Below are 60,948 nucleotides of genomic sequence, written 5' to 3'. Positions count from 1 at the left end.
TGCAAACAGGATGCCAATCTATAAACGGGCAAATTGCAGGCTGCTCTGCCTGATTTTCCTAAGGAAGGTATTGGAGGGTGTTGTGAGGGAACAAATGATGAACCACCTGAAGGAATACAGAACTATGAGTACTTAATGGGAGAGAGATCATGCCTGATAAATCTCCTGGAGTTCTTTTGAGGAAATAACAAACCTTTTGGATAGTATTTCCAGCATTTTCTGTTTCTATTTCAGATTTCCAGTATCCGCAGTATTTTGCTTTTGTTTAACCTTTTGGATAGTTGGGCTTAAGCACCTGAGTTATGAAGATTTGTAGAAGCTGAGCATGGAGAAGGCTCAGGAGTGATATTATCATTGAAGTTCTCAAGATTCTAAAGGGTATATACAAGATAAATGTTAGTATGTTTAACATTCAGAGATTCTACAAAAGAGCACAACCTTAAACTTAGAAGACGGAGGGTGAAAAGACAGTTTAGATTTAACTAATTTAAACAGAATCTTCCTTTGTCTGTTTAAGCACTCTGGAATAAATAAGAACATAAGAAATAGGAGCAGGAGTAGGCCACCTGACCCCTCGAGCCTGCTCCACCATTCAACAAGATCATGGCTGATCTTCTACCTCAATGCCATTTACTGCACTATCCCCATATCCCTTGATGCCTTTAATATCTAGAAATCTATTGATCTCTGTTTTGAATGTACTGAGAGGGCTGAGCAGGCTCAGATATTGAGTTAGAGAATTCCAAAGATTCACTACCCTCTGAGTGAAGAAATTTCTCCTCATCTCAGTCCTAAATGGCCTACCCCTTATTCTGAGACTGTGACCCCTGGTTCTAAACTCCCCAGCCAGGGGAGACATCCTCCCTGCATCTACCCTGTCGAGCCCTGTAAGAATTTTGTATGTTTCAATGAGATGCCATCTATTTTCAATGAAATGCCAACTATCTCTGGGGATTTATTTGTTTTGAGCCTAATTAACTTGTCTAGGACGTCTATCTCATTTATAACGTCATTGATTTTACCTGGAATGTCCTTGTTTCGGGAGAACATGTTGCTTATCTCTTTCTTGCACCTTTTATGGTTTTCACCTCTTCTCTGACTGCCATGAAAGAATGTTTTTAACTATTATGCTTTGCCTCAATTGCTATGTATCATTGAGCAAGTCCTTTAAGGACTCTTTATGTTGTTAATCACAACTGGGTCTTGAACAATGTAGGGAGCACCACCATGAAGCCTACAGGCTGGCAAAACTACATGTACCATCTTTTGTGAATTATTGGTCCATCTTGTCAAAACCTATATTGCGTTACTTCTACTCCTGTACCATTGCATCATTATCAATAACGTAGGATAAGGATAGGTTCCATTCATTAAACAGGCTTTCACCTGTTAATCTTGCAAATCATGAGTGGACCTATGAACATTATGGAAATTTAGGAATTAGGTTGACCATCAAAAAGTGTGCTGAAAACCCAATTAAAACGTATTTTTTTTATATTAAAGGTTCAGATACATCAAAATGGGTTATTTTTTAAACCCAAATAAGTGCGACTTGATAGATCTACAATACTGCATCATGCATATGCTCGCCATCATCGCAGAACAAACGCTGTTGTATGCCTCTTTTAATAGAATGATAAGCAAATGCTGGGTTGCCCCAGTGTCATCGAACAAAAAATCTATCAAAAGTGCCCCCTTTTTAGAAGGGCGCAACTAATAAAACTCAAATCATACAAACCGAAGGAAACTTAACAAATTAAATAATATTATTGTCCATGTCCAGTACACACTCCAGTCCCTGCGGAGACCACCGGTCGCGGAAGACCTCAAGCGTAACGGCAGATGCCGCGTGTTCCTTCTCCAGGGCCATCCAGGTGTGGACAAAGCCGCGGAAGAGAGACAAGGTGCCAGAGCCGCCACCCCCGCGGGCCACGTCCAACCTGGACCTGTGGATGGCCACCTTGGCCAGGCCCAGGAGCAGACCCACGAAGAGGTCCTCCGACCTGCCTGCCCGCCCGCCCTAGGCGGCCAAAGATCAGAAGCGTGGGACTGAAGTGGAGCCAGAAGATGAGGAGCAACTCCCTCAAAATAATGGAACAGTGGCTGCAACCTCTAGCCCTGTAATATGACTCAACAGAAAGGTAGCGTTTTGCCCTTTCCGGGTAAGATGATTGACAGCTGAAGGCCGCCTCCCACAAGACCGTTTCGGGGACGCAGCCGCGTGAGCCCGGAGGGGGGCGGGGCGGTGACGTCATTGCCCCAAAGAAGGTTCTGGATTGGGCAGCCTCGCTGTGAGCCCCGAGTGACGCGTCGTTGTCGCGGAGCGGCTGTGAAGGGGGATTTTTTTTAATAATAATTCGGGAGCTTGAGGGAGAAGGGACCAGTGAGTGACAGGGGAGAGAGAGAGAGAGAAAAATAAAAATATAAGAGACAAAAAAAAATCATCCGGAAGTGTAAAATAGGGGTGAGGAAACTAAGCACACCTGTAAAAACCGAAGAGGGAGACTGATCAGCAATGGCTTCGGGAGGAGAGTGAGTATATCCGGGGGGCTGAATGAAATAAATGGGGAATTTTCTGGGATGCTAAGGACGTGTAAAGTAGACATTTGTTCCCTCCCGCCCGCTCGCCCCCTCCCTCTCTGAAGGCCGGTAGGCCTCAGGCTTTTCCTCGTACACTGCAGCAAGGAGCAGGGAGGGAGGGGGAAGGGAAGAGGTTGGGTTGTTCCTCGTCCAATTTCACTGTGTCATTCAGGCCTAGCTGGGAGAGGCTGGATCGGGTTGTCTTATTTAAAGATACTGAATTCTGCCCTTGAGTTATTCCCTCCACCCCCGGCTCGTGTGTCTGGATAACCCAGCGCCGAAAGGACAGTTAAATCGCTTCGCAAATTATTTGCGGCAATTTGTTTCTTCCGAGCGTCGAGGATGACTCGGGTGGTTTTTTTTTTAGGGCCTAGTTTGTGGGGCCTCGCAGCGTTTCCACAGTCGCTGCTGTTGCTGACATCTTGCAAAGATCGAGATGGAGGAGAATGGGATTTAATTATTTTTTCTTAATTTTTCAAGCCCCAAAATGTAACAACCCAACCCGACCCAAAGCACGACAGCCTGCAATTTTTTAGTGAATAAGTAACACCCGTCCACTTTATTTTTTAAGTGCGTACATTATATTTAATTTTTCCCCTTTCCGCTTTTATCTGCTGATGTTTGAAAAGGTGCCATTTGGAATGTGCAGCCTTAAACATTGGGATGATTGAGAAGAGATGGAAATAATTGAAACATTAATAAAATAATTGATACCTTGAGAGTGTTTCCGCTTTGAGTTGGAAATCTGCATTTACAATTACAAATTCACTATTGAATTAATTTGCTTTGATACCATGGTTAATTAGTAACCTTGAAGCTTTGACCCTAAAATAATTTTGTGTAGACTTCATATTTTACCTGTAAAAATTATACAGTGGAAGTGCAAATTGTATAAATGATATGTGAAATAAATTATATACCCAATTCCCATGAGATCGTAGATCCATTTTGGTCAGATCAATGAGTCATCGAAAAAGCTATAGATATTTCATGTTTGTGAACTAAACAGTAATGTGTTCTCTTGTGTATTATAATACATTTGTATGATTGTTTATCTATAAAGAAGCCAACAAACTAAGGACACATGAGATAAGTTATAACTGGCAGTAAAATTACATATGCAGCTAGGAAATCACGGAGGCCTGGAGGTTCACCTATTCACCCCAAGCCGCACAGTTGAGATCATCTTGGGGCTGCCTGCAGAGTGGACAGGTCCAAGCACCTAATTTTCTCCACAGTTAGTGGGTTCTACCAATGTCCCCATCCCTGATAATCTTAGTTCTTTAGCAAGGAGTAATCTCAGCCCTGTCAATGAGTAACTCTACCCAAATGTGCAGATCTTGTATAAAGCCCTCCATTTGTCTGGAAGTGCAATGTTGTCTATATGGTATCATGACCAGAGACAATATACATTTAAATTAAATTAATTACATAATCTGCTTGTGAAGCCTGCCCAGGTTGAATTACCCATTGAGTCTCATGCCTGGAGATGTGGTAAATATCACCTGTTCTTGTACTGTACTCTAAATATTTATCAGGGTAACTGGTTTGTTTCCTTTGAATGATAATGAAGGATGCTCTTAATATTACTTCATACCAAAAGTTGATTATTGTCCTGAAAGCTCCCCTAAGTAGGATTGAGTTCTATAGTTCCAAAATTGTCATTGAATTAGACAAACTTTCAAGCCATGACTTAATGCTGTTCTTTTTTTAAAAAATTGTCGGCTTGGCCGATGTCTTATGAGCTTTGTTGGCAGTACCATGAGTGGAAATGGTTTTCATATTCCTCCCTTGAGTTCTATTTTATGCCAGAAGTTTATTTTGAACAATTAGAATGGAGGTTTTGTAACGTAGTGTCTCTTTTAATACAGCCATTATTCTGTCTACTGTTCCAGTTCCACTGTCTCCAGAGGTGACTGCTTGAAACACCATCTTAGTCAGGTGTGGCTTATATATTTTTTTTAAAAAGCAAACACCAGTAACATTTTTATCTATTTGTCACAGAACTGGAATAAACTTTTCTACCCGAGAGAACGGGTTAGATTGCAGGATCTAGCACTGTAACTCAGCTGTGTCCCTTCAGGTCACTGAAGATTCTTATGTTCATTACGTAGTCTCTTAGTGAAATGTGAGATGCAGGTCGTGATTTTGTTTTTTTAAAAAAAAAATGTCTGGTCAGTCATGGAGTTAGAAATTGAGATTTTCACGTATCGAACAGTGGGGGAGAAGAGTAGTTGCTGGTCCTCAGGCTAATAGCAAACCAGTTTCTGTCCCTACAGGTGATGTACTCTGAGAAATATGAAAACTGCTTGCCTTTGTTGTTGCCCTAACTTTCTCGATATCCTGTCCTATGCTAATGTTTTTCTCTTTAACAAGTCAGGGTTGGGAAAAACTATAAAAGCTTATTACTAAATTAAATAAATGTAAGTGATTATGACCTTTTTTAAGTCTGTGAAAATTTGATATGGTTCTTGAAAATATTAAAATCTCGCCCTGTAATTTTATTATAATTAATCATCAAAATGTTTGTCCTTATTGAGACAGAAGATTTATGCTCATCACATGCCACAGCAAATATAGCGTGTCACAGTTTCGGAATTAATTGTTCAGGAAATAATCATGGCAAGTCCCCAGGACTGGCTGATAAAAGTCATATTAGGAGTTTATAATGTACTCTGTAAAATGTTATGTTTTGGTTTTGTTTTACTTATCATTCAGTAATATTTATTTGAAAGTATCTTGAATACATTTTTTCAACATTGTAACATGTGCAGTGAGGTAACTAACAGATTTCCCTTTTCCAAAGGTTTTGTTGGCAACTTTGTGGGAAAGCAATAATTGCAAAACCTTAAGCCTCCAAGGCCAAGGAAGCACATTCATGGAATTGGATTGGGAATCTTATTGTCCTAGAAAACAAGAGCCCACATGAACATGGGGAAATGGTGCATTAAAAGCTTCATGGTAACATAGCCTTCCTTAGTGGTTCGTTGATGAGAGTCACACAGATCAGCAACATGCGAGTTCAGTCCCTGTTCTGTGCTGAATTAGCTGAGCTGTAGGGGGTGGGGGAGAATAAGGGATGATTCTTGCACCCATATGTGTATGGATGTCAGATGAGGATAGGAATGGGCTCAGCTGTGATGTCTCCCTATTGTCAAATAATTGTTCACCATAATCTCCAGATTCATACATGAATAATGGACACTTGGGTGAGTTGTTGAAGGGCTGCTGATGCCTGTGGAACCATACCCTAATATGAATCACTGCCATCAGGAGAGGAAATGAGGAGGGAGAACGTCAAGGTTTTCTTGCGGTCCTGGGGGACATGTGCATTAAAAATAAATCTATGCAAGCTGTAAAAAAAAACTAAGTACAGGGTAGATATCCATATGCGTGTTTACAGGTTTCCATTTGAAAACCTGACCAGGGAGGGAACTCCTATGACTATATTCTAAAGCCAATTAACAAATACCACCATAGAATACAACCAATACAATACAACCAATAATAGAGGACACCATCCAACGTGTTGTGTGGCACTACCACCGTGCTAAATGGGATAGATTCAGAACAGATCTAGCAGCTCAAAACTGGGCATCCATGAGGCGCTGTGGGCCATCAGCAGCAGCAGAATTGTATTCCAGCACAATCTGTAACCTCATGGCCCGGCATATTCCTCACTCTACCATTACCAACAAGCCAGGGGATCAACCCTGGTTCAATGAGGAGTGTAGAAGAGCATGCCAGGAGCAGCACCAGGCGTACCTAAAAATGAGGTGCCAACCTGGTGAAGCTACAACTCAGGACTACATGCATGCTAAACAGCGGAAGCAACATGCTATAGACAGAGCTAAGCGATTCCACAACCAACGGATCAGATCAAAGCTCTGCAGTCCTGCCACATCCAGTCGTGAATGGTGGTGGACAATTAAACAACTAACGGGAGGAGGAGGCTCTGCAAACATCCCCATTCTCAATGATGGCGGAGTCCAGCACGTGAGTGCAAAAGACAAGGCTGAAGCGTTTGCAACCATCTTCAGCCAGAAGTGCCGAGTGGATAATCCATCTCAGCCTCCTCCCGATATCCCCACCATCACGGAAGCCAGTCTTCAGCCAATTCGATTCACTCCACGTGATATCAAGAAACGGCTGAGTGCACTGGATACAGCAAAGGCTATGGGCCCTGACAACATCCCAGCTGTAGTGCTGAAGACTTGTGCTCCAGAACTAGCTGCGCCTCTAGCCAAGCTGTTCCAGTACAGCTACAACACTGGCATCCACCCGACAATGTGGAAAATTGCCCAGGTATGTCCTGTCCACAAAAAGCAGGACAAATCCAATCCGGCCAATTACCACCCCATCAGTCTACTCTCAATCATCAGCAAAGTGATGGAAGGTGTCCTCACCAGTGCTATCAAGCAGCACTTACTCACCAATAACCAGCTCACTGATGCTCAGTTTGGGTTCTGCCAGGACCACTCGGCTCCAGACCTCTTTACAGCCTTGGTCCAAACATGGACAAAAGAGCTGAATTCCAGAGGTGAGGTGAGAGTGACTGCCCTTGACATCAAGGCAGCATTTGACCGAGTGTGGCACCAAGGAGCCCTAGTAAAATTGAAGTCAATGGGAATCAGGGGGAAAACTCTCCAGTGGCTGGAGTCATACATACCTAGCACAAAGGAAGATGGTAGTGGTTGTTGGAGGCCAATCATCTCAGCCCCAGGGCATTGCTGCAGGATTTCCTCAGGGCAGTGCCCTAGGCCCAACCATCTTCAGCTGCTTCATCAATGACCTTCCTTCCATCATAAGGTCAGAAATGGGGATGTTCGCTGATGACTGCACAGTGTTCAGTTCCATTCGCAACCCCTCAGATAATGAAGCAGTCCGAGCCTGCATGCAGCAAGACCTGGACAACATCCAGGCTTGGGCTGATAAGTGGCAAGTAACATTCGCGCCAGATAAGTGCCAGGCAATGACCATCTCCAAAAGAGAGAGTCTAACCACCTCCCCATGACATTCAATGGCATTACCATCGCCGAATCCCCCACCATCAACATCCTGGGGGTCACCATTGACCAGAAACTTAACTGGACCAGCCATATAAATACTGTGGCTACGAGAGCAGGTCAGAGGCTGGGTATTCTGCGGCGAGTGACTCACCTCCTGACTCCCCAAAGCCTTTCCACCATCAACAAGGCACAAGTCAGGAGTGTGATGGAATACTCTCCACTTGCCTGGATGAGTGCAGCTCCAACAACACTCAAGAAGCTCGACACCATCCAAGATAAAGCAGCCCGCTTGATTGGCACCCCATCCACCACCCTAAACGTTCACTCCCTTCACCACTGGCGCACTGTGGCTGCAGTGTGCACCATCCACAGGATGCACTGCAGCAACTCGCCAAGGCTTCTTCGACAGCACCTCCCAAACCCGCGACCTCTACCACCTAGAAGGACAAGGGCAGCAGGCACATGGGAACAACACCACCTGCACGTTCCCCTCCAAGTCACACACCATCCCGACTTGGAAATATATCGCCGTTCCTTCATTGTCGCTGGGTCAAAATCCTGGAACTCCCTTCCTAACAGCACTGTGGGAGAACCGTCACCACACGGACTGCAGCGGTTCAAGAAGGCGGCTCACCACCATCTTCTCGAGGGCAATTCGGGATGGGCAATAAATGCTGGCCTTGCCAGCGACGCCCACATCCCGTGAACGAATAAAAAAAAAGATACTATGGAAACAATTATACAATTGTAATTTAATCAAGAATACCCTGATTACTGGTTAGGTGAAGCATCACAGTTGAATTACAAGATTTAACTTCTTACTTAGTGTCTCTTGCTCCATAGAATACATTCGGGCAGGAGTGTTCAATGAATGGCCACGAGTGCAGGGAATCAGTCCTGTTTTTGCTGATCTCTCTCTGTGCTGGTTTGTCCTATTTGAATTTTACGGGCCTAGAGGTTTGCTGTTTTTAGCACTGTTGCCTCATTGGTGGATAATGAGAAACTTGAGATGTATGCAAATTAATGGAAACATGGATTTAAACTTTATGCACGAGGTGCCATAGTACAAGTCTATGGGGCCCGACAAGACAAAAGCTTGGACACGTCTGTGACTGGGAACACGATCCAAGAAGAGATGTGTTCACGAACCTCTGGAGCCATAATGATTACTGCCAAATTAAGTTGCACAGTTTTGATACAAACATACTTACTTTCCATTTAAATTCTAATTTTAATTTTTTTTAGTATTTTAAGGTGGAAATTGACAGTCTGGCATTCAGTGTTACAAAAACTCAAGCTTTTCAGACTTGGTTCAGTTAGTCTCTGGTTTATGAGGTCTTTTTCCAGTTTCAGGTGCAAATATTTTTTTCATGCTGTGCTTGAAAGGCGAGATGAAACACGACAAACTGAAACAGATGTTTTTTGATGTGAAACTGAAAGGTGCACAGAACTTAATGTCTTAGACTTGAAAAGTCAGGCTTCGAAAGAGAAAAGCACTAGAAAAAACCTAATAGCATATTTTAAATTTTGGTTAAAAAGATTAGTAAAAGATATAAAAGGAGAAGCTGACTGAGTGACTAAACACATTTGTTTTAAAATATAGCCAAGTGGAAATTTGCTGTGATTCAAGGAGGTGTAATTGCTGATAAGTTTAGATGCCAACTCAAAAATGTAAGTGAATTGGCAACCAGAATAGTTTAACTGAGACATAATGAATATAATATGCTACATGTCATTTGCTGCATTGTGTTAATATGTATGAGCAGATGTTGTTTCATGTTAAACTGGTGTGCTGCACCATAGAGTAGTACAATACAAGTTTCTCAATACTCCTCACACTGAAGTAACTGACACGTCATCTTGAAGAAGCATTGAGTACTGGGATGCTTCCTCCAGAAGATGAGGTTGATTTGCATCCTACATCTGATTTGGATGTCACCAAGTATTTGCTGCCTTGGCTAGAGAATGACCAGTGTCTTGGAAGGAAAAATTACACAGCATCCAAGGTTTTATATATTGAAATAGGAGTATGAGATTACAGAAAGCATCATGGAAAGTATGTAAAGTGTGTTAACTTCCCATTTTAGGAATCTTTTCAGTTAACTGAATAGCTATCTATTTGTGCAAATGTAGCTGTTGCCTTGATTGCCCTTGTTCAAAAGTCATTCTCTTTTTCTCCCCTCTCCCCATTTGGCTTCCCATGTTACATGCCATCCATGGCTGAATAAATGGGTTTTCATAGATTTTTATTAGCACTGCTCTGAAACTGGTGCAGAAATAAGTATTAGACAGTATTTGCCCTGAGACAAGATGTTGAAATTGTTTACCGTTTTATCTGGCCATTATGTAAAATGCCACCTGCCCCTTTGATGGTTAAAAATTCTCCATCTGTTCAAATATGGATCTCACCAATGAATCACAGAAATTGTGTGTGAAAAGATTCCTGAAATCTGAAGCTAACCTATTACTTATGTACTTTCCACGTAGTGTATTTTGCAGTCTTGAACGTTTCCTCTTCTATTTCAGAGCAAAACCTTGTGTACAATACATTTTCCTTCCTAAGTGATGTCATTCACCAGCTAAGAAAGCTGGCATAGTATACACTTTGTTTGCTATTAGCTGCTATTCACAGACAATGTGCTGTTACAGCTTTGTTTGGAGAATTGTAGTAAGAGCAGTACTGTGGACTTGCTGCATCTTGGCTTTACCTTTAGTTCGTAGCACCAAACTGCAAACTGGTAGTTCTGGAAGGCAAACACCACATGAAATTTGCTGTATCACTTTGACCCTGCTACTTCATACAATACACAACTGCCATACAAAGGACCAAAAATACATGAAGCCTCGTGGTATAAGTGGAAATGGTGACTAGGTTCATTTGTGAATAAGGATTTTATCTTTGCTAACCTGATCTCCTTTAATGCATTTGTTGGTTCAATTTTGTATTAGGGCTCATTATTCATTATATATGAATGTCAAATGTAACAAACAGCAATAGAATATCTACAATTTTATAATGGTGGAGAAGAAAATTAGTAATGCCTAGTTATAACTTGTGAAATGAGAGCTGTGAGGAGAATGGTGGTAAGAATTTACATCGATGTTACAGCGAAACTATAGCACAGAAACAGGCCATTTGGCCCAACTGGTCTATACCGGCGTTTATGCTCCACACGAGCCCCCTCCCTTCATACTTCATCTAACCCCATCAATATATCCTTCTATTCCTTTCTCCCTCATGTGCTTATTCTAGCTTCCCCTTAAATGTATCTATGCTATTTGCCTCAACTACACCTTGTGGTAGCGCGTTCCACATTCTTGCCACTCTTTGGGTAAAGAAGTTTCTCCTGAATTCCCTATTGGATTTATAATTGACTATTTTATATTTATGACCTCTAGTTTAGGACTCTCCCACAAGTGGAAACATTTTCTTTACGTCTACCCTGTCAAACCTCTTCATTATCTTGAAGACCTCTATCAGGTCACCCCTCAGTCTTCTCTTTTCTAGCCTGTTCAGCCTTTCCTGATAAGTATATCCTCTCAGTTCTAGTATCATCCTTGTGAATCTTTTTTGCACCCTCTCTAATACCTTTATATCCTTTTTATAATATGGAGACCAGAACTGTTCACAGTACTGTGTTCCAACCAAGGTTCTATACAAATTGAACATAACTCCTTTGCTTTTCAATTCTATCCCTCTAGAAATGAACCCCAGTGTTTGATTTACCTTTTTTTAATGGCAGTTTGAAGTGATTTTTTTTTGTCAACAGGATATAATAACTGCTGGCATCCACAAAACAGGATCTTGCTTGATTCGGAGTATTATTTTGAAGTGGCACGTGGGCCATCTCCATTCTTCTGTATACATAGTTTTCCTACACCTATCCAAATCTAATAAAGCCATTTATAATTTGTTCTCTTGTGATATGACTTGGAAATCAATGTAACTCAACAGGTATAATATAACTTTAGCATCAGAAATCCTAATATGCTGTCATAGTGGTCTATTAGGAGAGATGATAGACTGTCGATCTTAAAAATTCTAATGCTATTGAATCTATCCAAATAGCTGAAATTTGACTGGGAATAAAATGGTAATGCACGGAATCTATCATAATCTAAAATGCTATGTAGTGTGTTATCACCAATATTGGTACCATTAGCCTATGAAAAAAATTATGCTTATGCTGATACACTTGGGTGTTTTCCACAGTAGTATTGGACTTACTGTGAAAGTTTCACGTCTCCAACAAAATGTTTTTCTAGAATGCTAATGTACCGTTGAATGTTAGTGTTTCTGACTAATATATAATGCAACATTCTTTGTAGGTCCAAATCTGATGACTTGTCAACTGCAATTCTGAAGCAGAAGCACCGACCTAATCGATTAATTGTTGATGAAGCAATTAATGAAGACAACAGCGTTGTCTCACTGTCTCAGGTATGCTAATAGAAGTGCAGTTGTAGTAAACAAATATCCATTTAATCTTTTAAAGACCCAAAACTAAAACGTCTCCTTCCGAGTGTTCTTTCTTTCCGACATCCCCTGAAAGGTGCTGGGGTAGAGTTAGCTGAGATAGCTGCCAGTGGCCTCCCAGTACACTCTAACTAGCCATTCTTCATGGTGTGACCTCAAATGTTGGCCGGCTGTTTTGCTTGTGAGATGTCGCGGCCAAGTCTAGTCTTGTGCTCACCGGATATCCGCATATACATATTTTCCAGCAATAGTAACTAGATAGTGATCTGGCTTTTCCTTCCTCTCCTCCCCTCCCAACCACCCAATCCTAGGGGTGCCACGGTCTGATGGCACGCTGGTTAAGCTTAGCTCATGCAACAGTAGCAAACCTGGGATCTTTTTGATTTGTTTGGCTCAGTACGACACTGCAATGCATTGGATCATTGTGGTATTATGCAGGCAAAAGAAAGGACAAAATAAAAAAAATGCTATTATTGGGAGGTTATGCTCTTACAATGCTGCTTTATAACATATAATAACAGAAAGCAATTCCTTTAAGTTGTGATGCATAACTGTGGAACAGGCTGGATGGACCAGTAGGTCTTTTTCTGTCCGTCATTTGTGTATGTTCGTAAATTTCTGAGGTATTGGATAAGGATTGTACTTTGATAGCTGGCAGATCTATGTAGCAGAAATAATTTTTGTCCAATAACAATATACAGGGAGAATTTACTTGGTAGTTATTCAGTTTTGATTAAGTTAACATTTTGTTCCAGAGACTGGAATTTAAATATTATGAGGTTACAGAACTCAGTTAATGAAGAGGGAAAAAAAGATGGGGGAAGACCTTGCAAAAATGTACCCCTCTCTCCCTTTATAATAAAAAAAATAAGATGGAGATTTTTTTTAAAAATCCATCAACTTTTAGTCTGGTATTTCCGCTCCCAAGGAGACTCCCTTCTCAGGTGTCTGCTATTGTACACAGCTGTTACAACTTTCTTGTTTTCAGAAGTGCTGGTGTGCCAGAATATTCCATTAATTTCTTTGAATCTGTGCTTGGTACCAGAGTTCTGAGCCAAGGAAGTACTAAGAAACAGTAGGTTTCCTTTTTGTAAAAAAAATACACATTATGGGGGTTCCCTTTTAGTTTTTTGAATAAGCTATTTGGTATAGTGCTTTTTTCATGAAGGTTTTTTGGCAAAGAAATAGAGTTGGGTGTCAGTATCATGCACCAGTGCTGGAATTGTGCATTTCAACATGATATGCTGCTGTGTTATATTTGGTGTTTCCTTAAACCTGGAGATGTTCAATGCTGTTACACCTTGCATGAAAAGAATATTCAGTGGCTCTAAGATGCTGGAGAGCGGAATGATCCAACTTCAGATGTCCTTAAAACAGCAATTCCAGCTTGATGGTGTGGACTTTTTACTGCAACTTCCAAATACACTTTGTATGGACATAAATGAATTGGCCAAGCCAACAACATTGGAGAATTAAAAACTTTATCACCTCAGGAAGGGATTGTGAGAAGCACCGCAACCTCCCCATTTGGCCAAGAAAATCTTTTTGATTTTGTTTGCAGTTGAGCTAATGAGCATTGATTACCTTCCCCCTTCCCACCAGCAGCAAATGTAACCCCATTCTACCTTTGCTTCTGAAACAAGAATATTCCACAAAATAATCCATTCACACGTTCTTGTATTTGCATAAGATATGCCATTGAAGCTAGTGTTTGTGCTGATGTAAATAATTCCTACTCCCTAAGGCTATACCTGATACTGAAAGTGACCCCGTCGTGCTTGCATAAAGATGTCTATGGTTGCTAAATTTTCAGGCACTGCAATGCTTTTTCAACTACGTACAATTTATATGAAATATCAGACGTGTGCATCGCTATTCAAGAAAATTTGCAAGTAGCCATTTAAGAGAATGAGGAGAAGCCTAACGCATTCGGTTTTGTGCTCATTACTAGAAACTTAACAAATTTCGGATAATCCAATTCTAACTCCCTCCTCAGTACTCCTACTCCAGAGTTTTTGCTTATACATTTCAGCACCCACCTATGTGTGAAGTAGATCAAATAATGTTTTTAACTTGTAATGTTGATCAACGGGTTTTACTGTGGACCATCGGATACTCGTCCAAAAGAATTGGTTGGAGTGTGCGTTTCTTCAACAAGAACTCGAAGACAGTGAACATTAACTATTGCTAATAGCTATTGCTTTCTAGTTCTGGTGTGTTAATTTTGTCTACTAGTTCTGGTTTGTTAATTTTGCACCCAGCATCATTGGATTTTTGTGAGGCTAGTGTGTTCTGTTCCTGTTTGAAATGAGCAAATTCCATACAGATGATTGCAATCTAAGATGGACAGTAAAGATGTACGGCATCCATCCAGACAGTATTATTTGCGCTGCTTGCTTCATTCTGGTATTACTGAAACTATATTTGTGGAGAAAATTTCAGTTTTGAACTGTAAAATATTAGTCTACTGTAATTTGGTGTTCTTTTATCTATTTGTCTTTATTTTTTGTTTTATTTGTATTTCCCTTCTCCACTTTCTCTCTTCCCTCTTCTGCTCCCCCCCCCCCCCCCCCCCCGAGATGTTACTATGCCCTACAACCCTTCCAACAAATAGAATTCCAACTTCCACATATATGCACTTTGCTAGCATGCACACATTCATTCTACAGTTAGATCAGCAGTTCTTTTGTTGCTGATACAAAAAATTTTTCTTGTGGCGTTATGTGAATTGTAATCTATTTTGTTAGACCATAGAAAATCTTCACCCCAGAAATCTCCCATAAAGTTATTTGACTGTGTAGAACTTTTCTAGGTTTACAGGGGCCCTGTTTCAGTGAAAAAAATGCAAGTGAATGAAAAGGTGCCAAATAAAACGCTACTGTGAAATGTTGTTACCCTTTTGAGTGATGTTGACAAATGATGCATGACTCTTCTCACCCACCCCCAAATACTTGTAAGTACTTTATCATAAAAAAGTCTTCAATTTATTGTAATGGTGGTATCATTTAATTTTTTATACAGGAGCTATTAAATATCTGCAAGAAATAAAGTATTACAAATAGTTAATGTTCACTGTCTTCAAATTCTTGTTGAAGAAATGCACACTCCAACCAATTCTTTTGGAAAGTGTTCAGAAATCATACTCCAAATGCCTTATTTAAATTAAAACAAATAGATTGTAAGTCATTTCTCATGTTTGAAATTTCTTTCATCTTACTGGGATTGCGAAAGTGTACATATGATCTGTCCAGCACATGCTTTGTCTGGTATGCTTGTGATTATGCAAATTACTGTCACACTTGCACATAATTGGTTCAAATTTCATATTCCTAAAACAACAAGAACAACATCGCAACTGAACGGGTAGGGAACTGATTGGCTTGTTCCTATTCCCCATCAGGAATTAGCAAGCAGGAATGAAAACTCCCAGTCGTGAAGTTCAGAAAACTATGAATCAAAAATGGGCAGACAGCAACAGCTACCAATTTTCTTTTTGAAGTGAGCCAACCAAAATGCTCCAAATATGTTTTGAAAATCCTTTTGGCCATCATCTTGGTTTCTCCATTAAGCTGAGCACTAGAAATAAGATTTGTAACAATATCCATAAAAGTACAAAAATTACCAAAACATCATTAAACTTATTTATCCAGCATCATTTTCTGTATTTCAAATGCCTGTAATGTTTTCGGTTGGAAGTTTATCCCTGTGTGAGAAACCTGAGCCTTGAGTTGATGCAGGCCTCCCAACTATCACTGTTGGCTGAAGAGACTCAAGCTAGCAGGCTATAAAATTACTTAGAAATTACAACCCAGAAACAGGGTGTTTGACCTAACCAGTCCATGTTGGTGTTTATTCTCCACACAAGCAATAGTCCAAATCTCAGATTGCACTGTGTCTATAACTTCTGGAAGTTCTTATGAATGGCCAAGCTTGATATCAATCATAACAGGAGACTTTCAACTGCCGGCTTCTCATTTCTCGCCTGACAAATAGGCGACCAGCAGTCAAAAATCTGGTGGGGTCCTTGTGCACCCATTTACCCACCTGAAACAACTTAAGACAGGCCTTTAAATGAGCACCCAGAACTCCCAACCAAAACATGCAGCAGTTGAAAATCTGTTGGGGATTTTATGCACCCTTTAACCCGCAAGAAGCAACTTAAGATAGGCCTTTAAATAGGCATCCAGCACTTCCACCTAAAACAGGCAAGAGGCTGTTTAAATATGGAAATTGGGGCCTATGCTTGCTACAGGACCCCAATTGCAACGTTCGAGGAAGCATATACAGCACATAGTTCCATTTTCTCCAGGTGTTGAGACACCTAACCGGCAGACCTTATGATGAACCTTTGTAAAACATTGGTTCGGCCACAACTGGAGTATTGTGTCCAATTCTGGGCACCGCACTTTAGGAAGGATGTGAAGGCCTTCGAGAGGGTCTAGAAACGATTTACTAGAATGATTCCAGGAATGAGGGACTTCAGTTACGTGGAGAAACTGGGGGGTTCTCCTCAGCAGAAAATGTTGAGAGGATATTTGATAGAGGTGTTCAAAATCATGAGGGATCGATCTACAGAGTAGATAGAAGCTGTTCCCATTGGCAGAAGTTTCAAGAACCAGAGGACATAGATTTAAGGTAATTGAAAGAATTTAAAGAACCAAAGGTGACATGAGAGAACTTTTTTTACGCAGCTAGTGGTTATGATCTGGAATGCACTGCCTAAAAAGGTGGTGGAGGCAGATTAAATCATGGCCTTCAAAATGGGAATTGGATAAGTACTTGAAGGAAAAAAATTTGCAGGTCTACGGAGAAAGGGCGGGAGAGTGGGACTGGCTGGATTGCTCTTGCAGAGAGCCAGCACGGGCTCAACAGGCTGAATGGCCTCCTTCTTTGCTGTAACCATTTTATGATTAAAGGGACTGCTGGAAGCTTCTTCCAAAAGGTAAGTTTTTTTGTTTTGAGTTTTGTGGGGCCATTTGGACCAGGAGCACTCTGGTATATCAGTGGAAAGTTACTGGGGATGAAAACAGTGAAAGTAACTTGAATTTTTTTCTTGTATAAAACCTTAAAGACAAGATAAAGCAGTAACTTCAAATTTTTCTGAGATCATTTTTGAAAGAGCAGCGTAGGTCACTATGTTCAAGGAGTTATTTACATCATGTTACATATGTGATGAATGCTAAATTTCTAAGTGGAATCTTTGTATTGTAATTCTAAATAATTACAGAAACTCCTTTTTTATTTGTTTATATAGAGAAAAGTTATAATTGTTCCTGTATTTGAGTTTGGCAGATTAGAACAAAATCCTTAATTTAAATATGTTTTACCAAAAAATATGCTACCTTGCAGAGAGATTTGGTTGCAAATAAAAATGATTAAGCTAAAATTGTAAATGTTAACTTTGTTTAAGTAGCCACACCCTAAATAAATGAATGGTAAAGAGCTGGTTTCTCCTGTATTGCATGCAGAGATTTATTTATATAAGATGTGAAAATAAAACAATTTTCCAGGAACTGATCAAGAAGTTATTTCTGGGGAGATTTCTTACTAAATTCTTTACAACTCCTTTCTTCCCCACTTTGATTTCCCAGCACAATCCCCTTTGCAACAGCATAACCTCAAACTCACCTTCAGCAATGCAGCACGAGATCTGCGAACAACTTTTAAAATTTTGTGCCATTGGATGCTACCTAATTATGTCTCACCTTTAATAAGCTAAAATGTATTAATTCAATAGGCGAAGATGGATGAACTTCAGCTTTTCAGAGGCGATACAGTATTGCTGAAAGGAAAAAAGAGACGGGAGACAGTTTGTATTGTTCTATCAGATGATACATGTTCAGATGAGAAGGTTCGCATGAACAGGGTTGTACGCAACAACTTGAGAGTCAGACTGGGTGACATTGTGAGGTAAGCATTTATCTATTTAGGAAGGATGGAGCACAACTCAGTGTGACTGGGTAATTTTTAAAAGTGTGTTATAATTTTGTCTTCAGCATTCAGCCATGCCCAGATGTAAAGTATGGGAAACGAATCCATGTACTTCCCATTGATGACACAGTTGAGGGCATTACTGGAAACTTATTTGAAGTCTATCTCAAACCTTATTTCCTGGAAGCTTATCGACCAATAAGGAAAGGTGAACTTTCAAACTGTGCTTGAAAATATTTTTGAAACTTTTAATTTCCCTGGTAGATTAATTTGTCCTACCTGTATTAATACAATTTGTTTGCTTTCATGATAGTAAGATGAAGAATTACAAAGAAAACCAGAATATATTTTGAAATCTATTTGCTTTTGTAAATGTTCTGCAGATTTTGCGAATATCTTGTTTAGCAAAATAATAGCCACTAATTCATCTGAATTTACTTTAAAGGTGATATTTTCCTGGTTCGTGGTGGAATGCGTGCGGTGGAATTCAAAGTGGTGGAAACCGATCCAAGCCCATACTGTATAGTTGCTCCAGACACTGTCATTCACTGTGAGGGTGAACCCATCAAGCGAGAGGTACAGTTAACTAAGTGAGATTAGCCATTGCAGGAACATGTACTTTGGGGATAGACTTCTTGTACAGGAGAATAAAGTATCCTTAGTAATTATAAGTAAACTTAAACTTTTAATAAGCTAATCTGTAAATTACTACAGTGAAACAGGTGGCACATCATTTTGGAACCCCAATGTTTGCTGTGGTGCAAATGCTGTGGTGAGCCCATTGAGTAGGTTGATGGTAATTTCAACCATTTGTTTTATGTTGGTCAATGAGCAAAAAGAAAAACTGAGGATACCCAGAGGAGTGTGGGAATGGGAAAGTCATGGGATTGTTATTAAAATATAAAGGGCAATTTATATTCTCCCCCCACGTGATTATCTGGGCATTCGTATGTTGCAGAAGGCTAATAGAGGATGTTGTCGTTTTCATTGTAATGCATATTTTGAAATCTATTTGCTTTTGTAAATGTTCTGCAGATTTTGCAAATTTAAATTTTCAGATGTTTTTTTAAAAAATGCTATGTTGTATTAACTTTATAAATTACTGTAATGAAGTAGTAATGCTCAAAAATGTCAAATGGAACTATTCAAAATGGTTTTTAGGTGTGCAGGGAAGTGCTGATAGTTCCTTTGTATCCCTCAGTGACACATGGGCTTTTGGGCTTTAACTATTTAAAGGTATCTGATTTTGTTTTTGTTTTCATTTGAAGGATGAGGAAGAATCGTTGAATGAAGTTGGGTATGATGATATTGGTGGGTGCAGAAAGCAGCTTGCTCAGATCAAAGAAATGGTGGAGCTGCCTCTTCGTCATCCCGCACTGTTCAAAGCTATTGGTGTCAAGGTAAGAGAATTAATATTTTTCCTCGTTACTTTCCCTCTTTTTTTTGATGGATATTTTAAAATGCCTTTAGAAGAAATTTTTAAAAGCTTACATCTTATTTATTTTGGTGAATTCAATTTTGTGCTCATTAGAGTGTAGAATGTCATGCAGAGGTATTGAACTCTTGTTTGGCATGCACTCAAAGTGTCTGCTTCATGTACTCTAACTCAAGTAAGTCATGGCCCAACCGAAAAAGCTCCATTTACTCTGGCCCAAATGTGTTTTAACCCAAACTGTAGTTTCCCATGACATTTTGTTGAGATCGTTTAAACCAGCGTGTCCCAAACTGTTATATATGTAGGGAACTCGGCAAAAGTTTTCACTTTGGGATACACCTCAACATGGTTTTTTCTGAAAATATTTTATTTTTCCGACCTCTTCATGCTGGGGTCACGCCCCACAGTTTGGGAAACGCTGCTTTACAGTAAAGACCTGTAGGGTAGGAGCCAGTACCATTAGGAAAACAGTATGTTTTATTTTTATATTTGTGATTTATTGAACTTTGTTTTATGTTTTGTAAGTTATCAACAAATAACTAATGTTTACGTTTATAGGAGGGCGTGAGAGTGCTCGCCTTCACTACTGTGGGGCGGGAACCAAAATAGTTTGGGAAGCGCTGGTTTAAACCTATGTTCTGTTGGACCTTTGTACCTGATAGAGAGATGAAACCTTGATTCCATCAGTCTGGGCCAGATTCAGATTCAAGTCTCTCCACCACCTACAAGGCACAAGTCAGGAGTGTGATGGACCGGTGCAGCTGCAACAACACTCGACACTCGACACCATCTAGGACAAAGCAGTCCGCATGATCAGCAGCCCATCCACCACCTTAAACATCCACTCCCTCCACCGCCGGCGCACCATGGATGCAGTGTGTACTATCCGCAGGATGCACTGCAGCAACTCACCGAGGCTTCTTCAACAGCACCTCCCGAACCCGTGATCCCTACCACCTAAAAGGACAAGGGCTGTAGGTGCATGGCAACACCGTCGCCTCCAAGTTCCCCACAAGTCACACACCATCCTGACTTGGACATATATCGTTGTTCCTTCATTGTCACTGGGTCAAAATCCTGGAACTCCCTACCCTAACAAATGTGGGAGTATCCTCGCCACGTGGACTGCAGCGGTTCAAGAAGGCCCTCCACGATCTACTTGAGCAACGAGGAATGGGCAATAAATGCTGGCCTTACTAGCGACGCCCATAAACTCTAGAATGAACAATTTTTAAAAAGTGCCGGAGCTCTGCACTATCCAGTCCCTGAATTTAGTAATTATTTTAATCAAGGTTGGGTACTTTGCATGACATTGATTCAATGTATAGAATTGAGACATTAGTTAAGTTATTAAGTTTCTGTCCTTTTCCCCATTGTAGCCTCCACGAGGTATTCTGTTGTATGGCCCACCTGGTACTGGCAAGACCCTGATTGCTCGTGCTGTTGCAAATGAAACTGGTGCATTTTTCTTCCTTATAAATGGTAAGCTACCATTTTATTTTCAGGCTAAAATGGTTTGTATACATCTGTGTTGACAGGCTAAAATGTTATCCCCTTGGTAAGACTCAAAGTGCTTCCATTATGAAGTTTCTTGGACTTGAGATTTATATAAATAGTTCATTCTTTTAAATGTACTTGTCATGGGGTAAGCATACCAGTATTATATTAAGTTGGGAACCAGATGATCTAAGCTTGATAAAAGAAAGCATAGGTGCGTCAATATAGTGACATTGAGTTATGGTGATGGATATATCCAAAATACAATTGAAACTGAAGGATAGCTGGAAGTTTCATTCTGAACGCATTCCATGTACTTCAGGAGTGACAGCCAAGGGAAAAATGGCAAAAAACAAATGTGCTGTCTGAGATTTAATTTTGTCTGTGACCTTCCTGCTCTTATGCTGCAAAGTGCTAACCTTCTTCCCCATTGATGGTGCTCTCGTTCCTGCATCAAAATCAAAATGCTTGTGTGTTACAATTTTTTAATTTAAAGTCTAATTCTACTACTTGGCTTTAGGCATTGTGTTAAGTATGAGTGTGCATTTATGATTCAATGGCCCAGATTTTCCTGCAACGGTGAGATCAGCGACATACATCGTAAATTTAGCGGTATAGCATGCGATCTCACCATCAATAATTTCCTTCATATTTTCTTGTATCTTTAATTACAATATGCCGCAGCAAGCATGGCAGTGAATCAGACGTAGCGTGCCCATTTTTTATCCAGCGATTTGACAAATACAGTTGATCAGCTCGCTAAACTGGAAGTACTCAGTCTCTCCTTCTCTGAAGTGGTCGGGCAGGATCAATTGCTTGTCGCTGAGATAATTCAAACACATACCTGAAGAATCTGTCCCGGTCTGTGAAATAATGGTCCATGTTGTACCTGGAAAACACCGATGTTCCTGGAAAACAGGTTCGCCAGGATTTCTGATTTTTTTTTTCTCTCTGATTTTAATTATTCCAATTTTTAAACGCTCTACTAGCATCCGATTTTGTGATAAACTGTGAGTGAAGTTGCTAAATGATTTAACACTTGCAAATAGGCAGCATTCAGCTAGGCATCAGGCTCTTCGGGAGCTAAGCAAAGATGCATCAGGCCAACTGTTTAAAGGTAACTAATCTCAGAGCAACAACTCGTGCAGCTGCCAAACCACCAAAAGCCCAACAGTGCCATTATTTTTAAGTCTAACGGGGGTCGGGGCTATGATAATTAACCCCGCTGTTTCCAACAAGGGTAACGACAGAGTCCCAGGGAAATATAGTGTGGCATAATTTAATGGTGTAAGTCACTTACTTCATAGTTTCCCCTTCCTTTTGTGCTGTTCAAGGGTCCCTACACCATAGATGCACGTTACAATAGCGCAAGTCCCAGGAAAATCTGGGCACATTATTGTATGTGCTTACCTTACTACAATATGATTATCCGGAATGGCACACCAGGACAGCAGATCTTCAGTGAGTTTGCTACAAGGGTTGTAGTTGGTGCTGAAGCATTCAAATTTGCCACCTGGAACAGTCCAACAGGCTGCTACAGTACTTGTATATAAACTTGGTGAACACTCCTTTAGTTACTTTAGCCACCAACTGATTGTTGTGCCAAAGGGACTGCATCAGCCTGTACTGATTAGTGATTCTGGTTGGTACTAACAATGCTTGACTGTCTACTTCAGTATGCTAACAGTAACCAGTTCCTCAGAGCTGTGGCATGACTAGCTCTAGCTGTGTTATTGGATTCCTGCTGTGTAGCAGCACCAGGATGTTAAGTCACCCATAGCAGTATTATCTTTGGGGCTCCTTTTGTGGTGTCAAACATTGTGTTCTCTTTCAGGCAGCAATATCTGAGGTAAATTGTTGAGTGAATGGGGGAACCTCCCTTTATCAGATAATTAATGTCCCATTGGTGGAATCTGTTTGGTCTTCACAGCAGCTCCCTTCTGCCGTGACAGCTGCTACCAGAGTTCCCACCTCAACTTTTGGATGGCAGGACTTCATCAAGAGCACTTCCTCTGTGAATGAGTTAATCCGGATGTTGTTAGGCAGTATCATCCCACTTTAATCCCAGTTACTAACCTTGTAGTCAGAATGTCAGCTTGTTAGACCAAAGAGGACTTTGTGGGAGTCTGCGTTGGACATAGAACTTTAGTTCATTCAGTGAAATGCTCAAATCAGCCAAATCCTTAGATACATTCAACTCATGACTTGCACAGAGCTTGAGCGTTGTGACCCCAGTGCTCCTGCTGTAGAGAAGGGATATATCAGTTAGATTCCTACTCTAATGCTGTGCAATGAGCCCTGCTGGAAAGTGAATCTTGAGCATCTAGCTTGGCTACGCTCCCATTGTCATATAGCCTGCTGGCACTTACTATCTAGGCTTAAGCACAAGTGTTGATTTTGAGTGAAATGCTTGAAGGCTACCAGCATTCATTGATCCGTACTCCTGCATGAGTTACTACCTTCAGAAGAAAAGACTTGGAAAAAAATTGAAGGGTAGAAGGAGAAACTCCCTGTGGAGACATCACTTGTTGCTTTGTCCTTTGGCGACTGGGCCTTCAGTATGTGGAGTATGTTTTGATTCAAATAACAAAATAATCTTTCCCTCTATCAAATGGATTTTCTTAACTTTTCAGTTATTAATCTGTTCCAGAGTTTAATCTTTACTAATATTGGCATATAAGACAGTATGGAAGAACCATTTAGCAGTTCCCTAGCAAACCACCAATCAACCTACAAAGTGCTTTGAACCACTTCAGAAAAGTTCTTTACTTTATGTCTTTTGCAGAAATAGGCATTTCACTTAACAAAGCTCAGTATAAATGGGCTTTTTAAGTAGAGCTCTTAGTATTTTCAAGATTTTTGTTCAGAAATAGCCTTTGTAAATAATGCTGTAATTTCTGTTTTGTTTCTCTCCCTGTCTTTCACACCCCCCCCTGACCTTTGCCAGCAAGGAAGGGACATTCATTATGTAGTTGCAGTGAAACCTTTAATTTTGTAAATACTTCCCAGAAGTTTTCCTTAAGACTTAGTGGGTAAATGCACCATTTGGAGCACAAATAGACCGGGAAGGTTTCTAACTGACTTGAGACCTAGTTTGTGCTGTTAGCTGATTGTAACAAAGGCAATGAGCGATTTGGCACTACTATTTTCTTCAGAAGTGGGGGTGGAAGTGGAATCAGCCAATGTATCCTCTCATGATCACTAACTAGTGATCCCTGTTTTTAAAATGTGCACATGAAGACAGGAATGGTGTTGAACTTGACTGTGACTATTCATTTGCTTGAATAGCCTGTTGAAATTTGCTGTTTTGTGTTTACTCTTGAAGATTAACACTTGGGTGGTGTCGCAGAGGGTTTGTGTTTGTAGGACAAATTAGAACCCTCGAATAATAGAACTCTTATTTAGAATATCATTTGTAGCTTCGCCATCTTTGCACTAGTTGCTTATTTTGACTACTTTTTTTGAATTTTGTAGGGAAACTTAACAGTAGTTGATTTTAAATATTACATGATTAAATATTGGTTAACCTCACTGAATTATTTCCTAATAGGACCTGAGATTATGAGCAAACTTGCAGGAGAATCTGAGAGCAATCTGAGAAAAGCATTTGAAGAGGCTGAGAAAAATGCTCCTGCTATAATTTTTATTGATGAACTGGATGCCATTGCTCCAAAGAGAGAGAAGGTATGTAATAGACCAACCTAAATGCATATGTGGAATTTATGTATTAGTATAATTGTTATTTGTGTCCCCAAACTTTAATCTCCAAGATAATCCGTTTTAATTTTTGAATACAGCTACATCTATGACTATAGTTTCTCAATGAGTGTCATCTGCAAATTTGAAATATTGCTCTTCAGTTGATTTAAAATTTCCCGTTGAGGCAATTTTTAATGTAGTATTTTACTGTTCCCCTTATTCTGTGACTAATTTAGCTGCTATTGTCCAGTGTTGGAACCTTGTCAGATGGTTTTTGCAAATATATAAGTATATAACATTTATTATATTTCCCTTGTCCACCATGGCACTGTTGTCTTTAATTTCAAGCACATTTGTTAAACATGTTTCTAATAACAATCCCATTTAAGGCATTCTCTGTTTTTTGCCCTTGACATCCTGGCCAAAAAAGTCAGGTATCAAGTTCTGTAACAGTACACTGCACAGCAGAATATCTAGAAACACAGGAATGCACAGAACTCGAACATGTTCCACAAACAACAATAAAATAAACAACCAGATAATCTCTTTTATCGATGTTGGTGAAGAATAAATGTTGGCCAGGATACCAGGAGAACTCCCCTGTTCTTCAATTAGCGCCAAGGGATCTTTTACGTCCACTTGAGGGGGCAGATGGGACCTCAGTTAACATGTCACCTGAAAGACAGTACCTCTGACAGTGAATCACTCTCTCAATACTGCACTAGAGTGTCGGCCTAGAATATGTGCTCAAGACTTTGGAGTGGGATTGGAACTCTCAACCTTTTAACTCAGAGGCGAGAGTGCTACCACCGAGCCAAGGCTGACACCTTATGATAGAATGGGACATTCTTAACTCTTATTTTGTTGAAGACAGGAAATCTTTCATAATTTGTTCATTGTACATTTTAAATCTTTCTATCACTGAAACACTTGTCAACTTATATTGGCTAGAATGACACTAACACCGCACAAGCTACTGGGGGCGCGCTGTATCTGTTGAGTAGGCTGTTGGTAATGGAGAATTATACCCTGGTCCTATTCTTTCTGAAGCTGGCCCCCTTTAATAGTCTGCCGCAGACTGTGTCGTATCGTTGAGATGGTCGCTGAAACTGGAGAGTTGGGAACATTGTGACCTTCAATGATATCCCACTGCCTGCATTATTTACTTCAGGTGTTATGGAACCCCAATGGTTGGGGGAAAGGATTAGTTGCACTCAGAGGTGTTGAAGCAGTTGTTTTGAGTGAAGGAGAAGGGAGAGTGTTTGCAGGTGGTATGTGTGGAGAAGATTTCTGGAGATGGGGCACAAGCCTGTTGACATTGGGCATGACACCAAGGCAGTGAAGATGGCAATGGGGAGCATAGCATAGCTTGACTGGACCATGGGAGACACTTGAGAGAGTGGGTGGTAGGTAGGATGGTCAGATGCCACAAGAGGTGGGTAAGAGAAGGGAAAATTTGACAGGATGGTTAGAGGCTGCAACAGGCAGGCAGGAGGGGTGGAAAATTTGATGCAATATTGTAGTGGAAGAGCAAGGTCAAGAGGTCAATGACAAGGTTGAGGCAGCATGCAGCAGATCAATAGAAGAAACTGGAGTTAGTGGAAAGAGGACTAAGTAAATATAAAGTTTAAAAAGACATTTAAAGAAATATTCAATGGGGGAAAAAAGCTTGCCTGCATAAAAGGGGGAAAAATGCTGGATTTCCAGTTTTAAAGGTCATTTTACAGTATCATTGGAGAAGTAAATAGAGAAGGTGTTAAAAGTAATAGAAGCAGGCATTACCTTTTATATATTACCAAATGTTACAAAAGGTTTACTAAATCATGACAACTGGAAATGGAGATGACAAGAAGGAAAGAATTTTAATAATATAGTAAATGGATTGGGACCTCCTACATCATTGTTCATCTTTCCCCCTCCCCATCATTATCCCTTTTCGATTATACTCCCATCTGCCATTCTTGTGTCTAAGGTGTACTACCTAACAATCTGGTAATCTCCAAGTTGGCACCTCAACAAGCTTCAACTGATTCAAAATATCGTAGCTCACATTAAATCTGACATAACCATCACCCCTGTCCTCTCCGAGCTCCATTTCCCCTTGGCTTAGGTTGCAGACGTCAAAATGATCGTCCTTGTATTCACGTCGCTTCATAACCTTCGCGATCTTCTGCCTTGCATCCTTGTGTGCACCTTTCACTTCTCCCACTGCTCGCTTCTTCTGCTCCACCATTGGTGGGTTCTCATTGAGCCACTACACTCCTGCCCTCAGGAACTCTCCACCCAGCTCCCTGTGCCTGCATTCATAAAGCTCCTCAGAAACCTCCATTTCAAACATCTATGCTTTCAGTTCCCCATCCTGGCTATTCCATTCCTCCCTTTTCCCCATGCTCCGTATGCACCATATCCGTTTGCTTATTGTAATGTGCTTTAAGACGTCTGAGTCCATTTGCATTACATCTCCTAGTGTAATATCTTCGGCAAACTTAGATCAATTCCTCTATATCTTCCCAATCCAAGTTATAGGTAAAAGCAGGGGCTCCCACAGTGATCCTTGAAGACACAACTTGTCACTGCCTACCAATCTGAGAATGCCCTTTTTATTTTAACATACTGTTTCCTACCTTCCAACCAGTTTCTATCTCCCAGTTACATTGCTTAAGTTTTAGCTAGGCTATTTATACAGTGTCACCAAACTTTGCATTTGATGAGCTTTGTTAAGTTGCCTTTCCACTGTGTACTGCATGGATTGCTTCCATACTGATGTTGGACAAGTTAATTGCCCCTTTTTCTACAACTATTTAACTTTGTAGACTCATGGCGAAGTGGAACGTCGTATTGTGTCACAGCTGCTCACTTTGATGGACGGTTTGAAGCAGCGGGCTCATGTGATTGTTATGGCAGCTACAAATCGACCAAACAGCATTGATCCTGCTCTTAGACGATTTGGTAGGTTGAAACTTCTGTTTGTCTGTGCGTGAGAGAGGGAGACATGATGTGTGTATGTGTAAGTAATTGGCTTAATCATTTGACTTGCAGGTCGGTTTGATAGAGAGGTGGATATTGGTATTCCTGATGCCACCGGTCGACTGGAAATCTTGCAGATTCACACAAAGAACATGAAGTTGGCAGATGATGTAGACCTTGAGCAGGTTTGTAAATATCTAAAATGGGAGATGTCACTGTCCAGTACTAAGATGTTGTAACTACTGTAACTGTTCAATATGCTAAACTGTAGAACAATGAGATGAACTAAATAATTTAATATGTGGACTCTGTTTCTGCAGTCTTAACTAAATGGTTTTGTTAAATTGCTGATCTCAGTTCATTCTTCCTCCCCCAACAAATCTAGTCTCCTTATCTAAGGAAGGATATACTTGCCTTAGAGGCAGTGCAACGGAGGTTCACTAGATTAATTCCTGGGATGAAAGGGTTGTCCTATGAAGAGAGGTTGAGTAGAATGGGCCTGTACTCTCTGGATTTTAGAAGAATGAGAGGTGATCTCATTGAAACATAGAAGATTATGAGGGGGCTTGACAGGGTAAATGCTCAGGTTGTTTTCCCTGGCTGGAGAGTCTAGAACTAGGGGGCATGGTCTCAGGATAAGGGGTCGGCCATTTAAGACTGAGATGAGGAGAAATTTCTTCACTGAGGGTTGTGAATCTTTGGAATTCTCTACCCTAGAGGGCTGTGGATGCTGAGAGGTTGAATATATTCAAGGCTGAGATGGATAGATTTTTGGACCCAAGGGGAATCAAGGGATATGGGGATCGAGCGGGAAAGTGGAGTTGAGGTCGAAGATCAGCCATGATCTGATTGAATGGCGGAGCAGGCTCAAGGGGCCGTATGGCCTACTCCTGCTTCTATTTCTTATGTTCTTACTTTGAGTGCATTAATAACACAAATGTGGTTTGTTGCATTTAGTTCTACATTTTTAAAATATTTTTTATATAAAGAAAATGGTCCTGGTAAGTGTGTATCTTGCAGGGCATAGTTAAATGTGGTGTAAAATGAGCTACAGCATTAAATAAATTTAAAACAGAAATCGACAGTTTCCTAGAAGTAAAGGGAATTAGGGGTTACGGGGAGCGGGCAGGAAATTGGACATGAATTTAGATTTGAGATTAGGATCAGATCAGCCATGATCTTATTGAATGGCGGAGCAGGCTCGAGGGGCCGATTGGCCTACTCCTGCTCCTATTTCTTATGCTCTTATGTTCTAAAATGGATTTCCAAAGAGAAATAAAATCCTTAATATTTTGTTGAGTAGTAGTAGACATTGAGCATTAACTTGGCTGCCAGAGTTCGTTCACGAGAAGCAGTGGTGCACTAGAAATTTTTGCCTGAAGTGGACATTCTGGTATATTTAATGTACCATTTGAGCAGGAGCTAGATCGAACACTCCAAGACAAACTTAAAGGTGCATTTTTTTTTCTTAGCTGAGCCATTACCTTTCCTGCAGAATTTAATTTTGAGTCCTGTTCGGTCTTGCCACCTGATGCCTGTTTATGTCTTATTTTAATATTGTTGTATTGCACGAAATGAAAGCGGTGAGGATGACGTGCAAAAGTGAATCCACACACAGTTGATTTTGCTGCAAAAGCCACATGTGCTCATGCAAGACTGCAGTAAGGAACTCAATAACTTGTCATTTGGTACACACAACTTTTTTTTAAAAAATTGTTTGCTGAATGACTGGCCAGAATAGCTGGCTAGTGAGATATGCTGGCCAATGAGTTGATGACCTCTCAAAGAGTAAGGTGATTTGTAATGAAGAGTGAATGTATAATGTTTTAAGCCACACGTTACATATGCTCTTAAAGAATATGAAACGTCCCTAAAAAATGTTGGGGATTAATGATGTACAACTGGTTGATCTCCTGTGGCACACAGTCAGGACAATTTTTTAAAATGTCGTCTACCAATTAATTTTTTCCATGTTGACCTTGTATGATGAGGGTATTCACATATATATCTCACTGATATTTGGAAGAAAAGTACTGAGCTGGGACATAAAGTAAAAGTTAAGATTTGATTCATCTATAAGCGCAGAGAAAGAATTATTTAATCAATTTTTGGCAAAAGGATCAAGTGGACTAAAATTAATATTTTTGGTCATCAGTGGCTGGGGGAAAAAATTTGGGCAGAGCAGAACCCGGTGGAAGGCCTCGAGTTGGCAGTGGAGCGGTGCATGAGACATGCAGTGCTGACGAAGTGGAAACATTTGGTGGATGAGTGGGGCTCAGCAGCAAAAAATTGTCTAGGGAAATGGGAGCAGGTTCACTTGGGGAAAGAAGAAAAAAATGGGGAGGGAGAAAGTTAAGAGTCTGAAGTGGGGAAGGGGGTTGAAGCAGGAGTGGGGCCTGGTGGGAAAGGGAGCAGGGAAGAAATTCTGTGTGAAATTGAGAAGAATGTTAAAATTTAAATTTGAAACTGAGCAACTTACCTGAATTAGAAAAGAGTTTATATTTAAAAAAAACAAAATGGTGGACGAAGTTGAGTGTTTTTTGACGGTGAGACACTGTGCACAATGCCACTCAGTGACCAGAGGTTCTAACTACATTGTCACAAGCAGATGATTACATATAATATGATGAAACATTGTGGCAGTAGGAAGTAGATGGAGAGGCAGTGTCTGCATACAAAAGATTTTTTAATATATTAGTTGATTTTTCGTAGTGTTGCTCACAGGGAGTCAAGACCAAGCGTAGTCTTCAGGGGAAGCTCGGTTAGAGGATGGAGGATAATTCGACCGGGTGCACAGATGTGGTTCAGTTCCCATTTTGAAGTGTCACATTCTGTCTTTTTTAAAAATATATTCTCATTTATAAATTCATGTGTCTGCATTTATAATGGAAACTCTGTATGTAAACTAGTTATGCTGCAATTACACAGTTCTACCTGTGGAAGTGCCACCTTTCATTTGGGACAGTGGGCAGTGAAGCCTACAGGTCAGGAGATTGCATGCCTGCTTACAGATACAGTATTGTGCTTGCATTCTGAGGATAACTGGCTGGTTTTAGCTTGCAGAATGACACCATTATTCTGTAGTGTATATAGGATTGCCCAGGTAACACAATATTTTATAGCACAGGAGGAGGCTGATAGGAGCTGACACAGGCACAATTTTCCTGTCCTTTCCTGGTACCCTTTTAATTTTTTTTTTCCAATACTTAACCACTTCCCTTTTTAAGAAAAACTATTATGGATTCTCCTTCCACCACGGTTTCTAGTGAGGCATTTCATGTCCTAACACTCCTTTGCATTAAAAAAAAATTATCCTAACCCCTCCCTTTGTTCTTTTGGTGATCTTAAATTTATGCCCTCTAGTCGCCAACTCATTGACCATGTAGCAGCAGTTTCTCCCAGTTTTATTTCTGTCAAAACCACTCATAATTTTGAACACCCCTATTAGATCTCTTAACCTTCTTAGTTCTCATGAAAGTAACCCTAGTTTTTCTAGTGTCTCATAATTAAAACCTCTCATCCCTGTTATGTGATACATGTATTTTATTCTTCTGAACCATAGAGCTTATTTATCACGTTTGGAGCTAATGTATGATGTAGTGTACAATTAGTTTTGCTCAGTCAAATATATTAAATATGGTGGCAAGTTATTGAAATATTGAAGTGAACATTAAGATTCAAGCTTTAAAATTTTTGGTCAGTAAACATTTTTCCTTTCTTTAGGTTGCTAACGAAACTCATGGACATGTTGGTGCTGATTTGGCTGCCTTATGCTCTGAAGCTGCTCTTCAGGCTATTAGGAAAAAGATGGATGTTATTGATCTTGAAGATGAAACCATTGATGCTGAAGTTATGAATTCACTTGCAGTTACCATGGATGACTTCAGGGTAGGACTGTATCTTTTGATAAAGATAGCAAACTTACTTACAATGTTTATGCCACAGAAGTTGACGCATTGTTTGTTTGCAGTGGGCTTTGAGCCAGAGCAATCCTTCAGCACTGCGAGAGACTGTGGTTGAGGTGCCTCAGGTAACGTGGGAAGACATTGGTGGACTGGAAGATGTGAAGAGGGAACTTCAGGAACTTGTACAAGTAAGCTACACTGAGTTTTTAGATGCTCAAATCGTGTCTTAAATTTAGTGGCCTGAAATAGAGGTTGGAAAATTTGTTCAGTTGAAGAATTGTCATAAAATTGAATTATGTAATTCTCAAATCAAATTGTACCAATTAAATTATTTATACGTGTAAAGCTGGGGCTGCTTTGCATTAATGTTAGTGATACCAGTGGATTTTTTCCTACTTCCCTTTTCTCCCCATCTCTTTTGAAGATACATAGTCTTGCTGGAATATGCTTTCATGGGGACCAACATCCTCTGGTACCTTGCCCAAGTGGCTTTCCTAGACTTCAGCCTAGACAGTGAATGTATTTGTTGTCCACAGATGTACATCTTCAAGCAGGCGTCTTTGGACAGCAATCAGGAACACTGAGTCTAATTGTAGTGCCCCAGCTGAGATTATTTAATTTAGCACAGACCGGGATTTGAACCTGCCACCGTCCAATCTTTGTGGTTTACTGCTACACCAGGTAGCTTCTTTACCATGTAGATCATTAAGAGAATTAATGGATTGATAATTGATAAATTGGAGGTTTAATTGGACTCGTGCATTAAACAGTGTCTGAGGGTACACTGTTATTTTCATGTTTGACCTGGGTTGGAATACTTCATGAAAAATTATGTGAAGCATGCAGATATGTTTGTTTTTAACAGTATCCTGTGGAGCATCCAGACAAATTCCTGAAGTTTGGCATGACCCCTTCAAAGGGTGTACTGTTTTATGGACCACCTGGTTGTGGTAAAACTTTGCTGGCAAAAGCCATTGCAAACGAATGCCAGGCCAACTTTATCTCAATCAAGGGACCAGAGCTGCTTACCATGTGGTTTGGAGAATCTGAGGCAAATGTCCGAGAAATCTTTGATAAGGTACGTAGTGAAAGTATATTATTAAAAATAATTGCAACTTAATTTTTATGACAATTGTTTCTCCTTATTTTAAGTAGCACAAAAAAGTGACTCAAATGTTTGTATTTAAGTAGAGTCATGACTGTTTTTCAGGATTTTAGCATTATGTACCCTGACCCAGTGTGTTTTTTCACTTTTAAACTAACTGCCAATTATAGTTTTTTTAGGGAATGTTTGCTGAGCAGTTGCCAACAGACATTTCCACATATCCGTTCCATCAGCAAGACCGCTTACTTTCACCTCCGTAACGTCGCCCATCTCCGCCCCTGCCTCAGCTCATCTGGTGAAACCCTCACTCATGCGTTTGTTACCTCTAGACTTGACTATTCCAGTGCTCTTCTGGCCAGCCTCCCATCTTCCACCCTCCATAAACTTGAGCTCATTCAAAACTCTGCTGCCCATATCCTAACTCACACCAAGATCCGTTCACCCAACACCCCTGTGCTCGCTGACCTACCTTGGCTCCTGATCTAGCAACACCTCAGTTTTACAATTCTTATCCTTGTTTTCAAATCCCTCCATGGCCTCGCCCCTTCCTGTCTCTGTAACCTCCTCCAGCCCTGCAACCCTCTGATCTCTGCGCTCCAATTCTGGCCTCTTGCGCATCCCCGATTTTAATTGCTCCAGCATTGGTGGCCGTGGCTTCAACTGCCTAGGCCCTAAGCTCTGGAATTCCCTCCCTAAACCTCTCCGCCTCTCTACCCCTCTCTTCTCCTTTTAGACGCTCCTTAAAACCTACCTCTTTGACCAAGCTTTTAGTCACCTGTTCTAATATCTTCTCATATGGCTCAGTGTCAAATTATGTTTCACAATGTTCCTGTGAAGGGCCTTGGGACGTTTTACCACGTTAAGGGCGCTATATAAATGCAAGTTGTGTTGATGTGTCCAATAAGAAAAATGGAGTGGGTCACAATTTTTGGATAATGTTTAGGGCTTAATACAGTAATGCTGCTTGAATGGTAATAGCTTTAAAGTAATGCTACTAAAATGCACTGAAATTCTGAATATAGATTGTTAAAAACTTCTCTGCCATTTGCCTTTATCCTCAGTCACTGGCTTTTCTAGTATGGCTATCTTGTAAACATGCACACTCCCTTGATTTTGCTTATTTTAAATAAACCAATAGGCTGCCCCAGTGTCTTAACAGAAAGGCAACTGCACAAGTGCCCCCTCAAACTGAGGAGGCACCACCGCTATAATTAAACATAAAATCTAATTAGCAGAAGTGGCAAGTGGCCTGGGTATCAGTGGAGTAACTTAAAACTACATTGGACACCGCTACTCCTTGCAACACTCTACCCCAGATCCGCAGTGGTGCAGGGAAGGGCCTCCGCCGGACAGCAAGACGGAACGCCAGGGCGAGCCCAAACGGAAGGCGGGGGCGAGGAAGTAGAGAGCTCGCCGGAACAGCCTGTACAGAAAATCCCTCCATGCAGAGTGGAATGTCACTAATGGAATATCCAAGGGGCGGCTCAAGTTGTGAGGCGGAGGTTCCCGAGGGAGGTTTTGGGACTTCGCGCCTTTGAGAAATACTGCCCGAATGGGGGTAAGATCGGACAGGAATTCTCCACGTGCTTGAGCCTCTTCAATACATCGGATGGAGTCGACTTTGCTCTTGCTGCTTTAATTATTTTGACTTTATTTCTTATTTTTCTAATATACGTTTCCCTGTCTTCTGCTTCAAATGATCCGCATTCCATTCTGCAGCTGTAGAGATATTTCTCTTAAAGTTTAATTGCTGGCTGAAAACCAGCCACAGTGCGTCGGTGGTGGATGGGGTGCCAATCAAGCAGGCTGCTTTGTCCTGGATGGTGTCGAGCTTCTTGAGTGTTGGAGCTGCACTCATCCAGGCAAGTGGCGAGTATTCCATCACACTCCTGACTTGTGCCTGTAGATGGTGGAAAGGCTTTGGGGAGTCAGGAGGTTGAGTCACTCGCTGCAGAATACCCAGCCTCTGAACTGCTCTTTTAGCCACGGTATTTATATGGCTGGTCCAGTTAAGTTTCTGGTCAGTGGTGACCCCCAGGATGTTGATGGTGGGGGATTCGGTGATGGCAGTTGAATGTCAAGGGGAGGTGGTTAGACTCTCTCTTGGAGATAGTCGTTGCCTGGCACTTGTCAGCCCAAACCTTGGCGAGTTGCTGCAGTGCATCCTGTGGATGGTAACACACTGCAGCCACGGTGCGCCGGTGGTGAAGGGAGTGAATGTTTAGGGTGGTGGATGGTGGTTTTAACCTTCAGGGCCTCAATTAGCAATCAGTGCATCCCCAAATCTGAATGTTCCCCGACTAATCCTTTTTAAAGTGAACATACAACACTAAATAGCACTCCATATCATTTTTCAGGCCCGTCAAGCTGCCCCTTGTGTGCTGTTCTTTGATGAACTTGATTCCATTGCTAAGGCTCGAGGTGGCAATATCGGTGACGGTGGTGGTGCTGCTGATCGTGTCATCAATCAGATCCTGACCGAAATGGACGGTATGTCCACCAAAAAGAATGTCTTTATTATTGGTGCTACCAACCGTCCTGATATTATTGACCCTGCAATTTTGCGTCCTGGACGCCTTGACCAACTGATTTACATCCCGCTGCCTGATGAAAAGTCTCGTGGTGCTATTCTGAAAGCTAACTTGAGGAAGTCTCCTATTGCTAAGGCAAGTATGATTTAGTTACCTCTAAAATTTAAACTTTTGATGTTATTTAACAACAAACATTAAAAGGGTCAAGTTGGACTATTAACAGTTAAGTTTCAAAAACAAATAATGTCTTGTAATTTTTTTTTAACTTGGTGTAATGTAGAACCGAGAAGCAGTTATTGCTAATGCTAGTATAACATCCTGTGAGAAATCTTTTGATTTTTATAACCTGTGGTTGGAAGCATGATTTTACCTTGAGGTTACATGATTTTCTTGAACCTGGCTCTCAGTAAACCTGACTTTTACTGCAACTGCTGTGATTTTTGTCATATTTAGCCATAACAAATCAGCAGTCCTACTTACAGCGTATGGAGTTCAAAATGTAATAGTTCATCTGCTTTAGGGCTATGCTTATCATTCAGGTGATTTCTTTAAATTAAATTAGTGTAGATGTTTTTTTTTATTTGTTCATGGGATGTGGGCGTCGCTGGCGAGGCCGGCATTTATTGCCCATCCCTAATTGCCCTTGAGAAGATGTGATGAAGTTTTGAGCATCTGATGTTGTTAATGTCAGGATTGCTAGTATTTCATTACCCTGAAAAAATATTTTTTAGCTTTTAACTTATTAACTGAGTAACTTGCATGTGTTAACTGAAAAATTCAACCTGAACTGGGGTTACATTAGAAGATACTTACCATGCTGATCTAAGCTGTCCTTTAAATAGCCTAATTTATCTGCATTCAATTGTCAAGCAATACACATAGCACTAAATGCTCTTTGTATTTATCGCAATTTGTTCATACTGTAATGTCCCATACATCTGATTTCTTTGTAGGAAGTTGACTTGGAGTATTTGGCTAAGACCACCAATGGGTTTTCTGGAGCTGATTTGACTGAGATCTGTCAGCGAGCTTGTAAGCTTGCAATCAGAGAATCTATTGAAAGTGAGATCAGGCGAGAACGTGAAAGACAGGGCAACCCATCAGCCATGGTAAGTGCATAATTGGCAACCATTTTTAGGCTGCAAATTAAATATTAAGAGCTTGCTCTAGTTTATTCTAAACCAGTTATTATTGGCTTCTGATTTTATCGATTCTTTTAAATAATGCTCACTAATACTTAAATGGCTCTAAATGCAGGAGGTTGAAGAAGATGATCCAGTTCCTGAAATACGTAAGGACCATTTTGAGGAAGCTATGCGCTATGCACGCCGATCTGTCAGTGACAATGATATTCGAAAATATGAAATGTTTGCACAAACACTGCAGCAGAGTCGTGGATTTGGCAGCTTCAGGCAAGTTTTTTTTTGTATCTTTCATTGTGTCATTTGTCTGAAGGGCAATCTAGAATAGTTAGCCCTAACAATAACATGCTAGAAGTTTTCCTGGTGTACATTAATAGCTTTTCTTGAAAATTGCAAATAATGTAATTATTTTATATCAGTAGGTGGTCTATGTACCTATTTGCTTTTGTTGAACAAGTATTTTTAACTTTCATAATGCTGTTTTTTTTTAAACTTTGTTATAAAATTTCACACTTCTTCCTTGTATTCAATGTCTGAATCAAGTAACCAAGCTACTAAATCGGCAAAACTTGGTGGGTAACTACACAGACATGTTGAGCCATAGAAACTAGGAATGTCTCGGGTTCTGTAAGTTAGTCAAACTGACCTGGTGCGCTGATGGTGGTGGAGGCAGCTCAATCGGCGTCATTTCCAAACTAGGGAGAGAAAAAATTGGCCACTCCTTACCACTATCGAGGGACTCCGAACAGGAATGGGCTCAACTGCACTGGCCTCTGTGGTTGATTACCGCACCAACATTCACTATCCAGGTTCCCACATGAAGAAGTGCCATACCTCTCAGTCACCACCTTCAGAAGATGAGTAAGGGAGAAAGTTGGTGGGGGTGGGGGGAGAGAAATAATCAGCTGAGCCAGACTTAGCATAACCTCAATCATTCTCTCAGTTTATCAATATATTAAATAGTGCATGTAGTGCTCAGTTTAAACTTAAAAGCATTTTTGGGTAAAGTGAAAGTATGCCTGGCAAGTTGTTTCCTCCCCCTAATTTTATCAAATAGATGTGGATAAAACCTAGGTGTTACTTAATTTCTGAACACCTCCATTCTCTAATTGAAGTTCTGTGATTTCAGGGTCTTAAGTTGTTCAGAAATTGCATATTGTAAAATAGAATTTAAGGTTAACATTGCCTCTATTACTTGCAGATTCCCATCTAGTAGCCAAGCTGGAGCAGGACCAAGCCAAGGAACTGGAGGTGGAAGTGGTGGAAACATGTTCAGTGAAGACAATGATGATGATCTGTATGGTTAAACATACACTGTGGACCAAATTTGACCAGGCCAAGTTGTACAATTTCCATTTCTTGGACTGTTGCTTTTTTTTCCTCCCCTTCAGTCCAGTCAGAGAAGCGTGTGCAGCTTGTCAGTAATCTGGTACAGGGGTTTCTTCTAATGAACCTATTCTTGATGTTGGATGTGAAGTTAACTGTTAAATCACTGCAGAGTAGTCTATGACTACCTTCTGGGAAACTTCTGTTCTATTTGATAAGGCAGATTCAGCAGCTTTTGCAGTGGGTATAACTGTAGCCTGAAAAAAATACAAAATGCTTATGGAACTTCATTTTTTTATTTCAGTAGGTGACATATGATAAATGTACACGTTTGAACGAGACGAGACTTGAAATGTTAAGGAACTTAATATGAACTGATAATAAAATCTGAATTGTTGCACCTCCAATAATGAATTGTGTGTTGCCTAAATTTAAAGCTGCAGTTTCAGGTTAAGCTACCCAATTGGTTCATGAAAGACATTTTATGTGGTCTGTTTGCAGCTTTTGACCTGCCATACCTCTGAGTAAAAGATCATTTTCAATGTGTGTTGCATTATGCTTACTGTTGGCCTTTAATACTTCAGTAAATACATTGCATACTTAACAAAGTTAGTCTTGCCAACTGTTTTTTTAAAAAGTCACTGGGCCTTAATAGTTTACATCAGTTCTTAACATGCCAGACCACTAAAGATTTGAGAGAATATTGAGCAGTGATTTTAAAGATTACTTGAACAGATATAATGGGCACTTGAAGAATGTGAACAAAATCGATTTTTAAGAAAACATTGCATAGTTCTTGATTGAGGCAATATTTCATTAAACTTGATAAATTCTGACTACATAAGTATCCCTTTATACCAGGCAGCTAAAACAACTTTTGAAAACTGGTATACTTTATACATTAGTCAGGTCAGCTCTACTGGAAAAATGTAGATTGGTAATCTTTTTCTCTTTTCAAAATAATTAGTAAAACCTGAAAACAGTGCGGTGGATTTATTACAAAAGTAAGCAAAAAATCTCAATCTGGATTCCATTTGCACTCCAATTTTCCCTGAGGAAAGTTCTGTCTGCAGTTGAGTCTTTTAGCTGGTTTTATTAACCTTAAAAGTTGACTTCTTGAATGCTCTCATCAGCCTCTGGAGTTCCTCCCTCCACAAACTCCAACTTGTTCAAAACTCTGCTATCCACATCTAAGTCCCACTCATCCATCACCATTATCCTTGCTGACCTTCATTTGCACCTCATCTCGCAACACACTAAATTCAAAATCCTTATCCTTGCTTACATTCCCTGATGGTTTATGTGCATAAACAGGGTTTCTGCCGTAGGGCTAGCAAAGTTATGGCAGCGGAGAGGGAGCAGCTCCAAGGAAATTCCTGGCCTTTGTATTTTCAGGAAATGTATCTATAATTCATTTGATGTGCAGACCATCCACCAGTTTAAAGTGTTGTGTGTCTGCAATGTGTACTATCCACAGGATGCGCTGCAGCAAGTCACCAAGGCTTCTTTGGCAGCACTTCCCAAACCTGTGGCCTCCACCACCTAGAAGGACAAGGGCAGTAGGTGCACGGGTACACCATCACTTCCAGGTTTCCCTCCAAGTCACACATCAGTTCCAGCTTGGACATATATAGCTGTTGCTTCATCGGCGCTGGGTCAAAATCCTGACCTAAGAGTGTTCAAGGACTTCGGTGGTTTGGGAAGGTGGCCCTAGTATTATGCTAAGGACTGCTCGCGAAGCAATGGTTTTGGAAAATTAATACCTAAAAGGGAAGCATTTTGATTTGATAGGTTATTAGCAACTTTGTCATCACAGTAACATGGGAATGTCCATCAAAAACTCTGCTTATCAATAATATTTGTATGTAGCATTGTTAATTTGATTGGAGAATACTTCCATTTAGGAAAACACATTTTTACTTGTTCTGAAAACAGAACCAACTGCATAAACATATCAGAAATTCAAAGCAAATGTCTAGTATCAATTCAGATATGAAAGTTTGATTTTACTCCATTTTGGGGGAAATCCAGATATTTACAGTATTGAGTTCTCCATGACACAGATAGGATCAATTTATTTTGTTTTTCCTTTTCTGAAGCCAGCAACTTGTACTGCTGTAAAATGTCAGACAGCAATAGCACTTCTTGCAAGTGGCCATTCTTCATCCACCTGGACATTGAGTGTTTTCAAAGTATCTAATTGTGGCAACTATTATGGCTAAACCAGATTATTCTTATGTTCTCAAGCAGGAAGAATTTGTTGTGCTTGAAACTTAAACTTTTGTAGGAAGTTTTGTAAGGAAAATAAGTAGAAATTATTACAATGATTAAATGGTTTAAGATGGTTGTACAACATGTAAGTAATAAGGTTTTATTAAACATTGATCCACTGCATGCTTTTTGTAAGTCTTTTAATGCTTGCAAAACCAATTATGATCTTAATACAGTTATGTCATTAATGCCTCACTAAAAATGGAACTGAAGTTTAAAAGGTTAGCATGGTCATCTGCAGTATACTGTTGCCAAATTGACAATCAATGCACTCTTTGTTCAGGTCTTTTCTCTCTATTTTAAAGAACTAGAAATCACTTAAGTAGCACTTGATTTTAGATGGATATTTTAATAATGATCCTTATTTTGAATTAAGGTATGTTGTGAAGTTATTAGGCTATTTATTTGCTAAAAATAGTTTTGACTAATTTTCTTCAGATTACAAATTATATAGTTTGCTTTAACATTTTCTTTGTATTCAAATTCCTTTGTCTACACAAAATAAGCAAGAAATACATGGGTAAAATTACATTTCAGCTTAACTAAAAATGATAGTTCCACAAAATTCTTAGGTAAAACCTTTCAGATTCAAATGGCTTTTTGTACACCTCAAAATGAGCAGTGTCAGTGCTGGGGAAATAAACTTTTTCCATTTTTGTCACCAGATGTCAGGATTGTGAATTCTTAAGTCAGGAATAGCATGGTCAGATGCAATGTAAAGCTCAATTTTCAATTGGTGTGCCCACATAAGGAATTGAAATAGCTTGGAAAAAATCATTTCATAATTAATATAATCTATGGTATAAATAATTTTCATCTCAAAGAAAGACAGGTGTCAGGTTGGGTCTGGAAACATCCTATTCATTGAGTGGAATTAGCAAAAGCAGGTCACCAGTCATCTAGGTCACAGGTATAGTACAAAATGGAAAAAATCTAATTTTTGTTCAGAACAGATGTAATGTAGAAATTGTACCATTAGTGATGACTTATAAAGATAATTTTAAAAATCAATATGTAAGACAAACAACCACTTTTTTAGATCTATTAACCACCAGAGTTCAAAAGCAAAGTAACTTGTAATTTTGTACAAGTAACATGAGTTTGTTGCTATGTTCACATTGCTAATTTTCCAAACTGTAAAGTGCTCTGGTCAGGCTGGCCCTTGTTCTATGCCCAATTCTGGTCACCAAGACACATGGGCTGAAGGCAGTGCAGACAAGAGCCATGAGGCTGACAGCTAGTGTCAGAGGTCAAAGTTATGAGTGAAAGATTGGAGAAACCTGAGCTTTTCAGCCTTGTAAAGAGGCATCTGAGGTGATCTTATGAAAGTATACAAGATAGCAAATGTAACAAAGATAAATCCAGAAAATTACTTCAAACTAAATTGTAAGAGGGGGACATGGATTCAAATTGGTGAATGGCAAATTTTGGACTGATGACAGGAAGTTCTTCACAAAACTAATGTCCCCATATGTCCATTCTGAGCCAAGTGGTAGAGGTGGAAACCCTGGAATTTAAAGAAAAATGTTGGGAAGAACATCAGCTTTACTACCTTTTCAAGTATGATGGGTTTGTGTGATGTTTTGGTCACAATGGACCTGTTGCACTGTTGATAGTCAAGCTAGTTGAGAATGTGGGAACTATAGGGTCTTTCTGGATGGGTGAACTTCTCATCCATATTTATCTTGTGTGACAGGATTATCTTAACAGGATAATATATTGTGGATTACATGGCATAATGCTTAGAAAATGGCATGTCATATGACTTACTGTGGGAATATATTTGGTATGTGTTGATCTATCATGGTGTTGCTTAGTGAGTCAGAGAATATGCCGTTAACAGTAGGGGTGTTTATGTAGCAGATATCAGGCCACTGATTTGCAGTGACTGAATAAGTCAAATTCCATTTTTGAGATTTTTGCTGATACTTTGGACTTTCATTATTGTGAAATTTGTAAATAAATGGCCTTTATTTTATATATACCCTTTTGCCTATTTAATTTTTATCCCTTACCAGTTTTAAAATTAAGAATGTACAGCAAGATAATATCTAAGGTACCTAGCATTACTGGGGAGGGAGGATGGGGGGCTGGCTCTTGATCAGTTCTCAGGCTGGTTGAATTCATAATCCTCCAGGACACTCCTGTAATTGATGTCACTAACATGGTCTAGTAGGGCCTTTTAGAATTTCCTAGAAGGCAATAAATGAAAAAAATTGCATTTATAACACGTCTTAAAGATATCCCAAAGCACTGTGCAGCCAATTAATTACTTTTGATGTCTGAAGAATTACTGTGTTGTAGGCAAACATGACTGCCAATTTGCATGCAAACAGCAATGAGAAACACATTGTTACTCTTTCTGGTGATAGCATGTGAGGGAGGGCAGCTCACATAAAAGGGAACTCAAAAGTCTTTTATAACCATAAATAGTAAAAGGGTAGTCAAAGAAAGGGTGGGACAGATTAGGGACAAAAAAAGAACCTTGTGGAGGCAGAGGGCATAGCTGAGGTACTAAATGTTGAGATAGGGTTCCCATTTTGGGGGCACTCAGCCCTAGGTTACCCTTCCAATAATTTGCTTGGCAGTCCCAATTGGGTATAACAAGTCTTTATTATATCAGCAGAATCATCAATACAGTATTTCAGCAACAACAGAATACAAGGTTGATATTACCCAGTTCCAAGTCTCCCTGACAGCAGCACAGCATGGTAGCTCTCGTTCTCTGCTGTGTTTAGAGCTTTTGTGCTTTTCGATTTATACCGATCCTTATACTTTTGTTGGATATGCGCACTGTTGCATTAGCTGAAACTCATCCGGTCCAGATGAGATACTTAGTGAGGGAAGTAAGGATGACAATTGTGGAGGCTCTGGCCACAATCTTCCAATCCTCCTTCGATATGGGGACGATGCCAGAGGACTGGAGGATTGCAAATATCACACCCCTGTTCAAAAAAGTGGAGAGGGATAAACCCTGTAATTACAGGCCAGTCAGCCTAATGCCAGTAGTGGGGAAACTTTGAAACAATAATCTGGGATAAAATTAATTGGCACTTGGAAAAATAGGGGCAAATAAATGAAAGTTAATTAAAGAAAAATCATGTTTGACTAACTTGATGAAGTAACAGAGAGGGTTGATGGACTTTCAAAAGGCCTTTGATAAAGTTCCACATAATAGACTTGTTAGCAAAATTAAAGCCCAAGGGATTAAAGGGACAGTGGCAGCATGGATACAAAATTGGCTATGGGACAGAAAGCAGAGAGTAGTGGTGTACGGTTGTTTTTCAGACTGGAGGAAAGTATACAGTAGTTCCCCAGGGGTCAGCATTAGGACCACTGTGCTTTTTGCTATATATTAATGACCTGGGCTTGGGTATGGAGGGTACAATTTCAAAGTTTACAGAGGACACAAAACGTGGAAATTTGGTAAACAATGTGGACAATAGTAAGAGACTTCAGGATGACAGAGACTGGTGAAATGGCAGATGGAATTTAACGCAGAGAAGTGTGATGTGATGCATTTTGGCAGGATGAATGAGGAGAGGCAATATAAATTAAATGGTGCAATTTTAAAGAGGGTGCAGGAACAGAGATACCTGGGAGTGCACATACACAAATCTTTGAAGGTGGCAGGACAGGTTGAGAAGGCTGTTAAAAAAGCATATGGGATACTGGGCTTTATTAATAGAGGCATAGAGTACAAAAGCAAGGAAGTTATGCAAAACCTTCATGAAGCACTGGTTAGGCCTCAGCTGAAGTGTTGTGTTCAATTCTGGGCACGACACTTTAGGAAGGATGTCAGGGCCTTAGTGAGGGTGCAGAAGAGATTTACTAGAATGGTACCAGGGATGAGGGACTTCAGTTAGGTGGAGAGATTGGAGAAGGTGGGGTTGTTCTCCTTAAAACAGAGAAGGTGAAGGGGAGATTTGATGGAGGTATTCAAAATTATGAACAGTTTTGATAAAAGTAAATAAGGAGAAACTGCAGTGGCAGAGATGTCAGTAATCAGAGGATACAGATTTATGGTGATTGGCAAAAGAGCCAGAGGCGACATGAGGAAACTTTTTTACACTGAGTTAGAGTGATCGGGAATGCACTGCCTGAAAGGGTGGTGCAAGCAGATTCAATAGTAACTTTCAAAAGGGAATTGGATAAATACTTGAAGGGAAAATTTACAGAGCTATGGTGAAAGAGCAGGGGATTGGGACTAATTGGATAGCTCTTTCACAGAGCCAGCACAGAGTAAAATGGTCTCCTCCTGTGATGTACCTACTATGATATACTAGAATAATGTTCTCTTAAGTATTTGGGAAAGGCATGGAGTTCACCAAGAAAACGGAGGATGTGAATGAATGTCAGGAAAACCATACAAGTGCTCATCTTGACCTGATAAGTGTAAAACCAGAATCTAGCCAATGTACAGAAAATAGAATTTTTTTTAGCATAGTTACATAGCACAGCACAGAAACAGACCAAATCAAAGCAAATTACTGCAGAGGCTAGAAATCTGAAATAAAAACAGAACATGCTGGAGAAGCTCAGCAAGTCAGACAGCATCTGTGGAGAGAGAAACAGAGTTAACGTTTCAGGTCAAAATGTCAGAATGGGAAGATGTTAAAGAGGTAACAGTTTTTAAGCAAGTACAGAGCCAGGGAAAGTGTGTGCGCACGTGTGTGTGTGGGGGGGGGGGGGGGGCGTGGGGAGAACAAAAAAAGAGGTCTGTGAGAGGGTGGAGGGCAAGAGTGATTAAATGACAAAAGGGATGGCGGTGCAAGGCAAGGTAATGGGACAAGTAAAGATGGGTCTAGAGGAGCTATAAATGGCAACGGCAGAACCATTATCAGCAGCTGCAGTGCCACAAAAAAATAATGGGAGCAGTGGTTATGATCTGAAGTTATTGAAATCAATGTTGAGTCCAGAAGGTTGTAAAGTACTGAAATGAAAGATGAGGTGCTGTTCCTCAAGCTTCCATTGAGCTTCATTGGAACAGTGTAAGAGGCCGAGGACAGAGAAGTCAGAGTGGGAGTAGGACTGGGAATTAAAATGGCAAACAACTGGCTGGTTAGGGTTACGCTTGCGGACTGAGCAAAGATGTTCAGTAAAGTGATCACCCAATCTGCGTTTGATCTCCCTAATGTAGACGAGACCGCATTGTAAGCAGCGAATACAATATACTAAATTGAAAGTACAAGTAAACCACTGTTTTACCTGGAACGTTTGGGTCCCTGGACGGTTGCATCTCCTGCGCTCACACGGGAAGGTGCCGTGGGGAGGAGAGCGGGTGTTGGGGGTGATGGAAGAGTGAACCAGGATGTCGCAGAGGGAGCAGTTCCTTTTGAATGCTGAAAGGGGAAGATGTGTTTGGTGGTGGGATCGCGCTGGAGGTGGTGGAAATGGCAGAGGATGATACGTTGAATGTGGAGACTGGTGGGGTGGAAGGTGAGGATAAGGGGACCCTATCATGGTTCTGGGAGTGAGGGCAGAAGTGCGGGAAATAGGACGGACACAGTCAAGGGCCTCGTCAACTTCAGTGGAGGGGGAATCCTCGGTTGAGGAAAAAGGAAGACATATCGGAAGCACTGGTGTGGAAGGTGGCATCATCAGAACAGATGCGATGGAGACGGAGAAACTGGGAGGTGGGAATAGAGTCCTTACAGGAAGCGGGGTGGGAGGAAGTGTAATCAAGGTAGCCGTGGGAGTCGGAGGGCTTAATACAAATATTGCCTGACAGCCTATCCCCAGAAATGGAGATAGAGAAGTCGAGGAAGGGAAGAGTCGGAGATGGACCATGTGAAGGCAAGGAAAGGGTGGAAATTGGAAGCAAAGTTGACAAAATTTTCCAGTTCTGGGGTGAGAGCAGGAAGTGGCACCGGTACAGTCATCGATGTACCGGAAAAAGAGGTGAGGGAGGGGACCCGAGTAGTGCTGGAACAAGGAACGTTCCACGTATCCCACAAAAAGGCAGGTATAGCTGGGACCCATACGGGTTCCCATAGCAACATCTTTTATTTGGAGGAAGTAAGTGGAATCAAAGAAGAAGTTATTCAACATAAGAACAAGTTCAGCCAGGCAGAGGAGGGTGGTGGCGGATGGGGATTGGCTGTGCCTCCATTCAAGGAAGAAGCGGAGGGCCTGCAGGCCATCCTGGTGGGGGATGGCGGTGTAGAGGGACTAGATGTCCATGGTGAAAAGGAGACATTTAGGGCCAGGGATCCGAAAACTGTTAAGGTGGCAGAAGGCATTGGAAGAGACTGGACAAGGGGAGAAAAGAGTCGAGATAAGAGGAAATAAGTTCCGTGGGGCAAGAACAGGCTGAAACGATGGGTCTCCCAGGGCAGTCCTGTTTGTAGATCTTGGGAAAGAGGTAGGAACAGGCTATGCCGTTCGTGGGGAAAGATCTCCTGAGGAGATGAGGTCAGTGATCATCTGGGAAAGTATGGCTTGATGTTCAGTGGTGGAGTCATGGTTCGGGGGGGGTAAGAGGACGTGTCGGAGAGTTGGTGTTTAACCTCCGCATGGTAGAGGTCTATTTGCTACACAACAACTTCAGACCATAATCACTGCTCCCATTATTTTTTTTTGTGGCACAGCACGTGCTGGTAATGGTTCTGACATTGCCATTTACAGCTCCTCTAGACCCATCTTTTGTTTCTTAACTTGTCCCATTACCACCCTCCTTGCCTTACACCATCATCCCTTTTGTCATTTAATCACTCTTGCTCTTTCCTCCCCTCCCTTTCCCTGGCTCTGTACTTGCTTAAAAACTGCTAACTCTTCAACATCTTCCAGTTTTGACGAAACATCTTTGACCTGAAATGTTCACTGTTTTTGTCCATAGATGCCACAGAAACAGGTCAGTCGGCCCAACTGGTCTATGCCAGTTTTTATGCTCCATGAGCCTCCTCCCACCCCTCTTCATCTAACCCTATCAGGATACCCTTCTATCCCTTTCTCCCTCGTGTGCTTATCTAGCTTCGCCTTAAATGTATTTATGCAATTTGCCTCAACTACTCTGTGGTAGCACGTTTCACATTCTTACCACTCTTTGGGTAAAGAAGTTTCTCCTGAATTCCCTATTGGTGAATCTTATATTTATGACCCCTAGTTTTGGACACCCCCACAAGTGGAAACATTTTCTCTACGTCTACCCTTCCTTTAACTTAAAGACCTCTATCAGGTCGCCCCTCAGCCTTCTCTTTTCTACAGAAAAGAGCACCAGCCTGTTCAGCCTTTCTTGATAAGTATATCCTCTCAGTTCTGGTATCATCCTTGTGAATCTTTTTTGCACCTTCTCCAATACCTCTATATCCTTTTTATTATATCGAACTGTGCACAATACTCGAAGTGTGGTCTAACCAAGGTTCTATACAAGTTTAACATACCTTCTCTGCTTTTCAATTCTATCCCTCCAGAATGAACCCCAGTGCTTGGTTTGCTTTTGTTTTTAAAAAATGGCTTTTTTAACCTGTATCACTACTTTTAGTGATTTGTGTATCTGTACCCCTAGATCCCTCTGCTCCTCATTTAGACTCTTATTTTCCAAGTAGTATGTAGCCTCCTTATTCTTCCTACCAAAATGCACCACTTCACACTTATCTACATTGAAATTCATTTGCCATTTACACACTTATTCTGCAAGTTTATTAATGTCTTCCTGTATTTTGTCACATTCTGCCTTTGCATGAACTACATCACCCAATTTGGTGTCGTCCACAAATTTTGAAATTGTACTTTGATTCCCGAGTCCAAATCATTAATGTAAATTATGGACAACTATGATCTCAGCACTGATCCCTGTGGAACACCACTTCCCACCTTTTGCCAGTCTGAGTAGCTACCCTTAACCCCTACTCTGTTTTCTGTTTTGTAGCCAGCTTGGTATCCATTCTGTTCACTGTCCCCTGACTCCACATGCTCTGACCTTAGCCACGAGTCTACTATGCAGTACCTTATTAAACGCCTTTTGAAAATACAAATATATTAAATCTACTGCATTACATCTTTGGGAGACAGTGAATCATAGAAGGTTACAGCACAGAAGGAGGCCATTTGGCCCATCGAGTCCGTGCCGGCTCCATGCATGAGCAATCCAGCTAGTCCCACTGCCCCGCCCTATCCCCGTAGCCCTGCAAATTTTTTCGTTTCAAGTACTTATCCAGTTCCCTTTTGAAGGCCATGATTGAATCTGCCTCCATTACTCCCTCGAGCAGTGCATTCCAGATCCTAACCACTCAGCGTAAAAAAGTTTTTCCTCATATCACCTTTGGTTCTTTTGCCAATCACCTTAAATCTATGCCCTCTGGTTCTTGACCCTTCTGCCAATAGGAACATAGGAACAGGAGTAGGCCATTCAGCCCCTTGAGCCCGCTCCGCCTTTTGATAAGATCATGGCTGTGATCTAACTCCATATACCTGCCTTTGGCCCATATCCCTTAATACCTTTGGGAACAGTTTCTCTCTATCTACTCTGTCTATACTCCGTGATTTTGAACACCTCTATCAAATCTCCTTTCAACCTTCTATGTTCCAAGGAGAACAACCCCAGCTTCTCCAGTCTACCCACGTAATTTAAGTCCCTCATTCCTGGAATCATTCTAGTAAATCAGATAATGAAGCAGTCCGTGCCTGCACGCAGCAATACCGGGACAATATCCAAGCTTGGGCTGATAAGTGGCAAGTAACATTCGCGCCAGACAAGTGACAGACAATGACCATCTCCAACAAGAGAGTCTAACCACCTCCCCTTGACATTCAACAGCATTACCTTCGCTGAATCCCCCACCAACAACATCCTGGGGGGTCACCACTGACCAGAAACTTAACTGGACCAGCCAAATAAATACTGTGGCTACAAGAGCAGGTCAGAGGCTGGGTATTCTGCAGCGAGTGACTCACCTCCTGACTCCCCAAAGCCTTTCCACCATCTACAAGGTACAAGTCAGGTGTGTGACGAAATACTCTCCACTTGCCTGGATGAGTGCAGCTCCAACAACACAAGAAGCTCGACACCATCCAGTACAAAGCAACCAGCTTGATTGGCACCCCATCCACCACCCTAAACATTCACACCCTCCACCACCGGTGCACCGCGGCTGCAGTGTACCATCCACAGGATGCACTGCAGCAACTCACCAAGACTTCTTCGACAGCACCTGCCAAACCCATGACCTCTACCACTTAGAAGGGCAAGGGCAGCAGGCACATGGGAACACCACCACCTACACGTTCCCCTCCAAGTCACACACCATCCCGACTTGGAAATATATCGTTGTTCCTTCGTCGTCGCTGGGTCAAAATCCTGGAACTCCCTTCCTAACAGCACTGTGGGAGAACCTTCACCACACAGACTGCAGCGGTTCAAGAAGATGGCTCACCACCACCTTCTCAAGGGCAACTAGGGATGGGCAATAAATGCTGTCCTTACCAGCGACGCCCACATCCCATGAACGAATATAAAAAAAATATCCTCTGCACCCTCTCTAAGGCTTTCACATCCTTTCTAAAGTGCGGTGCCCAGAACTGGACACAATACTCCAGTTGTGGCCGAACCAGTGTTTTATAAAGTTTCATCACGACTTTCTTGCTTTTGTACTGCATGCCTCTATTTATAAAGTCCAGGACCCCTTATGCTTTTTTAAAACTGCTTTCTCAACCTGCCCTGCCACCTTCAACGATTTATGCACATACACCCCCAAATCCCTCTGTTCCTCCACCCCTTTTAGAATTGTGCCCTCTAATTTATATTGCCTCTCCATTTTTCCTACCAAAATGCATCATCTTGCATTTTTCTGCATTAAATTACATCTGCCACGTGTCCACCATGCCACCAGACTGTCTATATTTTGAAGTCTATCGCTATCCTCCTCACTGTTCACTACCCTTCCAAGTTTTGTGTCATCCGCAAATTTTGAAATTGTGCTCTGTACTCCCAAGTCCAAGTCATTAATATATATCAAGAAAAGCAGTGGTCCCTGCACCGACCCCTAGGGACTACCACTGTACACCTCCCTCCAGTCCGAAAAACAACCGCTCACCATTACTCTGTTTCCTGTCATTTAGCCAATTCTGTATCCATGTTGCTATTGCCCCCTTTACTCCATGGGCTGCAATCTTAATAGCAAGCCTACCACGCGGCACTTTATCAAACGCCTTTTAAAAATCCACATCAACCCTCTGTTACCTCATCACAAAACTATTAAGTTGGTGAAACATGATTTGCCTTTAACAAATCTGTGCTGGCTTTCCCTAACCAATCCACACTCGTCCAAGTGACTATTAATTCTGTCCCGGATTATCGTTTCCAAAAGTTCCCCACCACCAAGGTTAAACTGACTGGCCTGTAGTTGCTGGGTTTATCTTTACACCCTTTTTTGAACAAGGGTGTAGCATTTGCAATTCTCCAGTCCTCTGGCACCACCCCCCGTATCTAAGGATGTCTGGAAGATTACGGCCAGTACGTCTGCAATTTCCCCCCTTACTTCCCTCAACATCCTAGGGTGCATCCCATCAGGACCAGGTGACTTATCTATTTTAAGTACTGCTAGCCTTCCTAGTACCTCTTCTTTCTCAATTTTTAGCCCATCCAGTATCTCAACTATATCGTCCTTTACCGAGACTCTGGCAGCATCTTCTTCCTTGGTAAAAGTACTCATTTAATACTTCAGCCATGCCCACTGCCTCCATGAGTAGATCTCCTTTATGGTCCCTAATTGACCCCACCCCTCCTCTTACTACCCGTTTACTGTTAACATGTCTGTAGAAGACTTTTGGATTCCCTTTTATGTTGGTTGCTAGTTATTCTCAGACTCTCTCTTTGCCCCTCTTATTTCCTTTTTCACTTCCACTCTGAACTTTCGATATTCAGCCTGGTTCTCACTTGTGTTATCAACCTGACATCTGTCATACGCCGCTTTTTTCCGCTTCATCTTACTCACTATCTCCTTTGTCATCCAGTGACTTCTGGCTTTAGTTGCCCTACCTTTCTCCCTCATTGAGCAGTTGTACCTTGTCTTTACCTGAATCATCTCCTCTTTAAAGGCCACTGTTCAATTAGTTTTGCTTGCCAATCTATGATTCCAATTTACCCGGGCCAGATCTATTCTCATCCCACTGAAATTGGCCCTCCTCCAATTAAGTATTTTTACTTTAGAGTGGTCAGAGTCCTTTTCCATAGCTAGTCTAAACCTTATAATATGATCGCTGCTCCCTAAATGCTCCCCCACTGACACTTGCTCCACTTGGCCCGTCTCATTCCCTGGAACCAAGTCCAGTAATGTGTCCTTCCTCATTGGCCCAGAAACGTACTGGTCAAGAAAGTTATCCTGAACACATTTCAAAAATTCCTCTCCTTCTTTGTCCCTTATATTACTGTTATCCCAGTCTATATTAGGAGAGTTGAAATCCCCAGTTATCAGTACCCTATGGTTTTTGCACCTCTCTAATTTCCCTGCAAATTTGCTCCTCTATTTCCTTCCCATTAGTTGGGGCCTGTAGAATATGCCGAGTAATGTAATGGCACATTTATTGTTCCTTAACTCTAGCCAAATAGATTCTGTTCTTGACCCCTCCAAGACATCCTCTCTCTCCAGCACTGCAATATTCTCCTTAATCAATACTGCCACGCCCCCTCCCCTCCTATCTTTCCTTCTCTATCTTTCCTGAACACCTTGTATCCAGGAATATTTAGTACCCAATCTTGCCCTTTTTTGAGCCAGGTCTCCATTATTGCCACAACATCGTATTCCCATATGGCTATTTGTGCCTGCAGCTCACCAACCTTGTTTACCACACTTCGTGCGTTCTCACACATGCACCTCAAACCCGTCTTAGACTTTCTTGTACTCTCTCTTGGTCTGACCTCATCGAATACCTTACTATTTCTTACTCTAGTGCTATCTTTCTCTCGATCATTTGTGCCCCTTGTTTCTCCTTTCCAATGCTACATCCTGGTGCCCATCCCCTGCCAAATTAGCTTAACCCCCCCCCACCCATAGCACTAGCAAACCTCCCCGTGAGGACATTGGTCCCAGCTCCGTTGAGGTGCAACCCGTCCTGCCTGTACAAGTCCCACCTTCCCCAGAGCTGGTCCCAATGCCCCAGGAATCTAAAGCCCTCCCCCCTGCACCATCTCTCCAGCCACGCATTCATCTGCTCTATCCTTCTATTTCTATACGTGCTAGCATGTGGCACCAGGAGTAATCCGGAGATTACTACCTTTGAGGTCCTGCTCGTTAATCTCTTTCCTAACTCCTTAAAATCTGCCTGCAGGACCTCATCCCTCTTTCTACCTATGTCGTTAGTACCGATATAGATCATGAACTCTGGCTGTTCACCCTCCCACCCAGAATGTTCTGCAGCCGCTCAATGATATCCTTGACCCTGGCACCAGGGAGGCAACATACCATCCTGGAATCATGTTTGCAGCCGCAGAAACGCCTGTCTGCTCCCCTAACTATAGAATCCTCTTTTATTATTGCTCTCCCGATCTTTCTCCTCCCCCCACGCCCACAACTGAGCCACCCATGGTGCTCTGGCTGCACTCCGCAGAGGAATCCTCTTCCCCCACCAGTATTCAGAACTGAATACTGGTTAGAGAGTGAGATGCCCTCAGGACTCCTGCACTACCTGCCTGGTCCTCCTTGTCTGTCTGGCGGTCTCCCAGTCCCTCTCTGCCTGCGCTCTATTAAGCTGCGGGGTGACCACCTCCTGAAACACGCTCTCCACGTAACTCAGCCTCGTGGATGCACTGCAGTGACGCCAGCTGCTGCTCAAGGTCCAAAGCCCAGAGCTCGAGCTCCTCCAGCTGACGACACTTCCTGCACCTGTGGTTGTCCAGGACACTAGAAGTGTCCTGAACTTCCCACATGTCACAGGATGCGCATTCCATAGGTGTGAGCTGCCCTGCCATGCCTCAATTTATTAGATTAACTAAACTTAACAAAAATAAACTGAAGACTTAAAAAAAAGACACTCACCAGAAAAGAACCTCACCAACTGTGGAGTGACCATAGAATAATTAAGTTCAACTTCGATTTGAGTGTGAAAAAAAAACAAATTCAGAAGTTAGATATATAAACTTTAAAAAAGGAAAAAAAATTAGGGAACAGCTTAAATAAATTGACTGAAATAAATTGTTCAACACTTCGGTAGAAGACAAGTAGAACACCTTTAAAGGCATAATGTTGAGCTGGCAGGGTAAATACATACCTAGAATCAGCAAGCTCGGACTAAATAAGCGCGACCCTAAATTAATTAACAAACAAATAAATCAAAAGTGAAATAAAGAGTAAAAATCACCTCTACAAATCCTCCAGGAAAATAAAGGAAGGGATTCACTGGGATTAAGATAGGAACAGGCAGCAACATGTTATAAAAAAGTAATTTTTTATAATGAATGACTACATCCTCCAAGCATTCACAATGGATGACAATAGCAACATGCCCTCCCCAGAGATAAAAGGCGAAACGAATGACCATTATAAATTAGTTGAAAACACTCGACAGGCTAAAATAGCTCAAAATAAACAAGACCTCAGGGACAATGATATATTTCCCAGAGCACCAAGGGAGACTAAGGAGTAGATTTGTGAGGCATCAGCACTTATTATGAGAGAGTTAATGGATACTGGTGAGCTTCCAGTAGATTGGAAACATCTTACATTTATTATAGCGCCTTTAATGTAGTAAAACGTCCCAAGATGCTTCACAGGAGTGATTTTCAAACAAAATTTGACACTGAGTCACATAAGTAGATATTAGGATAGGTGACCAAAAGCTTCGTCAAAGAGGTAGGTTTTTGAGGAGTATCTTAAAGGAAGAGAGAGAGGTAGAGAAGTGGAGGGGTTTAGGGAGGGAACTCCAGAGCTCAGGGCCTAGATAGCATGCAGGCAAGGCCACCAATGGTGGAGCGATTAAAATTGGGGATGTGCAAGAGGCAAGAATTGGAGGAGTGCAGAGATCTGGGAGGGTTGTAGGGCTGGAGGTGGTTACAAAGATAGGGAGGGGCAAGGCTATGGAGGGATGTGACAACAAGGATGAGAATTTTAATATCAACGCTTCCCCGGACCGCGAGCCAATGTAGGTCAGCGAGCACATGGGTGAAGGGTGAACGGGACTTGACGTGAGTTAGGATATGGACAGTAGAGTTTTGGATGAGCTCAAGTTTATAGAAGGTGGAAGACGGGAGGCCGGCCAGGAGAGCACTGCAATAGTCAAGTCAAGAGGTAACAAAACCATGGATGAGGTGGGTTTCAGCAGATGAGCTGAGGCATGGGTAGAGACGGGCAACGTTATGGAGGTGGAACTAGGCGGTCTTGGTGATGGAGTGTATATGTGGTCAGAAGCTCATAAGTTAAATAGGATGCCAAGGTTGTGAATGGTCCGGTTCAGCCTCAGACAGTGGCTAGGGAGAGGGATGAAGTCAGTGGCTAGGGAACAGAGTTTGTGGCGGGGACCAAAGACAATGGCTTCGGTCTTCCCAATATTTAGTCGGAGGAAATTTTTGCTTTTCCAGTACTGGATGTTGGACGAGCAGTGTGACAAATCAGACAGTGGAGGGGTCGAGGGAGGTGGCGGTGAGGTGGAGCTGGATGTCGTCAGCGTACATGTGGGACCTGACGTCATGTTTTTGGATGATGTCACCGAGGGGCAGCATGTAGATGAGAAATAGGAAGGGGGCCAAGGATAGATCCTTGGAGGACTCCAGAGGTAACAGTGTGGGAGTGAGAAAACAAGCCATTGCAGGTGATTTTCTGGCTATGATTGAATAGATAAGAATGGAACCATGCGAGCGCAGTCCCACCCAGCTGGACGACCCGCGGGGGGGATGGCGTTGGAGGAGGATGGTGTGGTCAACTGTGTCAAAGGCTGCCGACAGGTCGAGGCAGGATAGTTTACCAGTCACATAGGATGTCATTTGTGACTTTGATAAGGGCCGTTTCACTACTGAGGCAGAGGCAGAAACCTGATTGGAGGGAATCAAACTGGCTTACGTGGTGTCTATATTCAAAAAGGGTGACAATAGACATAGGCAACTACAGGCCCATTTGTCTTACTTCAATTGCGTAAATAATGGAATTAATTATTAGGAATAAACTTGAGGATTATCTTTACAATAATCATCTAGTGAACAGCAGTCAACATGGATTCAGAAGGGGAAGATCCTGCCTGATCAACCTTCTTGCCTTGTTTGAGGAAGTGACATCCCAAGTTGGAAATAAGCAATAAAGTATATTTCTGGACTGTGGAAAGCTCTACAATGTGGAGTACGTTAACTTACTAAAGGCATTTGGCAAAGTTCCAAGGCAATTCGTTAAACTCAGAGCTATGGGGATTCAGTGAAAAACTTGAGGATGGATAAGAAACTGGCTGAAGAGTAGAAAACAATGGATATTTGTTACAGGAATTATGTCAGAATGGGTGGAGGGTGGAGTACAGAGTGGGACATCAGTGATGGCATTACTACTGTTTCATAATTTACATCAATGACTTGGATTTAGAAACTCAATAAAAAGTGGTCAAATTTGCAGATACCACCAAACTAGGAGGGACAGTGGAAGCAGAGGAGGCAGCTCAGAAATTAGTGAGTTGAACAAAATATGCAAGTGAGGAGAATGGCAGATGAAATTTAATACAGGATTGTAAAGTAATGCACAAAGGGATGAAAAAATAAGCATCACACATATTCCATGAACAGTTAAAGATGAAATTGAAAGATACCAAGGAGCGTTAGTAGACTCGACAAGTAACAGTTCCAGCTAATATAAAGCAGCAAGAACAAAGCCAATACAATACTGAACTACATAGCCAAAACCGTAGAGTGCAAGTCATGAGCTAACTGTCTAGTCCATTGGTCAAACCACACATTGAGTATTGTGTTCAGTCTGGTCACTGATACACAGAAGAACTTTCTAGGAGGCACAGTAGAAGTGTCATGAAATTGATCCCAAGTATCAAACTTCTAACTTATAAAGAAAGCCTAGAAAAATTTGTGGTTTTGAGCCTTCAAGGGAGATGATTTTAAAAAAAATATACAAGAGATACTGCAAACAAAATAGTAAATAGTATGGAAAAAGGTAAATCTAGAAAATCACTGAACTCAAATTGCAAGAATAGAACAAGGGTTTACACAAAACTGGTAAATTTTGGACTGATATCAGGATCAACATGTGGAATAGACTTCAGATTAAAGTGAAAACCCTGGAATTGATGTAACTGATCCGACAAGGGGGCAAGCAACCTTGGACCTGGTCCTGTGTAATGAGCCAGGATTAATTAATAATGTCCTAGTTAAGGATCCCCTTGGAATGAGTAATCATAACATGGTTACATTCCATATCCAATTAGAGGGTGAGAAGGTTGGTTCTCAAACAAGCGTACTGAGCTTGAATAAAGGAGACTATGATGGTATGAGAGCAGAATTGATTAAAGTGGACTGGGAAAACAGATTAAAGGGTAAGACGGTACATGAGCAGTGGTGTTCATTTAAGGAGTTATTTTACAACTTTCAAAAAATATATATTCCACTGAGGAAAAAAGGGTGTAAAAGAAATGACAGCCATCCGTGGCTAAGTAAAGAAATTAAGGATAGTATCCGACTAAAAACAAGGACATATAAGGTAGCCAAACTTAGCGGGAGGATAGAAGATTGGGAAGTCTTCAAAAGACAGCAAAAAGTAACTAAAGGATTGATTAAGAAAGGGAAGATAGATTATGAAAATAAATTAGCAAAAAAATATAAAAACAGATAGCAAGAGTTTCTATAGTTATATAAAAAGCAAAAGGGTGGCTGAGGCAAACGTAGGTCCTTAGAGGATGAGACCGGGAAATTAACGGTGGGAAACATGGAGATGGCAAAAATGCTGAACAAATATTTTGTTTCAGTCTTTACGGTAGAGGACACTAAGAATATCCCAACACTGGACAAACAGGGGGCTCTGGGGGGGGGGGGGGAGGAGCTAAATACGATTAAAATCACTAAGGAATTGGTACTCAGTAAATTAATGGGACTCAAGGCGGATAAATCCCCTGGACCTGATGGCTTGCATCCTAGGGTCTTGAGGGAAGTGGCAGTAGGGATTATGGATGGTTTGGTAATAATTTTCCAAAATTCTCTGGACTCGGCAAAGGTCCCGGCAGATTGGAAAACTGCTAATGTAACACCCTTATTTAAAAAGGGTAGTAGGCAGAAGGCTGGAAATTATAGACCAGTTAGCCTAACATCTGTGGTGGGTAAAATTTGGGAGTCTATTATTAAGGAGACAGTAGCGGAACATTTGGATAAACATAATTTAATAGGACAAAGTCAGCATGGCTTTGTGAAGGGGAAGTCATGTCTGACAAATTTGCTTGAGTTCTTTGAGGACATAACGTAGAGGGTGGATAAAGGGGAACCAGTGGACGTGGTGTATTTAGACTTCCAGAAGGCATTCGACAAGGTGCCACATAAAAGATTATTGCTCAAGATAAAGAATCACTGGATTGGGGGTAATATTCTGGCATGGGTGGAGGATTGGTTATCTAACAGGAAGCAGAGAGTTGGGATATATGGTTCATTCTCGGACTGGCAACCAGTGGCCAGTGGTGTTCCGCAGGGGTCGGTGCTGGGTCCCCAACTCTTTACAATCTATATTAACGATTTGGAGGAGGGGACCGAGTGTAACATATCAAAGTTTGCAGATGATACAAAGATGGGAGGGAAAGTAGAGAGTGAGGAGGACATAAAAAACCTACAAGGGGATATAGACAGGCTGGGTGAGTGGGCGGAGATTTGGCAGATGCAATACAATATTGGAAAGTGTGAGGTTATGCACTTTGGCAGGAAAAATCAGAGAGCAAGTTATTATCTTAATGGCGAGCAACTGGAAAGTACTGCAGTACAAAGGGATCTGGGGGTCCTAGTGCAAGAAGATCAAAAAGTTAGTTTGCAGGTGCAACAGGTGATCGAGGCGGCCAATGGAATGTTGGCTTTTATTGCTAGGGGGATTGAATATAAAAACAGGGAGGTATTGCTGCAGTTATATAAGGTATTGGTGAGACCGCACCTGGAATACTGCATACAGTTTTGGTGTCCATACTTAAGAAAAGACATACTTGCTCTCGAGGCAGTACAAAGAAGGTTCACTCGGTTAATCCCGGGGATGAGGGGGTGGACGTATGAGGAGAGGTTGAGTGGATAGGGACTCTACTCATTGGAGTTCAGAAGAATGAGAGGCGATCTTATTGAAACATATAAGATTGTGAAGGGGCTTGATCGGGTGGATGCGGTAAGGATGTTCCCAAGGATGGGTGAAACTAGAACTAGGGGGCATAATCTTAGAATAAGGGGCTGCTCTTTCAAAACTGAGATGAGGAGAAACTTCTTCACTCAGAGGGTAGTAGGTCTGTGGAATTTGCTGCCCCAGGAAGCTGTGGAAGCTACATCATTAAATAAATTTAAAACAGAAATAGACAGTTTCCTAGAAGTAAAGGGAATTAGGGGTTACGGGGAGCGGGCAGGAAATTGGACATGAATTTAGATTTGAGGTTAGGATCAGATCAGCCATGATCTTATTGAATGGCGGAGCAGGCTCGAGGGGCCGATTGGCCTACTCCTGCTCCTATTTCTTATGTTCTTATGTTCTTAATCATTTAAAATATAATTGGATGCTGCAATGGGGGACTTCAGCATTTTTCTGGATGGATAAACTAGCTGATCTGATTATCTTGTGACATCAGTTTGAGCTTGGCTCGGTGGTAGCATTCTCATCTGAGTCAGAAGGTTGTGGGTTCAAGCCTCATCCCAGGACTTAAATACATAATTTAGCTTAAAATTTCAGTGGACTACCAAAGTAGTGCTATATTGTTGGAGATATCATTTTTCAGATGGGACGTAAACAGAGGCCCCACTTGCTACCATGCTACTGCATGGTACTATTCAGGAGCAAGGGAGCTCCTCTAATATCCTGCCCAACATTTATCCCTCAACCAACACCACAACAGCCATGATGTGGAGATACCGGTGATGGACTGGGGTTGACAAATGTAAGGAATCTTACAACACCAGGTTATAGTCCAACTGTTTTATTTGAAAATCACAAGCTTTCGGAGGCTTTCTCCTTCGTCAGGTCACCTGTTGTGGTGTAAGATTCCTTACACCACAACAGATTAGTCATTTTTCTCATTGCTGCTTGTGAGCCCTTGTAGTATGCAAATTGGCTCCTGCATTTGTTTACATAACAGTAACTATACTTCAAAAACAATTAATTAGCTATGATGTAATTTGCAACATCCTGGGGATTTGAAAAGCATTATATAAATGCAAGTTCTCATAGTATCACAGACAAGGGTATGAAACTAGATAACAAGAAAGTTAAGATAGTAATTAATGTATAGACCCATCTCCCAAAAAAATCTACAATGGCTCAGAATGGGAAATTACCTAGATATATTCAAAACAAGTCAACCAGATTAGCACCTCTGAGAATGTTGCTAGAGAAAAAAATATATACAATGGCCACAGTTTCATGAAAAGGTGTTTATGGAACAAGAATCAGAGTTTTCTTAAGCTTATCAAAAAAATCAGCAATAATTCAGTTTGTGCTGTATTGCTCCAGAAGCACAAGTGGAAAATAATACCTTTTAATTTTACTCAACAGCAGCCACTTAAGGCCTGGCTAGAGAAGAAAATACTAGCAGGACTTTTGCTTCTGAGGACTTCCATAGCTTTCAGAAATTGAGACTGATCAATAGCCTTTGGTTTTTATTTTTAAGATACCAATCTTCATCCACCAAGAATGCAATATATGCTCCTGGATAATTAATGTGTGCAGCTGATCCCTTGTCATAAGCCCTTAGTAAAGACCACTAGAGTTGCAGCAAGGTAGTATCTGGACACAGCATGATAGCATCTAAACAAAGACTTACGCATATCAGAGGACTAAGAACAGAAAAATGCAGATTCTCAAAGAGCCTACACAAAATGGATGATCTGACCAAAAAGCAATTACGCTTCAAAAAAATAGTTGATTACTGGATTTTGAGATAAGCGCCCAGCAATTAAATTTCCAGAGGCAGCAAATTGTTATGAGTCAGCATGCAGAAACATTACAGAAAATTCACATGGGACACCTTTGAATTGAGAAAGTGAGGAGGCTGTAAATTATGTATTAAGACTGAAGCAGGATATAAACAGGCTGGTGAAATATTGAGCTTTGTCTCAATTATAAGCAATAAGGAGAGTCTCTTAACCTTCCTCCATTCAACAGCAGCTTAGGCAGAAAGTGAATCCGGATATATTAATAAGTACTCCATAGTTTATAAGCTATAATTCTAATTACCCAGCTCACTGTTTGACAAATGCCAATATTAAATTTGCCAAACAAGCACATTCCCTAGAAATAGTGTACCAGAATAGATCTTAGGCGGCAGGATCAGAGGACAAATTTAAATAAGTCAAAAGCGAATTCAAAAAATTTTCCGTCAGCAATAAATGTTTGGAATTTACCAAGCAGTTGTAGAAACAAAAGCATTGGGAATGTTCAAAGCACAGTTAGATGCTATGACAGGAGATCTAGAGTATTAGACTGCCACACTGAAGCTTCTCTAATCTTTTCTCATAGTTCATTTCTTAACATTTGTAATTACTTATTGCTCTTCTCTATACCCTCTTCAATGCATGAAGCATTTTCTATGGTATTGAACCAGAAATGAATACAATACCCCATGTGTAACCACCAAGACTTGTACTCTTCTGATATGACAAATCATTCATTAGCTTTTTAAAAAAAAATGCTTCAAATTGTTTAGATATTGAAACTATTGAATGTGCTACTTCAGTTCTTCTCCAAATTTCACTGATAGTTCAATTTACATATTTATGACAGGCATTTTTCAATCTTGGATGCACTTCTCAAATGTTTAAATTTAATTTGCCATTTTTCTGCCTAATTAACATAATTGATCTGGATCCCAAGTATATTTAGTTGTATTCTCTGTTTCTACTGTTTAGAATCAGCAGCAAATTTGGCAGGCTTGCATTTGCTTTTGATATCAATGTAGATTAACAACATGCCCTTCTTACTTATATTATCACGTT

The 60,948-nt window shown here is 41.1% G+C and overlaps 1 protein-coding gene across 4 annotated transcripts; it reads left to right on the top strand.

Moving 5' to 3' along the window:
• Nucleotides 1–2,297: 2,297 nt before the first annotated feature.
• vcp (valosin containing protein) lies at nt 2,298–38,014 on the top strand. Of its 4 annotated transcripts, none has more exons than XM_067985357.1 (17): nt 2,300–2,532; nt 11,919–12,030; nt 17,804–17,976; nt 18,063–18,205; nt 18,443–18,573; nt 19,266–19,397; nt 20,812–20,914; nt 24,480–24,613; nt 27,442–27,577; nt 27,668–27,780; nt 31,319–31,483; nt 31,566–31,688; nt 32,366–32,578; nt 34,963–35,271; nt 36,090–36,245; nt 36,394–36,548; nt 37,480–38,014. In XM_067985357.1, the coding sequence occupies exons 1-17, from the start codon at nt 2,516–2,518 to the stop codon at nt 37,583–37,585; spliced, it is 2,421 nt and encodes an 806-aa protein (XP_067841458.1). In that variant the 5' UTR covers nt 2,300–2,515; the 3' UTR covers nt 37,586–38,014. The 4 variants fall into 4 exon arrangements, with proteins under 4 accessions (XP_067841448.1, XP_067841458.1, XP_067841451.1 ...); XM_067985350.1 differs by lacking the exon at nt 37,480–38,014 and adding an exon at nt 4,476–4,521 and having other exon boundaries at nt 36,394–36,621; XM_067985348.1 differs by lacking the exon at nt 37,480–38,014 and adding an exon at nt 4,452–4,521 and having other exon boundaries at nt 36,394–36,621.
• Nucleotides 38,015–60,948: the final 22,934 nt, after the last annotated feature.

The sequence above is a fragment of the Heptranchias perlo genome, chromosome 1 (assembly GCF_035084215.1).
Source record: "Heptranchias perlo isolate sHepPer1 chromosome 1, sHepPer1.hap1, whole genome shotgun sequence".
NCBI lineage: Eukaryota > Metazoa > Chordata > Chondrichthyes > Hexanchiformes > Hexanchidae > Heptranchias > Heptranchias perlo.
The sequence above is the reverse complement of the archived record's forward strand: the minus strand, read 5'-3'. Positions and strand labels throughout refer to the sequence as shown.

Bases quoted from the DNA above. Each gene is read 5' to 3' on its own strand.
- vcp (XM_067985357.1), top strand. The intron at 17,977-18,062 runs GTAAGCATTTAT...TTTTGTCTTCAG, and splicing joins AGACTGGGTGACATTGTGAG to CATTCAGCCATGCCCAGATG. The intron at 35,272-36,089 runs GCAAGTATGATT...ATTTCTTTGTAG, and splicing joins GGAAGTCTCCTATTGCTAAG to GAAGTTGACTTGGAGTATTT.